Raw genomic sequence first — 72,089 nt, 5'->3', positions numbered from 1 at the left:
GATTATTAATACATTAATACAAACAATTAACACTATAAAATAAAATTGTTTAAATATTATATTATAAATATTAATAAATGTATTAAAATGAAATTACTTCCCATCCTACTCCCCTATCAACCCACAACCCGCTCCTAAAAAAATAACACAATTAACATAATTACCAATTAAACACTAATAATTAACAACCAGTTAAATAAATAAATAATAACAAGTTAAGTTCCACAGTTAACAATAAAAATATACAATAAATAAATATTAATCAAAAAATATTAATAAATTAATTATAGTTAAATTACTTCCCACCCTACTCCCCTATCAACCCACAACCCGCGCCTAAAAAAATGACACAATTAACATAATTACCAATTCAGTCATAATAATTAACTACCATTTATTAAATAATTAATAATGCATTAATTCCCACAATTAACAATATAATTTTTTTTTTTTAAATTATAATTAAATTACTTCCCACCCTACTCCCCTATCAACCCACAACCCACTCCTAAAAAAGACACAATTAACATAATTACCAATGAATTAATAATAATTAACAACCAATTAACAAATAATTAATACATTAATTCCTACAATTAACAATATAAAATAAATAAATATTAATTAATAAAAATATATTAATAAATTAATTATAAATAAATTACTTACCACACTATTCCCCTATAAACCCACAACCCGCTACGGAACTAAAATGCAAAATGTAATTAAAATAAAATGTATAACTTCTAAAAATTTAACACATATATTAAAAAACAAATGCAGTACTTAGACAAAAAAATAGAGCACATACATTTAAAATACATACTAAAATACATAACACTAACTAAAAAATAGATATTTTTTACAACTATATTTTTGCAAACAATATTAATGACTTCTATATTTTAGAAAATGATATTTCTTACCTGAAACTCGATATTCTTGACCACGATATTCTTGCAGTAGATAGTTATGTATCTCAATATTTTGCACTCAATATTTGTGCAAGTCGACATTTCCTACTCTATATTCTGACTCTTTACCTTCCCTTATTTTACTGCTATTTCTTATCGATTTATGCAGTGCGTGCTTTAATTTTGAATACGCTTTTGTCCATTTTGTATCAAACCATCCTTGCTTATTGGCTTGTGCTTTTTTAATCTCAACCCTCAAAGTGTTTTTTATTACAGATATGATTTGAGCATTAGATCTTAAAATATCATTGTGGGCGATTGTCTCATCCAGACATAGTAAAACGGATTTTTGGCACTTTACCACAATTTTCTTTGTAAATTCCGTAGGTTCTATCTGAGACCATCGTAATAAGTATCCATATATTTTATCCAACACTATGAGGTCCATTGGGATGGCGGACGGAAAAACACCCCGACCGCTGTGGAAGCGGAAAACAACCGCCCGCCGGCACCATGGGAAAACCAGCGGCCAAATTAGGATTAACCGCCAAAATAATCCGACCGCGGCGGAACAAGGCCAAAATCCACCCGCGGTGGTCGGAATCGCGGCGGAAAAACACCAACCTGCCGCAAGTATAGCGGAGACACCGCACCGTAAATTAGGATATCCCTGACGGTCCCACGGTACGTACCGCCGTCTCCGACCGCCGCGGTCGCACAATGGGATGGATGGGAGTGCCAGCAGACGAGCTGAAGCACAGCCACTGCAGCGGACGAACCATAAAAAATATGGCAGACGAAGCCAAGACCCCACAAGAAGGCCAAAAAGTGCACACAAAAAACTAGCCATGCCCCCCAAATACACAAAACACACCCCAATGACACAACCACATGGCAAAACGAAAAATACAAATGCCAGGACAACACACCTGTCCGCAACACCCCAATTGGACACACCCACATAGCTGAGTATAAAACCAGCCCCTTCCCTGACCACAATCCCTTGCAAAACTCCAGGAGAGAAGGGACACATACCACAGTTGACAGGAGAGGCAAAGGACACAAAATCACTAGCCACACCACACACAGCACCACCAACACCTCCACACCAGCACAACTAACCCCCTGCACAAAACACACCATACACAGCACAACCACAACCACCATTCACACTCCTGCATCCACAATCACTTTCCACACCACACCATGGCAACACAGAAAAGGCCCAAATTCACTGAGAGTGAGTTGAAGGTCATGGTAGATGAGATACTCAGAGTGGAACCACAGCTTTATGGTACCCTGGTCCAACAGACACCATTAGCCACAAGGACATAAATGTGGGCAAGGATAGTCCAAAGGGTCAATGCAGTAGGGACCAACCCAAGATCAAAAAAGGAAATCATGAAGCGGTGGCATGATCTGAAGAGGGTGGTCAAGGAGAGGAGGAGCAATAACCGTGAGCTGGCTCAGAGGACTGGTGGTGGCCCTCCCATTCCACAAAAACCATTCACACCATGGGAGGAGAAGATGCTTGCCATACTGCAGCCAGAGAGTCTCACAGGAGTAGCCGGGGGAGTGGAGGCTGGTAAGTACAAACAAATGACTGCCGCCACTCTGCTATGTACTGTCTTGCACAACTACAAAGCTACGCCACCTAGGACACATACCATCCATCTGCACCACACACTCACAAAAACAGGGCTCACAGATCCAACATTCACCCACTCCCATTCACCCCAAACGTAGCTACCAACATTACCATGGGGGCATGTGTACAGACAGACAGCACTACAACTCCCACCAGGCCACCTGGCACACAGGATCAGCAAGATGGATCCCTCAACCCACCCCACCCAGAAGCATGTGTCAGCCATTACACAACCCACATCAAACTCACAGGTAGGTAGCCATCTTCACAGTTAGGGTGTCTGGGGGTGGGAAGCCTGCACCACTACTCCCACAATGCCCCCTGTCCCACACCTGAGTAGGATATAGCCCTCCCCCACCCCACCCAGCAGCCATTGCAGTACACCAAGCAAACTTACAGGTAGGTAGCCATCTTCACAATGAGGCTGTTTGAGGGGGGGGGGGTCCTGCACCACTAATCCCAACATACCCCCGTCTCAAACCGACGGCGCAGCCACTGCCACAAGAGATGGGACGACATCAGCCGGCTGGCAAAGAATGTGGCGGAGATGACCTTGGGGCTGCTTCCAGGCACTCTGCGTCTGACACTACGCAGTATGACACCACTAATGTGATTTGGATGCTGTGCCTTCACATTACATTCTGAGTTGTGCTCTTCAGGTTTCTTCTGCATTGGTGTAGTCTTGGGAATCCCATGGGTGAAGTACTGGGTATTTTAAGCCCAGCGGTGCAGGGAAACACACCCTATGACTTCGGGTTCTTCCTGTTTCAGACCTACAGAAACACAGAGTCTTCTGGGTGAAGTCAAAGATCAGTTTATTGGCTGCAGACCAATTACAGGCGTCCTAGAAGTACAACAGCGTGTATGTTCTCAGGAGACTGCTGCAAATCATAGAAACGGGCTTCTTCTTAAATACAGAATTTCCTGCTTCAGGCATACATTCCTAGTTTACGATATGGCCATATAAAGGTATACATTACAAACGAAAAGGCAGAGTCATGATGACCATCCCACATTCCAGTTAAGCCAGCCCGTAATTATTTACCCAGCAAGGCTCAGATCCCACGTCAGATATCGATAGGCCCCAATAAACATGAGCATCTCCTGTTTGGGAAACAAGCCATAAAGCAGGAACAGTCAGGTGCGAAAGAGATTAGCTGGAGGCTTGTGTAGGATGAAAAGACTTTATGGTGTGTCAAGCCCTGATGCTAATCACAGGTGGCCAGAGGACGGGGAACTCGTGAGACCAGTTTGACCTGGGGCAGCGGAGCCAAGCTGCCCAGGTCACAGAAAAGTCAAAGGAAGGCACATGTGCTCTAAAAGGCCCTCCTTTTGCCCTTACATAGGCAATAACTATACTCATTTCAATCCGAGTCTAGGTCAATATTCATGAAGTCATGGAGATGTTGCTGTAGCATCATCCTATTACTTAGCTCGTCCCTCGATACAGGTTTCCTTACACATAATGTAGCACAGAGGCCACACATCGCAGGAGCACACTATATGCACAGACAGAACAGGAAAAGGATGGCTAAGATCATTCCAATGACCATCAGAACTTTCCAACCCCAGGCAGATATCAATTCCCAGAACCACCCCACCAGTGACCAATCTCATTTATCCATGTGTATGGACTCAGATATTTTATGCAGTTTGGAGATGGCTTGATAAACTGTTGGAGCGTTGTCTGGTATGAAAATGCAACAACTGGATTGGATAACCTTACATACCCCACCGCGGTCTGCAAGTATGACGTCTAGAACCATGCGGTTCTGCAAAGTCATGAGGCGATCCGCTTGGAGCTCTGCTGTCAAATTACCAAGGGGACCAGCCGTAACATTAACGGTGGATTCAACCACACGAGTCAGTTGTCTCAGGTTCCTACTATTGACCATAGGTCCCCAAAACGGCAGGAAACCCAAAAAGAAGTCTCCCGCTTCCTGACCGGCAGTATCCTCCTTACTAATCACGCCTCTTACAACTCTGGTCTTGTGATAGTCAGAGGCAGCAGTAAATGTTGGCGGTAGCAGATTTGCAATATAGCATGTGCCCGAGAAATCAGGGGGCAACCATGTATATGCTCGGTCATTGCAGATAAAATATGTACCCTTGGCAGCCAAAAACGCAGGGGAAAACTGTGACGGGAAAGTGTACGTTTCAGTACAGTCACTTCTTCCCAGTTGAGCCCTAGGATTCTGACCATTACCTTGCAAACAGAACCGACCTATGTGGGGTACGACCCAGATTGGGGATGAAATTTTCCACTGTCTTTCACCTAGACTAATACTATACCCCGTTGCGTTCCACCCTACATAAGTTCTCAATTCTTCTTTGGGAATGGATGAGTATGCATTGATATCTCTACTCATATCGGCAACTCCTTTCATTAAAGCTTTATTATTGGTGCTAGGTCTGATGGAACGCGGTTGTCGCGGGGAGTATGCATCTAGAGCAAAGAGAAACATGGTCTGGAATGCCCATGACGATCCATTGTAACTAAACGGCAGCACTAGATAAGGAATACCCTTATTAATGGTATGTGGCATTAAACCACACACCCAACAATTGGTTGTATTCATGACTAGTTGGTGCTGGTGCAGGAGCTGAATAAATGAGTTGTTTACAAACTCTGATCGTCTAGCTTGTTCGTGTTCAGGCAGAGGGTGAAAAGAGTGTGAGGAGACAGTAGAAGGAGGCATAGGCTGTACAGTGGGTTCAATGGGCTCTTGAGAGGAGAAGAATACAAATCCTACAGTAAACACTACCATACTACATAATATAAACAGGCATAAAAATACAAAATGTTTGCGCTTCATTATTTTACACATTCTTGTTTTAAAGTTCATTTCCTCAGCGGGTCTCTCCATCTTGAAAAACTCCATCCTCTAATCGTGCCGCTCGCGGCGGGTGAGTATCTTCTGCTAAGGAGTACGCCTGTCAGTCCAGGGAACGCCCTAGACCAACCAGAACCGTCGACCTAACGTCTTCGGCCTGTACCCCAAAGTCTTGGCACCGCGACCCTGCGGCTGAACCCGGATGGTGGTTCGAAAAACAAAAATCAAGAAAGTCCTTCAGATGGGAGAGCTCTGGTTATCAAAAAAAATAGAAAGGTAAAAGAAAAAGAATATTTATTTGTCCATAGGCCTTGGTCTTAGATTGTAATGGAGACGGCCAGGTACTGTTTGATCTTGGAACAAGAGTTCAGGCTCTGTAGTGTCCAATCGAATTGACGGTGGCACAGCTTCTTGCAAAATATCGTCACTTTCCTGCGCTGAAGTTGTGCCTTTTATGCGTGCATCACTGAACGGCACAAAACGAGGTACAGTGTCTGTTTCAGAGTCTGCGATACCCTCCTGGACCCACTGGTCATACGGCAAAGGCAAAGGGATCCTCTTCACGTGGGCGCCGTGGATCCAGTTCCTTTTCCCCTTTACTCGAACAGCTGATCTTGTAGACAGTAGCACGAGATGAGGGCCAATCCAGCGGGGCTCATCGTTGCTTTTCCGCTGGAAGTTTTTCACGAGGACCCACGTGCCAGGTTCGATAGGGTGTCCAGGAGCTTCAGAAGCCGGGGGGAGAGTATCATGCACCTGTTGGTGTAAAACACGCAGTTTAACCGTCAAATCATACAAATAATCAAGCAGTACTGGGTGTTCGATTTCACTGAATTTCGTCGGTCTTGGCACACCCCATACATTGGCCGGGCGGCCAAAAACGACCTCGTAGGGACTAAGTCCCACTCGTGAATGCACAGTCATTCTGGTGGACAGGAGTGCTAGAGGCAGAGCGTCAGGCCATTTAAGACCTGAGCTCGCTTGGATTTTGGCCAGTTTGAGTTTTAGAGCACCATTGTAGCGCTCTACTAATCCAGCTGATTGGGGGTGATTTGCAGCGTGAAATTTCTGCTTAATACCTAGTCCCTCACACACATTCTTCATCACCTGGCCCACAATCTCACTCCCATTATCACTCCACACCATTCTTGGCATTCCAAACCTAGGGAAGAATTCCTTCACAAGGGCTTTGGCTGTGGATAGAGCAGTGTTATCTTTTAGAGGGTAGGCCTCTATCCATTTTGAGAAAGCGCAAACAACCACCAATACATATTTCAGGTTGTTGCACCTTTCCATGTGGATAAAATCTAGCTGCAAAACTTCAAATGGATATGATGGAGGCGCAAAATGACCAGCTGGAGTTGGGGTTCCCCTACCAGGGTTGTATTTCAAGCATACCATACAATTCTTGACCACATTCTCTGCACACTTAGGAATTCCAGCATTCTGCCATACTGGAGCCAACAACTTACAAATTCCTTTCGTACTGATATGTGCCCTTCCATGTGCCATAGTAACCACTGGAAGCACATATGCATCAGGTAACAACCATCGCCTATGTTCTGACAAATCAATCCAACAACCATTCTCATCCAACTTACCCATACTTTCTCTCCACTTGCTTAATTCTTTCTCTGTGGCTTCAGCTTGAAGGGACTTTACACTCTCTATTGTGTTTTCACACATTCCAACATCACCAACCCATTTGGCAGGGCCTGCAACATACATTCGAGTCTTCACATCTCTTGCTGTTTCTTTCGCGACTTCATCAGCAAACGCATTACCACGACCAACATCATCAGTGATTTTCTTATGCGCACTGCATTTCATAATCGCAACTTGCAACGGTAGGGTCAGCGACTCAAGGAGATCATTCACCAACTTGCCATTCTGAATCTTAGCTCCATGCGAAGTCAGGAACCCACGTTCCTTCCACGATCGCCCAAAACTATGAGCCACGCCAAAGGCGTACTGGCTATCCGTATATATGTTCACTTTCATTCCTTCAGACAACACGCATGCTCTCGTAAGGGCAATCAATTCTGCTGCTTGAGCCGAATTTTGTGGCACACGCGCAGTTTCCACAATCGTGTGCAAAGTCGTGATAGCATATGCAGCAGTCGTATCACCATTTGGAAGCTTGAAACACGAACCATCCACCCATAAAGTACCATCACACTCAGTCAGGGTAGTATCTTTAAGATCCACTCTCCCTTTCGTCTCTTCTTCTGTTCTGAACAGACAATCATGTTGCTCAATCTCATCTAGGTCCGCTGGAATTGGTAATAGTGTAGCTGGATTCAACGTGTTGCATCTCTTTATGTGTATATGATTTGCTAACAGTGTCAGCTCATAACCAGATAATCGCGCACTAGTTAAGTGTTGTGTCATGGTCCTATTTAACAATGTGTCCACAGCATGTGGAACCATAACAATCAATGTATGATCCATTACTAGGCCAGCAGACTGCCGAATAGACATAGCTGCGGCAGCTGTAGCTCTCAGACAACTTGGCAATGCCCTCGCTACCGGGTCCAAGGTTGACGAAAAATATGCGCATGGACGCGGTCTGTCGCCAAAAGGCTGTGTTAACACTGATAATGTGCATCCATCTTTCTCATGAACATACAATGTAAAAGGCTTGCTGTAATCAGGGGTACCCAACACAGGAGCTGAACACAATGCATTACGCAATTCCAAAAAACTTTTCTGACACTCTTCAGACCATGGGATAGGATTCGGTGTATCTTTGCATGTTAATGCTAACAAAGGTTTTGCCAACAAGGAAAAATTAGGAATCCAATGCCTACAGTATGAAGTAATGCCCATGAAAGCACGCACTTCTCTCTGTGTTCTTGGCACACTCAACTGTGCAATGGCTTGAATTCTTTCTGGGGTCAGTTTCCTTCCCTCCTTCGATAAGAGATGACCTAAGTAGGTCACTTCTTGTCGACAATATTGCAGCTTTGAGAGTGACACTTTGTGATGGAAGGCAGACAAATGACGCAACAATGACAAGGTAGCGTTTTTGCAAATCTTTTCAGTATCCGCGGCGATTAGTAAATCGTCAACGTACTGAATAAGAATAGCGCCGCTGGGTAAAACCAGTGCATCAAGCTGCGCTTTTAAAGCCTGACTATATATTGATGGACTTTCACAGTAGCCCTGGGGAGCGCGTTTAAAGCGGAAGCTGCGACCTCCTAAACTAAAGCCAAAAATGTCTCTGCTCTCCTCTGCAATTGGGATGCTAAAGAAAGCATTCTTCAGATCGATCACTGAGAACCATGCAGCGGTGGCTGGAATCATGGTTAACAAGGCAGTTATATCAGGGACAACTGGAAACTGTGGCACAACAATCTTATTAACCTCTCTAAGATCAATCACAAATCTGTAAACAGGTGGCTGTGAAGGGTCCGTTCGTTTTAAGACAGGTAAAACAGGACTATTGCAAACGTTGCCTCTTGTCTCTTCAATTACACCCTTTTTAATCAAATCACTGACAATTGCTAACAATGCTTTCTGACCTTCATTGGAGATCTTGTACTGGGGAATACGTGGCAATCTGACATTGGCTTTTAAAGTGACCACATATGGCGGTATTTCCAAAAGACCCACATCATTGGGACCAGTAGCCCAAAGGACATCCGGAAGGGATGACAATTCAGGTGGCAGTGCATTTTTAGACAAATACATCGGGGAAATCACTTTCTTACCTAATGTAAGTTGTACTCCTGAGGGAGAACAATATAGCGTTGCATGCAATCTTTTTAGCAAATCTAAACCTAGCAAATTTTCACCACAACCTGTTGTTAGAATGAGGGGTGCTTTTAGCTCACAAGGTCCAACAGAAAGTGACATAGGACTAGAAATCGGGTTCCTAACTGGGGCGCCAGAAAAACCTACTGAGACATTTATTTCGCCAGACAAAGGCGCGCCAGGGAGTTTTGAATGCATGATTGAACTCTTTGCAGTACCAGTATCCAGCAGAAAGGGCTCCGTTACATTTGCTGTAGTTACTTTAACATAAGGTCCGCTCTGATCCACTGGCACTGAAACAACTCCCTCTCTCTGTCTACGGCGGTCCTAATAATCATCATCTTCTACATTGTCGTCTTCTGCATAATAATCATTATTGTAGTACTGAGCTGTATTGCCAGTCGCGTTGGCTTGCTGATCAAAGCTATTTATGGTATTTTGAGGCGGAAGAGGACGCGCGTTCTGGGGAATATTTCCACGCCCTCTACCCCTAGGAGCTTGCTGACCACCTCTTGCGCCATACGCATTACTGTTACGCTGCATTAATTTAGGGCAACTATATTTAAAATGACCTTCCTCTTTGCAATATGAACATTGGTTGGGACCCATGAATCATAAGGGAATGGATCACTTGTAACTGGAAATAGGGGTCTTTTGGGTCGTTATCTGAACCACTTATACCTAAATAGGTATTATGAGAACCCTCAATCACGTATTTTTGGTGGTATTGGCGGTTTATCTTGGTTCTCCGCCTTATGAATACGTGTAAGCATTATCATCGGGTCTCTTGTGTGTTATGCTTCCTCCACCTGGAGGGAACCGCTAGTTCGCAGTAGTGATCAGAGATATTGGTGCAAAAAGGTGCAAAATAACGTGAAAAGTTGACGTTAAAAATGTCTTACCAGTACTACCTTCAAAAAGCAAAATGTATTCTGTCAGGTGTAATGGTAGACTTCTAAAATAAGGTGGTGCAGTAGGTCAAATTATGTAACCCCAGCACTTTATGGTGTCCAAATCAAAAAATGGTCGACATGTTTCTGCCCCTCTAGCGCCCCTGGAGGGGGTCGTTGGGCATTCTTCAGGACCTAGTGAATGTGTGAACCGGTATTCTCCAGTTCAGAGAAGGGGGTTTATGGTAATTTCCATAAACAACGAATTTATCAGTATCTTAAGGTTATTCTTTTGCTACAGAAAGGAAGAACAAGTGAAGTAAAATAAAATAAAATATAATAAAAGAGACAGTACAATGAAATGCACACCAATCAGGGTGATTATACAGCAGATATCTTTGTAGAAAATGGCAATTCTTTAAAATACTGTACTGTAAAGCAATGTCAAAAATGGCAAATCTTCACTGTATTCAGAGAGAGCGATCTCAAAAGTTCGTATCTGTTTACTACTTGGGCACACAGAACTTGAATAGAGAGCTGGGTGTGGGGAGAGATAGAATGTAGATCTCGCTATCACAACGGGAGTTAAGGCAGTGGAGTGGTCTGTTAATGTTCAATTGAAATACTTGGAATATTTGGCATTAGAGTAACACGTCATATTGTCAAGATTGTAAATCTTATAAGCGGTATGTTTAAAAACTTCAAAGCAGAAAAGGGGAAGGAAACATCGTCAGTTACCTTTGGGCGCATCCGTGTTGCGGCTGCTGCCTTGCCACCGTAAGCGCGTAGCCTGTAATTAGAAACGGGATAGGGCTGGGATGGGTAGGGGTAGGGAGGCTTTAAATACCGTGTAGTTGTTGAAGGCTGCAGGGCAGGATTCCTCTTTCGTACCTCCTTTGTGGGCTGTGCACAACTTGTGCTGACGCTGGCTTGCAGGGCTCGTACTGAACGAGATCCCGTGTTCTTGCCGTTTTGTGCTTTCTTCATGAAGATCGAGGAAGGACTATCTCCGTCATTGTTTGTGTAGATTGAAGAAAGACTCACTTTGTGTATGACGTGTTTTGCGCTATAAAATAAGGTTATAATTGAAAAAGGAGCTGTATTTACAAAAGGCTTACTTTTAAAAGTGTGAATATTTTATATGTAATAGTGATGTGTTTATACTCTTAATTTTTTCATTTTTTCACGGCAATGCCTTACGAAGTTCTTATGAATGTAGTTATCTTTATGGCATTAAAAAGGTTGAGAGCAAGTTGGGGTCAGAATATTTTGATTATCTCGTGTGAAACAAAACAAAATATTGTCCATCGCATCATAGGTACAAAATGAGAGTACATCTGACTTAGTTCAGGAAGGACTCCTCACGTTGTAGGTGTGGAGGGTCAAGACCTTGCACGAAGTTCTTTGAAACTTAACCAGGGTATGTTATCGTTCAATCCTTTGGTATCTGTACATAGACGGTGTACCCATCTTTGTTCTCTTTCAAAAAGGATTTTTTCAGCATTGGTCTTTGATCCCAGTAGTGTTTCAATTACAATCCATTTCAAATCATCCACTGAGTGTTTTTGTTCGATGTAATGTCGGCTCATCTTTGTGGTTTCTCGTTTGCATTTTACGTTGCTCCTATGTTCGCAAATTCTTACTTTGATTTTCCTGCATGTCATGCCGATGTATCTAAGGTTACAAGGACATGTGATCATGTAGACAACGAAGGATGTATTACAGTTTGTGTGTTGTCTTATGGTCCACTTGAGGTTTGGCGTTAATTGGATAATCTTTGTTGGTGTAGTCAAGTGACAAACTGAGCACTGTCCACAAGGGTAATGTCCTGTGACTGGTTGTAGGTCCCACAGGGTGTTGATCGTTTTTGGGGAGGGAGAGGGTGGTCGTGTATGTACCAAGATATCTTTTATGTTCCTTGTTCTTCTGTTGGCAAACCTGGGTTTCTGCCATTTTAAAGTACCTGAGGTCAAGATCTGCCAATTTTTGTTGATTATTTTCTTTACAGCATTGCTCGCTGTACTGTAGGTTGTCACGCATGTAGGTGTATCATCTGTAGGATCTCTATTGTTTCCAGGAGACAATCCCTTGGCTGATTTCTCGCCCTTTTTTTGCATTTAGATATTATTCTGGTTGGATAGTCTCGTTTGAGAAGCTTTTGGCTAAGGTCATTAGCTTGCTTCTTGTATTCCGTTAAATCACTGCAGTTACGCTTCAGCCTTAGGAACTGGCTGTATGGTAGGTTTTCTTTTAACGGACGAGGGTGGAAACTGTTGAATGATAATAGGCTGTTTCTGGCAGTCGGTTTGAAGAAAGTTTGTGTCTTGATGGTGTCTTCTTCAATGTAAATCGTGAGATCTAAAAAATCCAGCTGTGTGTTATTAGCTGTATAAGTGAATCTCAGACATTCATCTTGTTCATTCATCCATTGATGGAACTTCCTCAGGCTTTCTTGATCACCTTCCCAAATCACTATGATGTCATCAATGTACCGTTTCCAAAAACGGATGTGAGTTTGATATGGATTCCTTGCATTTTGTATATAGATTTTTTCAAAGGTGCTCACGTATAGTCCCGCTACGCTCGGCGCAAATGTGCTCCCCATAGATGTTCCGTGTCGCTGATGGTATAGTTTCCCTTCGTACTCGAAGTAGTTCTCGGTAAGCGCCAGGGTGCAGCATTGTAATACGAAATGTCGTGGAGTCTGGTATGTCCAGTCTTGGTCAAAAAGTATTGTTTCGAGGGTTTCGAGAGTTTTCTGCTGAGGCAGGCTGGTGTATAAACTCTCTACATCAAAACCTGCCAGGAGCATAGTTTTTGAAGTGTAGTTTTCGTTTTTCAAAAGGTTCAATAGATCGCGTGTATCCTTCAGGTAAGTTGGTGTTTGTTGAACCAAAGGTTTTAAGAAATGGTCCGCAAATTGTGAAAGAGGCTCTAGGACAGACCCAATTCCTGACACCATTGGTTGAGACCTACAGGGATTCGTGGTTGATAATACCCGTTCATTTGCTGATTATTCTGAAATTGTTGGGGTTGCTGATAGATACCTTGTGTTTGCCTATAGTTACTCTGTCCTCCATGTGGCGGATAGGCCTGCTGCAAAAGGACCTTTGTCTTTAGTTCTTTCGTTTTCTTATCTGTTCTATCCTTCTCATCTTTGTCTCTATTCTCATAATACTGTGCAGTAGCCAGTATTTGCGCTGAAGAGGAAACAGCCGAAGAACTTTCTGAATCTTTTAATTTCTTACACAACTCGGGAAGTAGATTCTGCACAAATTTATCAACAAATAACCGTTGGCCACCTTCAGTGCTCATGTCTTGACCACTGTGGTCAATAAACGTTTCTTCAAACCTGGTAAAGAAATCAGACACTGTCTCATCTTTCTTCTGCTTACATGCGGATAGTTTATCCCAATTTACGCGCATCGCGGGCATTATAGTTTTCATGTAGGTAATAATTCTACCAGGGAGCTCTGCTACCAAAGGCTCAGGTTTCGCACCACCAACTTGTCTAGCGTCTGCAGCAACGATATTAGCCCATGTACCCCCTAGCTCTGCAGCATGATCCGTATTACGGATGGATCCCCATAAACGCTGTGGAACAACATTCCCAAACAACATATCTATATCGGCTAGATTCATGACACATGATTCTGCAGTTTGTGATAACTCCTTATAATATCCTGCAGGGTTTTTACGGGGATCAGGCAATGTCTGCTTGAGCGCTAACACCTCAGATTGCTTCCATGGGACATGCACCCAAACACGCTGAAAATGTGCTGGCATAGCAGCAATACCATGAGCGGCATCAGCCGCAACAGCTTCCTTCCATACCGGAGGGACTTCTCTCATAGGGTATTGTCGCGCTTTTCCCTTTCTCCCCACAGGGAAATCTTGTGTAAACAACGGCTGTTGACAATCATCATTCCTCAAGGATAATAAGATCGCAACTGCTCTATTGACATCGGGGCCCACAATCGTACCTTTTCCAAAATCGAATCTCACCTGACACAACTCCTGCGGGCTTGGATCTCTACCATGATCATCCAATTCCTCACAGAGAATTTCACACATTTTCTCGAACACATACCTCTGTTTCGGGGCATCCCATTGATGAAACACATCAACAACTGATTCCACATCATAGCATGAAGGGAAACCAATCCACCTACGCGCCAGATGATCTAACACCTCTTTCTCGTCACAATCAGGCAGCTGACTGCGCAATTGCTTACGCTGTAAGGCAGGAGTCGCACTAGATGACCCAAAGAGAGGCGACATTAGACTAGTAACTACATTAGCTAGTCGTTGTCGTGCTGAAGGAGAAGTTGAGGCAAAAACGGGGGGATAGACAGAGGGAAGAAAAGCAGATTCAGATACAGGTACCTGGGTAGTATAAGAAGGAGCGCCAGGGGAAGCCGCTGGCGTGTTAGACAAAGTCGCAGGAAGCGCGGGGGTAACAGGTAGCAAAACTGGCGGCCCTTGAGAGGGCTGCACTGCAGGGATAGGAGCCAGCTGAAGAGGAGCTGGCAGCTGCGGGAAGGCTTGCGGCATATTTACTGGAGGCTGCGCATTCACAAGCTGTGGAGTTGCGGTGGCATTTTGCGCATATGGGGGTGGCGAACTTAACAAATGGGACATTAGGGAATCTTTCTCATTCTCTTTTGTGTCATCTTGCACAAGGGATGACAAAACAGGGTAACATTTATCAATCCCTAGTTTGCGCTGCCTATGTAACTGTTCCTTCATTTGTTCCTCCTCATTATCTTTAAATTGCACAGCTGCTTGCATCACTGACATACCTCTCTCTCTCTTATTCCTTTTTGCTAGCTTTATTTCCTTCTGTTTGGCTTCCTTTCGCCATAGGCGGAAAGAATCAAACATCGCCGGCCGGGCTTTCTTTTTAAACAATTTAACTTCCAAATTATCTAAGATATCTGTATCGAAACTACCGTTTTGGGGCCATTTTAAAACACCGTCCTTTCTGGTGTATCGGATCCATACTTCATTATATGCAATGGGGCCCACGCCATGTTTTACATACAGCTCATAAGTTGGAGTTCCAATTGGAGGAACCGGACATGAATCCTCTAACTGGAAATCCCTTCTACAACTCAAACAAAACCAATTACCAAATACACTAGCACCAGGCATCTTCGCTCACTAGTCTAGTTCCAAACTTCAAAGGATTATCGATTACGATAGTCTCGTGAATACACGAGTCCTCTGGCTTTGGGGTTTGCAAACTCCAAATAAACCAAAATTATCCCGAAGGATACCAAACAAATTGGGAGACGCTCCACTTATACTTAACTGAATATCGATGATCAAAGGCGTCACCAGAAGACTCTCTCGATTGTTTCGCTCTACCAAAACCGTCAAGGGTCCAAAACAGGGCGATTAATCAGGGCAGCAGTCCTTCGTAGCCGTCGGGACGCGGAGAACCTCGCAGAAAAGACTTTCGGACCACGTCGACATGCAGGGGTCGATGAAGTGGCGGCCTTCCTCCAGAATTTCCACACGAAGCTCCTCACGAACCTCTGGCTTGGACCGGTACCGCTGAAATCGCGCCGAGTTGGGCGCCAACTGAAGTACTGGGAATTTTAAGCCCAGCGGTGCAGGGGAACACACCCTATGACTTCGGGTTCTTCCTGTTTCAGACCTACAGAAACACAGAGTCTTCTGGGTGAAGTCAAAGATCAGTTTATTGGCTGCAGACCAATTACAGGCGTCCTAGAAGTACAACAGTGTGTATGTTCTCAGGAGACTGCTGCAAATCATAGAAACGGGCTTCTTCTTAAATACAGAATTTCCTGCTTCAGGCATACATTCCTAGTTTACGATATGGCCATATAAAGGTATACATTACAAACGAAAAGGCAGAGTCATGATGACCATCCCACATTCCAGTTAAGCCAGCCCGTAATTATTTACCCAGCGAGGCTCAGATCCCACGTCAGATATCGATAGGCCCCAATAAACATGAGCATCTCCTGTTTGGGAAACAAGCCATAAAGCAGGAACAGTCAGGTGCGAAAGAGATTAGCTGGAGGCTTGTGTAGGATGAAAAGACTTTATGGTGTGTCAAGCCCTGATGCTAATCACAGGTGGCCAGAGGACGGGGAACTCGTGAGACCAGTTTGACCTGGGGCAGCGGAGCCAAGCTGCCCAGGTCACAGAAAAGTCAAAGGAAGGCACATGTGCTCTAAAAGGCCCGTATTCGCTTCATGCTATATAGCCTATGTGAGGGCAACCATAAGATGGCCACCGATACAAAATGGAACCCACGTAGTGATGTGAAATAGCGTATACACAGTGCATTCATAGCTAAAACGTTACACAAAGCACTTGTACATACCGCATTAACCATTCGCGGTTCACTAATACCGGGATAGACAGGGGTAGGGCCCTGCCTCCTACGCGGTCCCAAATTCTAAAGTACGACATGGGAGGGAACGGCAGTGTGGCCAATCTGACTGTGCATACATCAATGCGTCCATTGCATGCACCCATATTGGGGAGGCCTACACATCTTACAGCAATGTGCAGCATTATATTGTCCCCAAGGTACGACATGGTGAGTGGCATGGGCTAATGTCCATTGTGGACTGTCATGGGTCTGGGTCTGTGTTGTCCCCTCCTGTTCCATACAGTTCTGTCATTGGCAACAAGTAGTGTGCCCCCATCATCTCCCTAGGTGTGCTAAGAACTAGTTGTGTGTCTGTTTGAACAGAAAAGGTAGTCAGAAGGTGCACAGCTGCAGGGTTCAAGTTTTCAAAACAAAGTTCAATAGTTCGGGTGCTCCCTCAGGAGGCGTCGTCGTCCAAACACGTCATCAAATCATGAATTGGTTGTGCATACATAGAGATGATGAATACGGCTAATCGCAATTGAAGCTTTACTCAGATATGATAATAATATCAAGAGACTGTTAAAAATAAACCTAAGTAATATTCAAAGAACACTTATAAGGAGTCTTGTTTTGTTGGATGAACCAATGGTGTGCCCCATGCAGGGATGCATTCATACTCTATGTATGCACAACCAATTCATGATTTGATGACGTGTTTGGACGGACACGCCTCCTGAGGGAGCACCCGAACTATTGAACTTTGTTTTGAAAACTTGAACCCTGCAGCTGTGCACCTTCTGACTACCTTTTGTGTCAATACCGCTTCACCGCCCTCAGGGAAGGTAGCACACACATTATTCGAGAATGCAATTTGAGGAAATCACAAGATCCACTGAAGCTAGAGCTAGTACACTCGCCTTTGGCGATGAAGAAGCATCACGTATTTACGCATTAATTAATGAGTTTATAGTTCAAGACATATCAGGCCGCACAAAAGAGCAAAGCATCAGACAACTATTATATTTATCAAAGCGAGAAATAAATCAGAAGCTACACGCAAGCACGCTCATTAAATATCACAGAGCTTTACGGATTCCTCGTGGATTACGGATAGCGTTGAAGCCTTCGTTGTGTAAGAACTCTAAAGCCTTCCAGGAAAAATGGAATGCTATTCTTAACAAATGTAGTTTGGACCTAATACTACTTATTGTGGAAGAGTTGTCCCACATACTTATGGATCTCAATAAAGAAATTAAAGAAATTGAAAAAGAGCTAGCAGATACTATTACATCGGAGGAATGGTCCAAAACACTAGATGAAATCAATATACAATTAGAAAAACACACCAGAGAAATTAATGAAAGGAAAGTGAGAAAATTCAGGAGAGATACCCAGGACTATAAGCTGGGGGAAGTTTACACGTGGGCGGAGGTGTACGCCCAAAGACGAAGAAATAAACCATATAGCCAGCAAACTGACACATCTTCATCTGGCAGTGATTCTTCAACCCGTCCACCAAAGAAATTGAGTACATTCACTCCTGCTTCTGCTAGACCCAATGAACAATCAATAGTGACTGAAAAAACTACAGAACAAGACGACAGTCCATCTACTTCTGAGCCTTTTTTAGAACAAGGCCCAGACTGCAGAGGAGACCCAGGCAGGGCAAAAGGAAAAGAAAAGGAGAAAGGTCACCCGAATACACGGAGCACGATCCAAAAGAAGGACAACAAGAAAAAAAACACCTAGTGATCAACATCTCAGATACTACCTTAAAATCATATGAAATGAAACTGTTGGAAAAGGGGACATCATTTATTCCCACAACACAAACCAACTTACTAGAATTGGAAGTGAGCACCTTTAAATTCACTCGCAAATTGAGATTACGTCACATTTTTGATAATATTTTACCACCCACTGCACAAGAGAAACCTGACCAACTCATGGGTTTACGTCCACATAGCACATATCAAGCTCCTTGCAGTCATAAATGTATAGATTTATTTGAGAACCTTGTTAAACAAGATTTGACTAAAATCAACTACAAGAAGAAAATTAAAAGAAACATCACTCAAAAAGATCAAGATACCCTAAAGTATATTGCTAAAAACAAGGATATTAAATGTATCAAAGCAGACAAAGGCGGAGCCCTGGTCATTTTGAATACTGATATGTATAAGAAAAAAATAATTGAACACATCTCAGACGAGAATACTTATATGAAACTTGATGGGAATCCAACTATGCAATTTAAAGAAACACTCAATGTTTTACTAACCAGAGCTAATGAATCAGGAACCATAGATGACAGAACCAAAAAATCCTTGTTTCAAGAACATCCAAAGAGTCCGTCTATACATATGACACCAAAAATTCATAAAAGCATCGAAGATCCACCGTTTAGGCCGATAGTGTCTACGAGAGGATCCCTGCATGAACCGGTAGGGAAATTCTTAGATAGACATCTACAACCTTTGGTTAAGAAAATGAGGAGTTACGTGAAAGACACCACAGATTTTCTAGTGAAATTATCAAAGGTTACCACACATGCTGAAGAACATCTGGTCTTATGTACTGCAGACGTTAGGTCACTATATACTTCAATCCCCCATGCTGGTGGCATTGAAGCCATTGAAAAAGCCATTCTGAATAGTGACATTGACTTTCCTATGCAACAATTTCTGATGGAACTTATGGTTTTTACCTTATACCACAGTTATTTTGAGTACGACAACGCTTGGTATCTGCAACTATCCGGCACTTCCATGGGGAACTGTGCTGCACCCATGTACGCTAATATTTATATGAAGGAATTTGAAGACAAGTACATTTATGGAGATGAAAATTGGTTTAACAATACCAAACTTTTTATTAGGTACATCGATGATCTATTTATCATTTGGAAAGACACAAAAACAAACCTGCAACAAGCCCTCACCACATTGAATACCAAGGATGAGAGAATCCAATTAACATGGCAAATGAGTGATGAATCAATCACATTCCTGGACGTACAAGTCACCAGAACCCCTAGTGGCTTTGTAACTGACCTACATCGAAAACAAACTGATCGTAATAACACCCTTCATTACTCCAGTTTCCATCAGGGATCATTGAAGCGTCACTTACCATTTTCACAAATATTGCGTGCTAAACGAATTACATCTAATGAAATCATGGCGAAACAGCGCATCAAAGAGATGGGCATCAGATTTCGTGAAAGGGGTTATCCTGATGCTATCATAGAAGAAGCTGAAACCCGAGTGGCTTCGATTAGTAGAGAAGAAGCACTTAAGAAAATTACCAAACTAAAAGACACCAGGATGGTACTAGTATCTAAATTCTCTACCCTTAGTTCTACATACAAGAAAATTATACTGAAACATTGGCCGATCCTAAAATTGGAGCCTGATTTCAATGAAATATTCAAAGATCCTCCTATTTTCGCATATACCCGAAATAGCAATATTAAGGAGATACTAGCAAAAGAACCCTTTGAAACAGGTGATGCGAGAGGCACACGCCCCTGTATGAACTGCAACAATTGTAATAGCGTCATCAAAGGCAACACCATCACCCACTCTATGAAAGGGAATGACATTAAACTAAGGGTTAACGCAACTTGTGATTCGACAAATCTGATATATTTATTAAAATGCCTATGTGGAAAAATCTACATAGGGAAGACTGAAAGGAAAATAAAAGTGCGGATAAACGAACATAAGTCCAACATAAGAACCAGAAACGAGAAGTCCAACATTGCTGTGCATTTTATCGAACAAAAACATAATATTGCGCAATTAAAATACATGGTACTTGAAATTATCCAAAAACGAGAGGGAAGAGACAATAACAAGCAATTATTGCAGCGAGAAATGTCATGGATTTATCGATTACAGTCAATGAAACCCTTTGGGCTGAATGATAGAATTAAATTTAGCTGCTTTTTATAATCTATTCTAATCACGTTTCTAGTGGCTTACTGATGCTGTACCCTCTTTTTTATATGTGGCCGATGCAAGCGAACATGTTACTTACTATCGGTAGTACGTTATACACAACACCAATAACCTCACTCTTTTCCACCTTAATATGGCCGTCGTTTTAGTCTGTCATCTATGTTTATTTAGCCCACCTGATCGTCTTAACCAGTCATGATTCTTATTTAACCTCACACGTCACCTGACCCCGCACCGCGGCCATCAAAACGCAGATACCAGTGTTTGCGGACACCTGGCATTTTCTTTAAGCCTTCACTGATTTGCAGTAAGTCGGTATACCACCGCCTCGTTATTTTGTAAGGTGATTCCACGCTTGTGATCCCTAGACATTAATGATACTTTGTCTTTCGTTTACAGCAATGGAAACTTGATCAGATTAGTTACACTGACCTGTAAGTAGTCCGTTTTGTTTGTTTATCGACCGTTTCGTTTACACTGAGCACTTTAACCACCACTCACATACCGGTTCCGATCCGTTTGGCATGCAGTTTAACACCATCACGGTTCACTATGCCACGAAATCTGTGTATTTGATGACATGTCCAGTACATTATAGCAATGTTTATAGCTATATCCTTTTGTTTTTTTTAGAGCTCCTAGAGAAAGGGCTAGCAAGCCCGAAATGCATCGGAGCAGTAAGGAGATTGTATATACATATATGATGATGAATACGGCTAATCGCAATTGAAGCTTTACTCAGATATGATAATAATATCAAGAGACTGTTAAAAATAAACCTAAGTAATATTCAAGGAACACTTATAAGGAAACTTCTTTTGTTGGATGAACCAATGGTGTGCCCCATGCAGGGATGCATTCATACTCTATGTATGCACAACCAATTATGTTTGAACAGAGCCACAAGCAGTGTGCTGTTCTGTGTGGTCATCTTGTCGCTCACTCATGCCTGAGTATCCTGTTTCCAATCATTGCTTGAGTCTATGTAGTGAGTTTGCACAATGTGATTGCACAGGGTGGTGTGCAACATGTAGATTTGGTCAACTTTTGTCATGCATTGCTTGCCTATGTTTGTTCTGTTGCTGCCACTGACCTGACCCTACATCTCTCTCTCCCATGCATCATCACCTGTGGTTACGGAGGGACAAGACACGGACACCAGTGGGGGTGAAACTAGCACCAGAGATGCCCAGGAGCCCAGTGACACAGATGTCACCAGCGCCTCAGAGGGGGACAGGAGTCTGCTGGAGGAGACCCAGCCTGAGACGCAAAGCACCACATCACCCGATGCCAGCGGGGATGCATCCATGTTGGAGGGCACAGGGAGCGGGGACTCTGCATTGACTACCACCACACAGCGGCCATTGCCCACCCTCCCAGCCACTTCCTCTGGTGCTGCCCGTGTCCACCTCAGTAAGAGGGGAAGAGTGTCCTTCACCCCTGGCACCGCTGCCCCTGCCCATGTCCCCCCTGCGGCCATCAGTGCCGAGTCTGTGGACCTTTTGCACCAGCTGTGTGTAGGCCAGACAGCTCTCTTCAATGCCCTCATTGACCACAACAAGAAATTGGCCCAGGTGGTTGCTTTCATGGAGGGCATACATTCCGACGTGGGTGGGCTGCACCGAACAGTCCAGGCTTTGTCATCAACAGTGACGTCTGCCCTGAAACAGGCACATACTCACAGTCCAGCTCCAGTCCCTTTGTCCACCCCCCTGGCAGTGGCCACGTCTGACAATAGTGACCACGGTCCACATACAACAAAGTCACGATACAGCACACGGAGCACACAGCAGCAGCAACCCAAGCGGTCCCGGGCACAGACACCATCCCCACAGAAGACCAAAGGCACACCAGAGCACAGGGAGAAAAGCCCGTCAGGCGACACCGGTGGACAAATAGCAAAGCAGCAGACCTCAGGCACACATGCCTCAGTGGCATCCCCTTCCAAGGACTCTCCTGCCCCTAAAGCATCACGCAAAGATAATTGTACAGTGTCTTTGCCCACCAAGGAGGTGGTGCATGCCAAGGGTACACCTAGGAAGGGCTCCAAGAAAGTATCACCAACCACCTCGACTCCCATTCCAAGCCCAGTGAAGCAGGGGCCGGAGGGCACTGTGGGGGTAACACCTAGTAAACAGGGGAAGGGGGGGGCAGAGGCGAAGCAAGGCAAAGCGTTCTGCTGGGTCCAGCACATCACCAGAGTGGCTGCCAGCGCCTGTACCTGCTGCAGCAGTGGTGGTGAGTGTGCCTGTTGTGCCCACACCACTTCCCATTGATCCAAAGTCAGGCAAGCCATTTAGGATCCCAAAGAAGTGGAAGGGCACCCCTCCACAATCTCCCAGCCACACTGTGACTCCCGTCTGCATGACTCCACTTCCATGTGCCACTGCACCACCTGGTCCAAGCAGCCCTCCGGCTTGCCAAGCCACTGATAGCTCTACCTCAGCTGTTCCGCTCTCTCCCCCGTCAAGTGCCCCGGGAGTCCCAGAGACACAGCCAGCTCCCAGTACGCCTGACAGCCAAGTCTGAGTGTTAGTCACACTCACACACCTGTGTCTCACACAGGAGGGCCTGTACTGCACATTGGTGCCCCCTGACTGTGTTGCTGACCATGGAAAGGTACAGTCACACACATTCCCTGTGCAGCTTCTCATGGACTCAGTCTGCACTTTGTCCTGCCCACTGGCCTTGTCGTTCACTGCTGTGTGCCCCCTGCCTGTGCAGCTTCTCATGCACTCAGTCTGCACCCTGGACTGGCCACTGGCCCTGTTGCTCTTTGCTGTGTTGGACTCTTCCCTGTGCAGCTTCTCATGGAATCAGTCTGCACTTTGTCCTGGCCACTGGCCTTGTTGTTCACCGCTGTGTGCCCCCTGCCTGTGCAGCTTCTCATTGACATGCTCTGCATCTTGTGCCTTGCTGCTCTCTTCTCATGGTACCTATCTGTGCAATATGTGAATAAAGACAGTTTCTCCTGTTGTCTATTTTGTCAGTGTCCTTACTGAATAAAGTTATTTTGCTGTGTGTAAATGGTTTACTGTGCCACATGGTCTGTGTGGCACTTCAACATGGTCAATGTTTGGGCTCACTTACTCTCTTTTTTTCAGGGATGACAGGGTCTTCATTTCTTCTTGACCCAGATACTTGTAGTGGCAATGGTGTAAATTTCGAATGGTTAGCAGTAGTCATTTACTTGATTAGTTCATGTTGGCTCTATTGTACACATGTCAGGGGGGGGGGGGTCACTGCCAGCACAGAGTGGGTTTCTGCACACAGTATTGCGGGCAGGCTGTCCAGGGTCATCATGTATGTGTGTTCTTCCTTTATGTGTGCCCAGTGGTGTATGTGTGTGGTCATCTTGTGATGGCCAGTCATCCTAGTCCCATGGCTTACTTTCCATTTGTGCTCTTGGATGGCCAGGGTAGTGTGCAGTGTGAAGGGAGTGAGTTTATGGGGAGTGTTGATGTGTACATGCCTCTTCAATGTCAACTACACACATGTGTCACCCAGGAGTTGTGTGCCTGTTGTTTTGATTGTTCATCCCTGTGGATGTGGTTTTATGCCCATGTGTGAGTTGTATGTTGTGCACTGTGCAGTGCGTTGGTGTGTCCTTGCAGTTCTGTCTGACTTGTTGTTTTTGTCACTTGTGAGTATGCAGAGAGTGTTGTCATGCCATCCGCTATCTGTGCTTCAGCTGCTTACCCATTGTGGGTCTGCACTCCCTCTCTTTGTGTATGGTACACTCCTGCCATGTCCCCTACTGACATGCAGTACAGTTCACTTTGGTGTGAGCTGTCCCCTAGTTTGCATGTGTGTGTGCCTCCCCATTACTTAATTTGTGCCACTGTGCTTTGTGGTGCAGTTCTTTGTCCAGGGTCAATGTGTCACTCAGGGCATTTCCCCAATGGGTCATATGTGATGTTCTGGTGCTGTTTGTCAGTCATGGTTGCTCATATGCAGTTCAACTGTGTGTGCTGCCCAGTCCTGTGGTCAAGTTGTTTCCACCTTTGTGTCCCAGACTTGTGCATCTATTGGGTGTTGTGTTGTATGTATGTGTGTTGTTTGTGTTTTTGCTTCACTTCCTGGGTGTGCTGTTGTCTTTGTGCTGTGCTGTGTGGTGTTGTGTGGGTTGCTGTTCTGTCACTGATGTCTGTGTGTGTCTGGTATGCTTGGTGTGCACACACCACTTGTTGTGCATGCAGTGCTGTGTGTGTATGTTGCCTTGTGATTGCCTGGTGTGCATCCCCTGATGTCGTGCTGTGTTTGCTATGTGATTGTTCTGCCTGTGCATCTGTTGTTGGTTTGCTGTGGCTGTGTTGTTCTGTGATGGTGCACTTTTTGTGTGTGTTGTGGTATGTTGTCTGTGCATTGTTCCTGGGTGATGGGGTTGTGCACTCCTGTTGTGTCTGTGCTCCCATTGCCTTTCCCCAGTTTAGCTGCACAGGGCATGTCTGTTGTTGTTGTTGTGGCTCTGTGTGTGTTTCTGTTGGGCTATATGTTTGTCTGTTGGATTTGTTTCCACATTTGTGGTGGCATCCCTGTGTGTGTGTGTGCGTGTGTGTGTGTGTGTGTGTGATGTCTGTGGCTGAGCCCAGGATGTGTGGTTGTTTGTGTGTGTATTGTCTGTCAAGTATTGCCAGCCTTCAGTGTGTTTGGCACTGGTGTTGTGTGCTGCTGGTGTGAGGGGGGTATGTGTGTAGATTCTTACTGGTGTTTGTCAGTCCTGAGGTGTGTAGATGTACCCTGTGTGTAGTGCTGCTGGCGTGCTCCTGTGGGGTAGTTGTATGTATGTGTGTCTGTGCAGGCTGTGTGTCCATTTGGATGTTGCTTCCTTGTATGTGTTCATTTGTTGCTTGTCAACATTTATATTTCCCTGAGTGTGGTGTTGTTTGTGTTTCCCTGGCCCTGTGCTACTGTGCTGTGTGTTGTCTGTTCCTGTGCAGCCACTCCTGCATTGTGTGTCTCCATGATTGTTTGTTGTGTGGTGCAGGGTATGTATTGCCCTGGCTTGTTGTTGTGCATGGGGTTCACAGTAGGGGCACATGGCATGTGCCTTCATGGGGTGTGCTAGTGTGTGGTGTGAGTGGGTGTGTCCCTGTGGTCTTTGTGCCCTGCCCATGCCTGGCACTGGCCCTGCCTTCTGCATTATGTGCATGTATTTGCTTGTGTTCGCCGCTGTGGTGATGTGACCAGTACATTGCTGCATGGTGGCGGTAGCTGTGTGTCCAGGATGCAGCAGGATGACTTTGTGGCAGGTGGGTGATGTGTGGGTGCCCTTGTGGATGTGTCCCTGTCCCCCCTAGGGTGTCTGATGTGGATTTGGACCCTGTGTCAGGCCGTGTGTTGTGTGTTGTGTTGTTGCGTACCTGCGTCGGCGTCTGCGGTGGTCCATGAGTTTCTGGTGATGTAGCAGGTACAGCACCGGAAAGACGTGCAGAGCTGGGTCCATGGCGGTCGTGACCGGGACTCTGGTTTCGCGCTCCGCTGTTGAGCTTCCGCCGTGTCTGGTTGGGTGGTGTCTCCGCTGCGTCTGCTTGCTTGAGTCATCCTAATTTGTGGAGTGGGACGGACTTCATTCTGCACGGTGGTGAGTCTTCATTGGCTCCCACCGCAGCGATGGCGGGTGCACTTTGATGGCGTTGCGCGTCGCACCGCGGCGGTCGGGAATTGGCCTATGTTTGTCCATACTAATTTGGCGGGCGTGATGTCCGCTGCTGGTGGGAGGAAAAAGGCATTTTTCCAAACCGCCAGCGCCGCGGTGGTCCCACCGCCCTACATCCTAATGGACCCCTATGTTTTAGGCCGTGTAGACTGAGTTGTGCCGGGTAATTCGCACGTAATTCAGGGAGGATAAGATTACACTCTGTGGTAAATGATCGCTCACGGCATTCTCATGAGTTCTAAGCTTTATACGTTTTGCAGAATGCCTATTTGGCATAATTATGTAATCGATAGTTGAATTCATACCTCTCCCATTGAACGTCTGTGTAAAAGGGACTGGAGGGTGTAGTGATCAAGTCCACAAGTTGTGATGATTTAAGTAGGTTTATTAGAAGATGGTACAAGAGGGAGACCCCACCAGGAGCAGCCATCAAGTTGCTCAGCCCACTCAACTGTGACTTCTCTGACTGAATCATAACATTCTAAACAACATCATCAAAGTAACATTCCATTGGTGGTAAATAGCATTGCATTACTAAAGTCAGGATATAACATATCCCCCTTTCTTATACGGAAAAACAAAATGAAAAGGAAACGAAAGAGAAGAACAGGAGATTGATAGCGAATTGAAGAAACAATGAGAAGATAAGAAAAGAAAACTGATAGAAGTTCAAGAGAACAGGACAGATGGAAAAACAACTGATAGAAACAACCCATCCTCCCTCCTATAAAGTAAAAAGAAAGACACAAAGACGCCAATGACAAACTCCCAAACACACCAGCTGGGCAGACAAGTACGCAAAGAAATGGGAAAAAGAAAAGAAACAATGATAAGTCTCACCTGACAAGAAAAGAAACAATGATGAGATGAACTCAGACACGGACACGATGACACAAGCAAAGGAAAACAGGAAACAAATCGCAAAAAGTAAAAAAAAAATAAGAGGAAAACTGAATGAAAAACAGATAGAGAGCAGATGAGAAAAATACAATACAATTTAACATCTAAGACCCTTTAAAATATTAACAAAGTGAGATAATAAAGACATAACGTTGCAAAACGTAATATGGAGTTGACATTTGTAGTATAGGGGTAATGGTAATGGGACTTTGACCCATACAACACACCTGTAAGAGAACAAGTGGCTATAACTAAGAGCAAGTTAGACAATGTCAACAACATTATATGGAGATTATAGAATGTTAGTCATATAATATGGGTGTATACCCATGACTAAACCCTGGGAAAAAAGAAAATGGTTAACAAATGCAAGATTTTTTTTTTGCAATCTATGCATAAGTGCGCTAAAGGGACTAAAACCCATTGTATACGTACAATGTAGAACAACTGAACTCATCGTACAATCCTATGAAGGATAAAATGGAGAAAACAAACTGTAATGTGAATATGACAAATGAAACAATGGATTCCAAAAGTGAGAACTTCGGGTCCACGCACGCACAATGTAAAACCAAGAAAATCATTGTACAACTGAAAACCATTGCAGTCTCAGAGTAGGGAAGCAACAAGCATGCAAAAAGGACTCTTGACAGCGAACCCTTGCATAGATCCTCTGCGAGAGAGAAAACAGAATAATGTGATGGACTCTTAACGGTGTTTACCAACTTGGCGTATACCTAGGGTCCATGGACAATAGTGTTGAAGGAAGACCGGTGATCCACGCCGGTGAGCGACTACTAACCCAAGCTTTAGAAAGCTTTAGAAAGCACAAGGCACCCTAGCATAAGGGACAAGATGTAAACATGCCTAACGTGTCACCGTATCTATGTTTTGCATATAAGCATTTGCACAGAAACAGTAGAGAACATAGTTTGGTGCAAAAATATTACAAATATGCATGAGGACTTTGAGATGTCTCTGACCAGGTTCAACAAAACACCAACAAACTAGATCTGTAATAGGAAAGTTATTCAAGACCTAAACAACACAATGTATAAAACAGGCTTAACCAGGGTGCAGAGCGATCCCTCACCCGAGTAGTGTGAATGGAGCACACCCCAAATTGCGCACCCAGATGTCAAACCTGTAAAGAAAACAGTCATGAATAGTAACATGTAGACCAAAAAATGGGAATAGCACACCAGGTGGAAAAAATGACATTAGAGAAGTGTCCCAAAACCTTCAAATTTGAAAGCGGCAGTTGACACTGCAAACATCAGGTCACAAGAAACAAAAATGTCCAAAAATCATAGTTAAAACAATGATAAGTCTCACCTGACGTTGCCCGTCATAGTACTGCAGTAGTAATGCCCTTAACAAGCACTGCCACCCAACAACAGACAGCCAAACAAAATGAAGGGACACTCTTACAACAGTACCTTGTCTTGAGACTCTGTGCTAAATCCAGAACTCCCCGTCATCCACAGCAGACAAAGTGACTTTTGTGCATGACAAGTGTAGGGTCTCTATACCTGTAGCACGAAAGGACAAAATGGACCAAAAAATTGAACGTTGATAAAAGGGTATCCCCAATCCTAGTGTTGACTAGAGGCTCAGTAGACATCTATTGTATAAAAGGAACATCTGTACTATGTAGGCAGCATTGAGATAGGCTGTAGGAACAGCATGAACAAACTATTTGGGACGCTGTAGGAACAGCAATAACAATCCTTTTGACATTCTGTAAAGACTACATCACAAGAACCATAGATTAACATAAAATATCCATTAGAACGACGTAGATGGGTGACCCACCCACTACAAACGCATGGGACTTGTACCCATAAGAAAAAAAAATATAGGTGGGACTAACACTCACTACAAACACATGGGACTTGTACCCATAAAAAAAAAACATGTAATGGGACTTGCACCCACTACAACCCATGAAACTCATTTCCATTAGAACGACGTAGATGGGTGACCCACCCACTACAAACACATGGGACTTGTACCCATAAGAATGAGGTAGGTGGGACTAACACCCCCTACAAATACATGGGACGAGGTAGGTGGGACTAACACCCACTACAAACACATGGGACTTGTACCCATAAAAACCATGTAGATGGGACTTGCACCCACTACAAACCATGAAACTTATTTCCATTAGATCTAGAAAACACAAACCACTAAAATGGGACTAATACCCATTTGAGCATAAGTGAGAGCACAGCACAAAAACAATGCCATGAATGCTTGATATGAGGCAACCACAAAATAAATGTTCATGCCTCTGCATAAAATGAAATCTAGTTGTTAAAAGAAGAACAGGTAGGCAGCATTGTAGAACAGTTTAGAAACACCTTGACTGGCACATACATGAGCAAACACACTTCTACGCCAGACAGTGTATAAAAGTTGATAATGGCAGGCTTACAACACAAGACGCAGGCATTGGCAGACACAGGCGTTGGCATTTTAACATTAACCAGATTATATGGGTAAGTATCCATGACTGAAACCTAGGAATAGAAATGGTTAACACATGCAACCAGATTGATTCATACATAAATAAGCAGATGACTAAGGCCCATAACGTACACCCTGTGTGGAGTGAACTAGACTGTGACTGTATTCTAGATGTGAGTGGGAACCCACACCAATGGGTAAGAACCCAAAACATATCTCTATTGACAGTAAAGCACATAAGATGCAAAGGGACAATAAACTATGCGTAGTCCCCCTGAGTGTAACGAGATGCAAAAGGACTAAAACCTAATGCATGATAGCCTTGAGCGTAGTAACACAACTTAAGGCGTAGAACAGAAACTGTAAAACGAGCAGATGGGACTTAATCCCACTGCTAGCAAATGGGATTACCAACCTATTGCAATCCCAGTGTAGGGGAACAAGAAAAATGCAAACAGATCAGCAAACAAATGGTAAAACATTTGTAACAGAAACAGAAATGTAATGACAAAGGCCTGTGACACACACCGGTGAGCGACTACTCACCCGAGTAACACTGCTTGGAAAATCCCTTCTGGAGAAGGACATAACACAAATGTGCCAAGAAACGAAAATGCAAGAATATACTGTAAACAATAAACAACCCCCTGTCACTGAGTAATTTAAAAAAAAAACTGGCATTATCCTTGTGGGTCTCACTTCGTAACGAAAAAGCAGGCAGACTTTAAATTGAAGATCAGAGTAGAGATCCTTGAGGAAAACCAACTAGACAATGCACACTTTGTGATCAACAGACAGTAGGTGCAGGTGACGATGGTGGAAAGATAATTGAACAGCACTTTCAGAAAGAAACAATTAGTTTGAAACAAGTCATGGCATCCCAGAAGCAAGGTAAGTGAGTGATTTTTGAAGAAGTTCCAGTCGTGAACCATTTACAGGCAGGCACAAGCATGACAAGGCGAGAGTATCTGTGAGACCACAGAGCTTTCACGACGAGCGTAAACAGTGGCTGGCTGATCCATGGAGGAAACAGACGACGGGTGAAGGAAAAGCAGTGTCATGCAACACCAGGAAATCCCTCACATATAGTTAGAGCTTGACTGTGGTTTATAGGTGTTGATGCAAAAGAAACAAATCCCACAACGTGACATGTCAAAAAGAGTGCTGCAACAACGAATACCAGGATGTGCTTGTAATTTGCGGCTGGGCTCTGAAGCTAAAGACAACCACAATGAACGTAGAAAAATCAGTCACACCACATGGCGTTAAGAGAGACTAGCACTCCGGCAAACTTCACAACCATGGTTCTGTCAGACTTCAGTTGTAGATTGTAGAATCAAATGTTAACATAGAAAGAAAAATACCTTGTATATAAACGGGTGAACTGCTGGAGGCAAAGAATTCTTTCTACTCGACTCGAAATCCACACCTGAGATTGACACAAAAAAAATGAAAAACAAGAGGTGAGAAACGACGTGCACAAATGTTGCTGGTGCCGGTTCATGACAAGTGCGTAACTTCATTGCATGCACAGCCTGTGGTTGGCAAATGATTTGCATAGTAATGAGCGTGGTTGGCGAAATACAAACGCGTACAAAACAAAACAGCTTGCACAATACTTGTTGCAGCTTCCAACCAAAGATGGCGGCACGTACAGGAGACGCCGGCCGAGTGGCTCACGGCACGCTCCTGTTGCAGAGTGCCCACCGGCAGCGCCAAGACTCTGTTAGAACGAAGACGTCATGGCGATCTGTAGCTGCTTCGTGCTACTCCACGAGCTTGGTAAGATGCGCGAGCTAAATCGGTAATTTGAATCTTTGAATGACGGTTGTCCCTGCCGGCCTAAACTCAAGGAAAATGACAAACACATGAAAATGTTTTTTGTTGAGAACGATGCAATTCCTCAATCCATCCGTGTACCAATAAAACAGGCTGTATCCAAAGCGGCAAATCCACGGACCCAAGAGCAAACAAGTCAAAATACATTTCTCAGTAGACTGATTTACCTTTTAACGTAGAAGACAGATCAATTAACATTCATATTATGCCCATTTTAACTCGAGGCACACACGAAAGGTGCGAATAGTCTCCTTAGTAAGAAACGTTGAGGGCAATCACTCTTGACAAATACTCAGGCACAACACGAGTAAACCTTCATTAAGCAGTAGAGACAGGCACTGAGTCCATAAAACGCTGTAGCATCAGTGTGCAGTACCTTGATAGGAGCACACAAGAAAGAGGCACATGACTTTTCCAGTCAGACGGGGATGCGTGGCAGCCGAAGTCAAACAAGCAGGCTTACCCTCACATGAAGGCACAGCAAAAGACGCGTAGCAATGGCTCTGGAAAGTAGATGCCCAAGACTGAATGTAGACTTCCCAGACGCTTTTCCTCACAGGAACAACTGGCAGACTGCTAGTGGGCGACCGATGAGAGGTCACTGGTGGGGTCAGGATGCCAGTTGAGATAATATGAGTAGCAGGAGGAATTGTATTTTACAAGTTGCTTGAAGTTGAAGTTGCTTTAAATCCTTGTAGAGGTGACAAACATAGGTTCTTCCAGTTCAAATCGTCGCCAAAATTCTGTAGTGATCAAGTCCACAAGTTGTGATGATTTAAGTAGGTTTATTAGAAGATGGTACAAGAGGGAGACCCCACCAGGAGCAGCCATCAAGTTGCTCAGCCCACTCAACTGTGACTTCTCTGACTGAATCATAACATTCTAAACAACATCATCAAAGTAACATTCCATTGGTGGTAAATAGCATTGCATTACTAAAGTCAGGATATAACAGAGGGGAAAAAAGAATATTCGCAAATCCTAAATCAAATAAAAATAATATCTCATTTAAAATAGGGGTATGTGTTGTCATCCTCAGTTGGTAAACCACAATTTTTCCGTCCACTTAATGTGCACACACCAATATTAAAATCTCCGCCCCATACAATAAACACATCCTCCATATTAAATGAAAAGAAGTGGAGGTGGCACCAGGTATGAAGTCACAGTCACGTGAAAACGGATAGGTTCACTGTGGTACTTTATTCTCCTTCATATAACATGTAAAAACAGCCAACGCGTTTCGTTCCGTTTAGAGGAACTTCATCAGGGCAGAAAAGTAAATCCAAAAGTAAACGCTCTATTTAAGTTTTTTTCGTAAATCTCCGAAGAAAGTGAAAATCAGGAATAGCAAAGGTCAATCAGAAGTGTAATTTCGAACGCGCCCTTATATTCGAAAGCTTCTCTGTAAGTTATCCAAAAACAGTGAGCATCAAAAGTTGATGAAGTCTAATATGTTGACGGCGTTACGATTGACGCCTCACGATCACAGATTAGGCACCCACAATTCAAAGAGGAAGCCATATTATCACATTGTACCTTGTTCAGGTCACTGGTTAACCTTTTCAATACTCCCACTATTTGATCCTTAGTGGATTAGGTGTAAAAATTAACCAGTGCGAAGCAGTGATGTTTATCCATGTACATGATCAGGATTTGATAATTGCAATCATATATCAACAAGATTATTTGTCTACATTCACCTTATTAGACACAAATGTCCTTAAACCCCCTTTAGGTCTCCCATGAACAGAAGAGACTGCAGCAGTGTGAAACGTCTTATAGCCATTAATATGGATGCTGTCTACCGCCCAAGTTTCTTCTAAACAAAGAACATCAAATTTTCCAACAAAGTCAATCCATATTGGGTTTAACGATTTCATGCACCGGCCTGCAATGTTCCAAAATAATACAGATATATTTTCCATCTTATCATTATTGGTATTGATATTTGGGCCCCTAGATAATGCTGTGATGGTTGATGGCGGTTTATGTACCTTGCCCCTTTCTTTGGTCAATCTTATCCCAAGGTGAGAGGTGGAGTGGCGGGGGTTACAGATATGATATCTTAGGGATCATCTTTGCAGACAACAACTAAGCCCTTTTCCTGATTTACACCATAAACCGGAAACAACCTAGGTGCATCTGCCTGGGTGAGTGAATCATGTGTCTCTCTGGGCGGGTTATTTGTATCTCCAATGTTTAGTCAAATTGCGTCTAAAGTAGGGAGAGAGTCAAACCGGTTATTCACTGGTACATTATATGTGTAGTGGCTATTCTCGTGGATTTCTCTTCTATTATCTCTTAGACCCATATCTGGAGGAGGTTGATAAAAATAGCCCAAAGGTAGCACATTGATACCACAGGACGTTATATTCTTATTTCCTACTCTCCAGAGTATATTATCCAATAATTGTGGAGTTTTTAACGTTAAGACTATACAGTCCCCTGGCAGGTTTTTATAATCCCTGCCAAGCCAGCTCACTCTTCTGGCCATTTTGAATTCCATAAAAGTTAACCCTGCTTTTACCTCCAACCAATGCAGCGCCTTGTTTCTCAAAGAGTCCCAAGGTTCCTTTTCCTCGACCATAACATTAGCAAGTATTACTGAATATGGTGTAACCGCTGGGGGTAAATCTAGATGATTTGAATGATTAATTAACCTGTGTGGCACTACACTCTGGTATAGTTGTACCTTTCCTCTCTTTGCCCCGTTTAACATTTAATCAATTGAAGTTCTGGGGGATTTTTGGGAGGTTCATCTAGTGTCCTTGAGGCTTTCGTTACATGAGACACAGTGCCCTGTGTCCCTATGCTTACTCGATCTAGCGTTTGGAGCGTCTGTCTGTGGGTGCTGTCTGTTCTCACACCCTATTTGATTCACCCAAGCCCACTTGATTATGCAGAATTCTACCCTGATTATGAGTACTCTCCAGCCTCTACGATCTCTGTGTATAATTCAGACTCTCTTCAATCCTGGTAACCGTTTTGGTTAGGCTAGCTAATACATCTCTTAGAAATGTATCTAATTCTACCACTAATGAGGTTAGGTTGCCAAGATCATTAGCTGATCATTAACTGAGGTGGTGGGTTGAATATTTGTATGAGGCCTTCCCTTTTGCCCTTTGTCTAGGGAAGTCAGTGTTTTAGTTTTTCTAGCTTGTTTAGTCATTTCTTTTGCCATTTTCCAAAGGTAAAGACTTGGGGGTTGTCTGCTTTTGTGCCTCCTTTATCATTATCTCTTTTGTTGCCTCTGGATCTCTTGGGCGTTTTAACGGAGGCTGGGAGTCTGACTCCTGATCACCGACCAGTATTTCATCAGGGACAATTTGGATGCAACCGTTTTGGGGTTGAATACTCTTTGTTACCTCTGTGCTATCAGCCAGCTTGTCTTTTGGCTCATTTTTGTTTACTGAGACCCCCATTTCTTCCAAGTTCAGAGTCTCTTCCACTCTGGTAATCTGTCTTTCAATAGCCCCCATTGCCCCGGTGAGATAGTTCAGTAGTCTTGAACGAGATGACCCCCTGGCGATATCTGGTTGGTCATGGTCATGGTCTTTCTTTTTCCCATCTTTTGAAATACAGTTCTCAGGATCAGTGTGGAGGGCCTTGTATCTATTCTACGGGCCTCACAACAATGTGGTGTCTTTACTTGTACTCTCCTATGTCTCCACAGATCTCAGCAGTAACATAAACAGATGTAAAATAAATAAAATATTTAAAATACTTTCGTATAAAACTTGCAGTTCCAGCCCACGGACAATGTCTTTAAAAGCGCAGTTCAGCATGTGTCTGGATCACAGGAATCTCTATTAGGCAACCAAACCATTATTCTCAAAAGGTTCCAATTTTGCCGGACCGAGAGGCCAAGAGGGAGGGCCCTGCCCAGCCTCCTCCGGGCTCTGGAGGGTGCAGACGGGCCCTCCCTTGGCCTGGGCTTTGTCCGTGCGCGGCCCGAGCATGCCCGGCTGCGGGGCCCGTGCATGGTCTATAAGCGCCTCCTGGTGTGGACTGGTGATGGCGGCAATGGCCGCAAGGCTTCTGGGGCTTGAAGTTTGGCTGCCCCCTCCTTTCCGCTGCTCAAAACAGGCTCATGCGCTGCGGGGCCCGTGCATGCACTATAAGCGTCTCCTTGTGTGGACTGGTGACGGCGGCAACAGCCACAGGGCTCCTGGGGCTTGAAGTTTAGCTGCCCCCTCCTTTCCGCTGCTTAAAACAGGCTCCCGCGCTGCGGGGCCCGTGTGTGCACTATAAGCGCCTTATCACTCGGATTGGTGACGACGGCAACAGCCGTATTGCTCCTGGGCTTGAAGCTCGGCTGCCCCCTTCATTCTGCTTATCAAAACAGGCTCCCGCGCTCCGGGGCCCGTGCGTGCACTATAAGCGCCTCCTGACGCGGACTGGTGATGGTGGCAACGGGTGCAAGGCTCCTGGGGCTTGCAGTTTGGCTGCCTCCTCCTTTCCGCTGTTCAAAACGGGCTCCGGCGCTGCGGGGCCCTTGCATTCACCATAAGCGCATCCTCACGCAGACTGGTGACGGCGGCAATGGCAGCAAAGCTCCTGGGGCTTGAAGTTCGGTTGTCCCCTCCTTTCTGCTGCTCAAAACGGGCTCCTGTGCTGCGTTGCCCGTGCATGCACTATGAGCGCCTCCTGGCACTGACTAGTGAAGGTGGAACAGCCGAAAGTCTCCTGGGGTTTGAAGTTCGGCTCCCCCTCCTTTCCGCTGCTCAAAATAGTCTCCCCTAAACTTCAAAACTGTGAGAGACTGAGTCCACGCACACTCTCAAGATATTTTGGCTGTAGTCCTGGCTAGCTCACAGTATACCATCCCTAACCTAGCAAGGTAATAGGTGGTATGTACATCCTCAGAACTTGAGAACCCTGACTGCCCAAGGAAATTGTGGAAACAGATCTGAAGCTCTTTCGTTTGGTAACTCATGCATGCCCAAAGGGAAACACAAGAAATCCTTGAATTGTCATTTCAAATATTTATTGTTGCAATAATATTCGTGTGTAAAATACATGCACTGCAATTACTAATAGTAGGAAACAAAATAGAGGAATCAGCATCACAAGAATGGTAAAGAAAATGAACAGTTCAAACATTGTGCTGTTACACAGAATTTGTTTGTAAATAGTTATGCTTCTACCTAGCACTCTCTATCCTAGTGTGCCTAGGGTCAGTGAATCTGCCAGAATCCCTGAGGGTCATCTAACTCCTCAGTCTACTCTGGGTATGTTTAATCTGGGAGCCCATATTGGTGTAGAGCTGGGCTTCATCCTTTTCAGGAGGTAGATAGGATTCAGCTGGGCTGAAATTCCGTCATGGAGCGACCTCGACAGTGTCAGCGAAATGCTCCTCTCACTAGAATAAGAAGTGATGTCATTTATATAACAATCTTCATACATGTTGCCATGCAGAAGTCCCAGTCTGGCCACCATAATTGATTCTATCCTGACAGAGCTGTTGCTGAGCGGAAAATTACATTTTTGCCCAGAGAACTTAGCTCTCGTACAGGAAGTTCAAGGCTCTGGTAATGTGCCTTTGAAGAAGTGTAAATGTATGCAAAATCATTTCGGAGAACATTATCCTGTACAGGCACGCAAGCAAATGTGTGTCATATGTCAACGTTCAAGAAAGATGTCAACTTTACACGTGAGCACGTAAATTAGTGATGTCCGTGCCTGGGTCTAATGTGACCACATAACAAGGGTAGCTAGATGCCACACATTTCAAGAAATCGACATCAGGCAGGAAGGGACCTAGTAGTCCATTGGCTAGTAACTGTCACATTCCTCCAAGCTCACTTATTGGTCATAATTATGGCTGAACAGAAAATATGGCAGAAAGGTAAAACTTTTCCCGCAATGATTACTGTTCATTATTTGGTATAAATCCGTTCAGCTGTTGAGAAATTTGCATTTAAAGAGGTGTCTAGGGTGGTCATGAAAGGTTTAAAAGAATCAATATACCTGGACGCTTGGTCCTGCAGGGGTCCCTTGGACTCCTGCGGTACCACAAATAAAAAATATACAGCGCTCTAATTGGCCAACTGAGTTTTTTCCCATTAGCCATTTGGCCGTCCACAAAATGAAGAAAACTGTTGCAGCCACCATTACAGGATTCGCCGTGTCTTGTAGTTGAACAATAACTTATAAGGCAGCAGGGTAGGGCTATATCATAACGCTTTTAGTTTAATTACAGTGTTCCGTATTCTTGTATTGTACAGTCTCCTTTAAATAAGTGTTTGATATTATAGTGCAGTACTCTAAACCTCAATGTAGTGCTCAGTATGCATATATTGCATTCACACTCTTACACATTAGTGTTCTAGAGTCTCATGTTTCACGGCAGTGTCCTACAGTCTAGTGTTGTGTTATATATTCAGCTTTCCTCTAAACTCCTAATTTTCTTCTGTGACAGCATCCCTTTCAGTCCCACGAGAGTTTAGCTACACACTTTGCTCTACTATTTGCTTGTGCATATTGATTTAGTCTATATTTTTCCTTTTCCACAGGATCTGATCTATTGCCACCAGCCCCTCCTCAGCCAGGTAGGATTTCTGATGTTGAAGGAAAGAGTGCATTTTTCACTGTTGAATATATGTATATATGTATGTTTTCCTTTTTTTAGGTCTAGCTATAGACACACTTAATTTCTTCAAGAGCTTATGTAGTCACCAAAAAGAACTTTAAGAATCGGTATTAAGAAAGGGGTTTTGGCTCTGCTTTTATGGGTTTTTTTTGGTAAGGACATTTGATTTGACAGCAGTAGTTATACCTCCTCCATGAAGCTGTTCTGTTGCTCAAACCTGACAAATATATTATCTGATAAAGACATCTAGCCACAGATTCCTTACATTTGATTTTCCCAGGCGTCAGACTGGATCCAATAGATTTTTCTTCGAGCAATACCACTGAGCCCCAGTACGTGGCACCAGTCAGCTCCGTGTGACATCGTCGGCGTCATCTGTATTATTGTGACGTCCCCGTCACCTATAGAGGCACCACCATTGCGCACTTATGTCAGTTCTTTTCTATCCACACCAGCCAGCGCAGACCTGTAAAGAGAGCTACGCTCTGTCATTTTTTAACAGGATTTTTTTGATGTTTTGTCGACCCCTTTTTTGGTGGGGCGGTTTTCCCTCATGTCCAAGAACCCTTCTCGTTTCAAGCCGTGTGGCGCCTGTCAATGCGCCATGTCGATGAAGGACCTATACCTAGTTTGTCTCTGATGCCTGGAGTGTGACCACGACTCAAAGTCGTGCTCCGACTGCCGGTCCATGCCTCCGAAAGCTTTGAGGCAGGGTCCCTAAAGCTGCTTGTGATCACGTGCTCAGCACTGCGTCGTTCTCCCAGGGGGTCTCGTTCACGGTCCTGGTTGAGAAAAAGATATAGGCACCGCTCTGGGAGTCCCAAGTCTTCGTCCTCCCAGTCGAAGTTGTTGAGTCTGTCAGGTGAAAAGCACGAGAAACATAAGAAGTCGAAAAGTGCTTCGACTTCTCCCCGTCCATTGGCCGATGCAACAGAGGAGTCTGAGCACTTTAGGACGTGTTCTTTGGAGCCTGCGCCTGGGTCAGCTCCACTCCTCTCATCCTTCCCAGGAGCTGGAGCGTCGCCCGTCCAGCTGAAGGAATTTTATGATGCCATGTGCCTAATATTTGGGCAGCCTGACCCTACTGGTGCACATTCAGGCCCCGGAGGCTATATGGGGGCTCCATCGAGTTCCACGCTGGCAGCTCCAGCTTGGCGCTGATGACCCCCCCATGGATCTGGACTCACACTGGTCGTACCACTGTGTCCTTCCCCAGCGCCGGTCCTGATGCTGAGACTCCAGATGCTGCCGGTATCCACTGGCGGTGCCAGCCCCATTCTTATCACTGATGACTCAAAGCCGATCGGCACCTACCAATGTGACTGGGCCCATAGGTTCTATGTAGGCCTGGGCTAAATTTCCGTTCCGCTCGCGGAAATTGCGATAATTTGACATTTTCGCGTTCCGCGGAGAGCGCGAAAATGTCAAAATTTCCGTATTCCGCAGCTTAGAGATAATTTGGTTCTTGCTCGCGCTGTAGAATAATACATTCTCGCGCGCGCGCGATCGCCTTACCTGAATCCCCGCGTTCGCCGACAAGTTTTCCCGATCCGGTCGCGTTCTCCACAAGATGTTGGATTGTTGGTAGCCATTTGCGCTGTCTCGCGACAGTTCGCGCCCGCAGTAATGTCATTGGTCGCGCGATCACGTCTTTCTTCTCGCGATCATGCACCGCGAGAAGAGTGAAAACAAGATGGCCGCGCCCGCAAGCAACCGCATGGATAAGTTGTCGAGCCGCGACCATGCAGAAAATACCGCGAACGGGCGGGAAAAAAACTTCCGCATATTCACGATATTTCCGCGTGTTTGCGGAGATTTGTAACATTTTCGCGATAATTTGCGAAAGTCACTTTCGCAAATTCTGCCCACCCCTAGTTCTATGCCACTTCATCAGCCCTATACTGAAGGGCTAGGAATGGAGGAAGATTGGGCGGGTTCGCTGGACCCTTTACAAGACCAGCCTCATCAAGAAATGGACTGGTATGAGGAATTGGGTGAGCCAGCAGACTGGATATATCATACACTATGGCGGTGCAAAGGGCAGCTTCAATGCTGGGCATTCAGCTCCCTTCCATGGCAGTCAAGACGAATATCTTGACAGAGGTCCTACAGGCTAGTGTCTCCCCTCTGAATCCCTGCTGCCTTTCAATGAGGCCTTTACTGATGTCCCACTGGGATCCTGGTCAAAGCCCAGCATAGGGGCTCCTATGAATTGGGCAATTGTCCACCGCCATCGCCCTGCAACATTCCCCCCAAATTTCCTCACTAACCACCCTACCCCTGAGAGCTTGGTGGTCCAAGCCTCTACCTCTCAAGGCGCATTCCCTTCTGCACCCCTGGATAGGGAATCAAAGAGACTGGATAGCTGGGGGTATTTCTTCCATCAGCCTTGCATTGCGGTCAGTAAACACCACATGCTTATTGGGCTGTTATTCCCACACTTTGTGGGAAACAGTTACACAAGTGCTGCCATAGGTTCCGGAGGAGGCCTGGGCCATCCTCTCCCAAGCAGTATTAGAAGTGAGATATGCGGCAAAGTTCCCATTCGCTGTGATCTTGACACACCTGTACTTGCTGTGTAGAGCAGTTTCATCAACAGTGGCTGTTGGTTGAGGACTTCTGGTTTTTCAGGGGATGTCCTGGCATCTATAATGGACATGCCCTTTGATGGCAATTGTCTCTTTGGAGATAAGGCAGACATGGCTCAGGAGAGCTTTAAAGACTCACGAGCTACCACCAAGTCATTGGGCCTCTTAGTGGTCACACATCCCATCTGCTTTTTGCCCCTTTCAAGGCAACAGAGGGGGCTTTCAGCCACACCAGCCAAACCCCAAGCCACAAGACCGTGCAAGTTCAACAACCTCTGCACGGCCCTGGGCATGGCTCATTCTGACCCTTGTGGGTCGGGCGGCCAGAAAGTCAACCATCCTCCCTGCAACTTCAACTTCCAAACTTTCCTAGTCTTGCCTTTCAAGATCATGAGCGGCCAGTTGGTGGCAGGGGCAGCCATCACCTCCACTGCTGTCACAACATCACCTCTGACAAGTGGGTCCTCCAGATAGTCTGAAGGGGCTACTCCTTCCACTTTGAGACTACCCCTCCCTCTATGCCTCCAACTTATGACGGGCTGTTGGAGGATCACCTGACTTTGCTTCAGGAGGAAGTCATTAAATAATAATTAAGGACAATGGTTCAGGTATGGCCTAAAAGGTCCTAAAGAAAGGTGACCCAAGAAGGGGCACTTGTTTTTTAAGAAGTGAAGTCAATTCCGTAGGGAGCAAAAAACAAAGTACGTAAAGGGTCATGTAGGTCAAAAAGATGACAGGTATTTATTTAAACAAATTACATTTTTTGAGTGCTCACATAAAAAAGCGTGGAGTGAAATAGTGATAGTGGCTAAAAAGACATCGCATTGACAACAATATAGTTGAGTTCCATAATTGATTTTTTTTTTTTTTTTTTTTTTTACAAGTTATAAGGAATTCATGTTGTGGGGTGGTCGACGGCGTTTCGAACCCAATTATTGGGGTTCATCTTCAGGACAATGGTGAGCAAGTTGGTTTGAAAGTTTAAACTACTTGTAGAGTATTGGTGTAATTCCTAGATGCTCCAAAACTGGGAGGCAGGGGCTTCAGAAGGCTATATCAATTAAAAGCCAAATGAAAGAGTTTGAACCAAGTGGTAGTTGGTTAGAGCAGCTGGTCAGTACTTAAATTTGCCTGGAAAGTATAATTTTCCTACGAGGGGCTGCAGGGCAGTGAATGGGAGCCTGAAGCTGAACAGACAGAGACGTCTTGCTGCTGCTGCTAAATTGAATTTGTTTAAATAAATACCTGTCATCTTTTTGACCTACATGACCCTTTACGTACTTTGTTTTTTGCTCCCTACGGAATTGACTTCACTTCTTAAAAAACAAGTGCCCCTTCTTGGGTCACCTTTCTTTAGGACCTTTTAGGCCATACCTGAACCATTGTCCTTAATTATTTACTATCACCCCAGGTTCGCATATTGGGGTACCCTTGTCTCCTAAAACCTCAGGAGGAAGTCATGGCACTCTTGGGTAAGTGAGCCATAGAGAGGATTCCGGCGCCATAAGTAGACTTTGGTTGTCATTCCGCACTACTTTATGGTACCCAAAAAAGGAAAAGGGTCTGCGCCCTATCCTAGACCTGCAAGCCCTCAACTACTTGCTCAAAAAGTAAAAGTTCAAGATGCTTACTCTAGCTCAGGTCTTGTCTGCCCTGGACCCAGGAGACTGGATGGTATAGTTGGACTTGTAGGATGCCTATTTTCACATTTCCTTCCTGCTAGATCATCGGTGCCACCTCCTGTTTACTGTAGGCCACAAGCCCTTTCAGTTCACTGTGCCCCCCCCCCCCTTTGCCTTACCAGCCCCCTTTGGGTGTTCACCAAGGTGATGCTGTGGTCGCAGCATGTCTGTGCAGATAAAGGGTGCCATTCTGCCCCTATCTTGATGAAAGTTACAAAGTCACACCTGCCTCCCTCTCAGACACTCCCTATCACCGGAGCTGCTCTAGAGTGCAGTTTTGGGCCTAGTCTCACGAATAACAATTCCAGGATATTTAGGCTATGATACCAATGTTTCACCCTCTGTCTTGGATTTCGGTGAGAATGACTCTGAGGCTGCTGGGCCTCATGGCCTCCTGCATCCTGCTAGTGACACATGCCAGATGACATATGCAGGCTCTGCAGTGGAATTTGAAGTTCCAGTGGGCGCAGCATCAGGAGATTCTCCCAGACATGGTTCAGATCTCATAGAGAACTGCACTGCAATTGGGTCAGAGGCAGACCCCTTTCCCTTCCCCAGCCAGACCACACAGTAGTGACTGATGCGTCACTCCTGAGCTGAGGCGGCCATCTGGAAGAGGTGGAGACCAAGCACTTTGGTTTCTGGCAGAATACAGACTCCACCTCAACTTCCTGGAGCTCCGAGCAATTCGCTTGACATTGAAAGACTTTCTTCCTTCAATCAAGGGAAAGCTGGTTCAAGTGTTCACAGACAACACCACCGCCATGTGGTACTGCAACAAACAGGGCGAGATGGGGTTATGGACCCTTTGTCAAGAGGCCCTGCATCTCTAAACTTGGTTGGAACAGAAGGGTATATCCCTGTTGGTTTAATACCTAGCAGGTTCCGTGAACGCCAGGGCGAATTAACTCAGGCATCAATGCCTAGTGTGTCACGAATTGCGTCTCCATCCGGAGGTGGTGCAAGGTCTTTTTCAACAGTGAGGAAATCCTTCGTTAGATGTGTTCATCCCCGCGGAGAATGCACAATATCAGTAATTTGGCACGCTGGAGTTTCCAAGTGGCTCTCGCTCGGAGATGCTTTTCATCTTGAGGAAAGCTCAATCCTCCTATATGACTTTCCGCCAATACAACTCCTGTCCAGAGTGTTCAAGAAGATCAGGAGTGACCGGGCCCAAGTCATTCTTGTGGCTCTGGACTGGGCACGGAGACTCTAGTATCCAAGCTTCTCCAGATCAACATCGATCCTCCGCTCAGGCTGCCTCTGTGGGAGGATCTTCTGTCACAGCATCAGTGGAGAGTCCTCCACCCGAACATGTAAACTCTACCCCTTCTTGCGTGGAGATTTAGTGGCGGCAGCTTATAGCAGTCAACCTTGCTGCTGAAGTCTGAAATGGTAATTTGGCAGGCAGGCATCCCTCTGCCAAATCCATGTACTCCTCGAGGTGGAACAGATTTGTAAAATATTATACCGAAAAGTCTATTGATCCTCTTTCTGCTTTCCTTTCTCAGGTTTTGCTTTTTATTTTGATCCATGGGCAGCAGGGCTCTGCACTGGGCACTGTCAGAGGGTACCTTTCGGCACTGTCTGCCTTCCTAAGCCTGCCAGACCAAACCTCTTCATTTAACTCTCCCATTGTTGATAGATTCCTTAAAGGACTTGTATATATGTTTCAACCTTCCCTTTTCATTATGCTTCAGTGAGACCTTAATGTATCTTTCTCATGTGTGCTCCATTTGAACCTCTGCACAATTGCCCACTCCGGCTGCTTACTATCAAAACAGTCTTTTCAATGGCAATCACATCTAACACGAGGGTGAGCAAATTGCAGGCTTCATCATCTAAGCCTATTTACCTGACCATCTCCCCTGAAAGTTGGTGCTTCCCACTAGGGCCTCATTCTCACCAAAAGTGTTAGCAACATTCCATTTCATCTGTCATGCTACCCACTTTCTACAATACACCCCACCCCTCTAAAGAAGAGGAGCAACACCACCGTGTGGACCTAAAAAGAGCATTGACATTCTACCTTGACTGCACTAAAGAGTTCTGGGTGGACAACCAAATCTTTGTGGGGTATTTGGGAATAAAGAAAGGTTGTGGGGTGCAGAAGAAGACTATCTTGTGATGGGTCATCCTCTGAATCACAATTTGCTGCGCTCTGGCCAAAGGCAGCCTCCTGAAGGTTTAAGGGCTCACTCCACCAGAGCTAAGGCTGCTACTATGGCATTGCATCTTGGAGTTATAGTCCTTGACATTTGTCAGGCAGCAATCAGAGCATCCCTGGACACGTTTACCAAGCACTACTGCCTCAACAGTCAAGTCCGCAGGGACGGCTATTTTGGCCACTCTGTCCTGCAGGACTTCCTGGTTTAAACTTGTCCGCAATCACTCCGCCGGTGATGGTGTTGCTTGGGTATCTAGTCAAAGGTAAGGAATCTGTGGCTAGATGTCTCCACCAGATGGACAATTTACTTACCTTTGGTAATGCCTTATCAGGTAGAGACATGGTCTAGCCGCAAATTCCTTACCGACCAGCCATTCTCCCCGCACTGTGGACAGTTTTCTAGGGTATAGGCTAATCCCTTTCAGGGCCCTAGTTTTTCAGAAACACACCAATGTCAGTGCACTTCATAGGTATGTGCTTCTGGCATGGAAAGTCGTGAAAAGTAACTGACGTCAGCTCCCCAAGGTGGTGCCTTTATAGATGATGCGGACGTCACAACGGTACAGATGATGCCAACAACGTCGAGCAAAGCCGACCCCCTCCACCTACGGGCGTGCAGGGGTATTGCTCGAAAAAATATCTTCCAGATCCAGGCTAACTCCTGGGAAATTCAAAGGTAAAGAATCTGCAGCTATATTATGTCTTCATAAGATAGGGCGTTACCGAAGGTAAGTAACTTGTCTGTTTATGCAGACCTTGTGTCAAATACAGCATAAAGGTAGTTTGCCTGGTGTAATAGCATATTAGAAGGCAGCAGGTTGTTATCTTTCACTAACCTGAGATTACATTACTACATTAACATAAACCAAAGATTACAATTTTTACAATATTTATAAAACATACTCTTCTCAGAATTCCATATGAAAGTCAACCTTACCTTGGGCTTCGCACGTTTACAAGGCACACCCAAAGGCAGTACCATTCAACGGGCCACATTATCCATACCATTATGGATATTGGAATAAGTCCCATTAGACAAAAAGAAAAACCCTGGGTGGGCATTAATTGGCCTATCATAATCCACTGCATGGTACCGGGAATTCATACCAAAGGTACTTGGATCTTCTGAATACACCAGAGGGAACGTCTCCTTATACAATACTATCCCTGAACAATTTATATATAATGAATTGTCAGTACTGTTGATAATAGGGCAACAAGCAGGGTAATAACCTGCTTCTCAGGGAACTGTCAATTCATTGTAATGCCAACCCATCAGGGAACTGTCAATTCATTGTAATGCGAACCCACCAATGTTGTGTTCTGTTCATCCATGTAGAAATGATCACTGTATGTATTGTTATCGCAACGATGTAACCCTCCCCCAATGGTTTTCGATGGTACAGACATGGCCCGAGTAACCAAAACCAAACACTCCTTTTACTTCTAGAAAATCAGGTGGTTGAGTGTACTTATAATTCATAAATAATAATGGGTGTACAGTCCACAGACTAGTGACAGATTGAGTGGGGTAACAGGCTGTCCCTTCTCCGAAGAATCTCTTATGTGTCTCCAAAAATACGTTACTGGGGGAGGCTCTTTTGTTTCTTGTCGAGGAGATAACCTTACCCTTACTACATAAAGGTACACTTTGATCATTTTCCAGAACCCATAATACCCCACACAATATTTTTAGGAACAAAACCACAAGAGCAACACAGATCATTTTGTTTTTCCGGGTCCTCAATATATTATGTTGTGCAACAAGAACCATTGGATGCTCCTCCTCAGCAACCTTTCCACCAAAGGGATGCATAATGAATTGCAAAAGGGGCAAAGATGCTAAGAACATATACAAGTCCCCAGTGTCCGTCAGAGCCTCACTGGTACAGGCTCCTATTGTCCATTAAAAGTTGGCACTCTTGAGCACCGGCGGTGGAGCTTGCTCTGTCCTCAGCTCTTTTAATCTATCCCACGTCGCTAAAGATGGTATACCTGAAGGGTATACTTCTTGTCTCCCTAACTAATGTTCTAACAATAAGGGCAAGGTAAATACAAAATTCTCCACTAATCTTCACTAATGCCATTGGTACTGAGCGCAGTACAACCTATCTTGTACAGTCCATCCCTAATCTTTCTTTTCCTTGTACTCCGTATCCCTCAGCCGAGGGAACAAATTGTACCTGGTAGCCCGAGACACCGTATAATCAATAAACAAAGGCTTCTGAATCGCTCAAATCTCTGGGGGAATGGCCTCATTCAAAACGTATTAATTCTCCTTATCGGTCTGTGTCCAGGTCAGCTGAGCGTCGCTGAGACAAACATGGGCACCTGCTCACACTTTTAATCGCCCACGCCGTCTTTGACCCACTGATCATATGGTAGTGGTAGAGGAATCCTCCTGTAGTGGGTGGCATGCACCCAGTTCTTTCGACCAGCAACCTTTACAGCCATCCGTGTCACCAACAGAACCTGCTCAGGATCCTTCCAGCGCAGCTCCAAACGTTTCTTGCGCTGGAAGTTCCGTATAATGACATAATCGCCAGGTTGAATATTGTCGCCGGGTTCCTCTGGTATAGAAGGTAGGGACTGCCGCACCTGTTGGTGAATAGAACATAAACTCTCAGTGAACTTTGCGAGAGGAGCCTGTACTCACCTGCGGTCCCGCTGACTTCCCGCTGACTTCTCTGTTGGTGCTCTTGCCGCTCCTGGGTCCCTGACGCTGCGGGTCTCCCCCGACGCCGCTTCCTGGCATCGCGGTTGAGACGGGGGGAGACTACAGCTCCCAGGCTGCATAGCGGCCAACTTCCTGCCGCATTCGCGCCCGGAGGCGCTTAAAACGCTGAAGCTCCCTCCGCGTCGCGGGACGCGCGCGGGCGGCGCCGGGCTAAGCCCGGGCAAAGGGCGGGCCCTCTGTGGCCCTCAGTGACCGAGGTAGGCCGGGCCGGCCCCGGTCCCTTACTTCTTATATTTACTGTACTTTGTTACTCTGTGAGTGTTTGTTTGCAATCGTGCCCAATAGAGTAGTAGGGTTATGTGATGCAAACACTGTGATAGTTATACTGCACCCTTCCTGCTGCGCCAGTGACTGAATCAACTCCAGATTTTATTTATTTTACATTGTTACATATCTTACCAATTACTGTGGAAAATGTCTAAAACTTTACGCTCAGGAAGAGTAGTGGGAGAAAATCCTGCCCAGACTCCAACTACCTTCCATATAAAAAACAAGGATGCAACCATCCCACCTTTAAAAAGACAATGTTTGTTATCTGAACTTTGGATGCCTTCTGGTATAAAAAAGCCAAAATGCGCAACTCCACGCAATCTTGATACTAAAGCCTTGGAAGCCTATGCTCCAACTACCTCTGTGCCTCGATTTTTCCAGGTCCAGCAGGGGGCCCCCCAAATTATGGCAGAAGGGTCTCCCGTGCGGGACCTTACAGATGGGAAGTTGATAAAGATAAGTGACCCAGTGCACATACCATCGACCCCTCAGTTCTCAATGAATGACAGGCAGGGGGATGACCTGTCTGCACTATCCATTGATCTGGAACTTTGGGGACGTTACGTAAGCCCTGCCAAAGTGAAATCCCTGGAGCAATTTAAAGGTCAGGGGGGAGCCACCCCATCAGGGTTAATGCTGTATAGTAGCACCCCGTTGCTAAATAGCCATGAGATTTCTGACTTGTTAAACTCTTCCAAGAGCCCTGACCTCAACCTCCTGGATAACATCCGTACTGCAGAAGCACGAGAAAAGCCGATCTCCGAGTCTATGATCGCGCTGGAACAACTCCTTGCCTCAATCTTGCTGCTTCTAGGGAAGTTTGTTGGCAGCTCGGACTGCATCCTTGATTCAGTTACCCAGATTTTAAAGGTATTGCTGCAGAAAGTGCCGGATGCGAGTAAGGTCGTTCCCCTTAAGTCTGAACAAGCTGCATCTGAGAGGAAACTTAAAGACATTAGAAGCGAACCAAATAAGAAAAATGAAGAGTTTTCTATGGTCCCTCATAAGGAGTTGACCTATACTGCAGCCTCTAACTGTATCAAGAATTTAGTCCTGGAGATAGAGGAGGAGGATGAAGTTTTGCCAGGATCCAAACCGGTTCAGGAACTATTCCCAATCTTTGTCTCGGATGGTGGAAAAGACCTCCTGGTCGATAAGTTGGAGGTCAACAAAGAAAAGAGAACATATGGTAAACAAAAAAGTATCAAAGCTAGCAAGAGGAAACCCACACGAAAGTATAGAAAGAAGAAGCAACGGAGGATCATTTTCCAAAAAAGCCCAGAGACAAGGGAGATTGAAATAAGGAAGGGGGAATCCTTCTCTACTGCTTTAAAAATGGACATTGGTGTGAATTTAACCTCTTCAGCTTTGGTGGAGGAGGAATTTGAACAAAGCAGCCTGCCTCCCCTGGAGGATTTACCACTTATTGGGGGCTCTCTCCCTGGCTCTCCTTCTCGGAGTGCTTGTGAAGGTCCAACTTCTAACTTATCTGGGTTTTTAAACCCTTTGGCCCCCCCCTTTGTGGTAACTATTGACTCTGTAATGACTTGCCCTCCGGCCCGGCCTGCAAGTATGGCTAAGGCTCCTGTGGATGTGCGTGTATTAGATTTCGTCCTATTATTTGATACTGACCTCTTATTGAATAGAGCCTGGCTCCTTAAATGTTTTAGTGAAATTGAATGTCTCCACCACATCCAGTCTAGAGACATTGAATTGGTAACCTTGTTGGGTAGTAGTCGGGTTCTGAGTACTCGGGTGAAATTTTACTCTCCCATTATAACAAATCTGATACTAGAACAGGCCGAAAACTTTCAACGCTTAGGTATTGATATACTACCTATATCTACCCCAGGCAAGCCAAATCTTTTCGATAAGCAGGGGTTGAGGGGTGGTGAACAAAACGGGGTAACCTCTCCTCCTCTGAGAGACCTGAAAATTTGGGTATCCAGGGGAAAACGTATAGTATCGCACGTGAAGCCTCTTCCACTAATTGAGAATTCTATACACAATGATGATAATAATCGGTGGAATTGGCTACATAGTGCACTCTCAACAAAAAATAAGGATAACCCCAAATTGTTCCACCATCTTTAACCCAGCCTTAAATATAATTTCCTGGAATGCGGCCGGATTCCATAGCAGCCCGGAGAAAATGACTTTTTTATCTACTCTGGAGGCGGATATACTATGCATTCAGGAAACATGGTGCACAGATAGGTTAACGCCTTTAAAAGATTTTTACGTTCTGGAAGTTCCGGCTGCGTCCTCAAAGAAAGGGCATGCTAGGGGGGGGCTTGCCTGTTTATTATCAAATAAGTTTCAATGGAGATTTTCACATTATATTGATCCCAGTGGACTCTTCCACACAATAACTTTAGAAAATTTGTTCTATGACAATATAAAATATTCCATGGTAATTTTTAACGTGTATATTCCGCCTGAGGAATGTTTTAATGAGAATTTGCAGCGGGTTCTCCTGTACATGGATAAGATAAAAAATTCGCCTCCTTTCCCTGTAACTTTGCTTATCGGTGACTTGAATTGTAAAGTTTCAAACGCAAGTCTAAACCTTTTCAGGGATAAAGCTAAGGAGGAAGCATATGGCATCCCCCAGACGCTCTTCCCTGAAAATTTAAAGACAAATAAAAGGGGGAAGATTTTGTTAAAAGAATTAGTGATCGGGGATGGCATTATCTTAAATGGTAGATTTCCATCCGACGCCCCCGCAAGCCATACCCATAAATCCCCCTTTGGGGCATCAATTTTGGACTATGCTATCGCCAGCTATAGTCTTTTCCCCCAGATTCTTGACTTAGAGATTATACCCACGACCCTGAGCGACCATAGTATACTGTCATTATTAATTGCATTAAACTCTATGAATACGGCGTCCTGGTCGCTAAAGGGCAGGGAGGCTACCTTCCAATCGTCATCTGGAAGATGCTTCTGGAATAACGCTGCCATTAATGGGGTCCAGGAGTTACTGACCGATACCCTTAGGGAATTAGAAGAGTGGAACGGAAATGAAATAATTTGTTTTGAGGAACTCATGGCAAAAATTTTATTGAATGCTAATAAAACTGTTCCCCCTAAGAAAAAAGGAGAGGTAGTTCCTCTAACTCTCCATAAGCTGAATAGGGAATTAAACAAACTTATCCGGGCACAGTACCTTGAAAGGATATTGGAACGTGGGAAAGATATTGCTAGGTTAAAAAGAAAGAGAAGCAGACTTAAGCGAAAAATTAAAAGGGACAGGGAGGATGAAGTATGGATCAAATTAAGGGAATCTGCTGCTCAAGGCAACAGTAAAGATTTTTGGGCAATAATCGGGAAAGGATGTGGTACGCGTCACTCTCCTACTCCCGTAGCTATATCCGAAGATCTATGGTCCTCTCACATCCGAGAATTGTATGCAGGAATTGGGACCATGGGTGTGGATAATTTCATGCATGTCGCACCTGAGGCCTCAGTCTTCTCTCCCTCTGAGAAGGACATCGAGTTGGCTATAAAAAACATGAGATCCTCTGGGGCTATGGGACCGGATGAGCTCCCGATGACGGTCCTAAAACAAGACCCTTCAACCTGGAGTAAAATCTTGTATCCCCTGTTTAGGGCATGCCATTTTTCTAAATGTGTCCCTGCATCGTGGAGGGGAAGCATTCTGGTCCCTATCTTCAAAAAGGGAGCAAGGGACAACCCCAGTAACTATCGCATGATTGCGCTCCTCGACTCCATCGGAAAGGTCTTTGCGAAATGTCTCCTGAGATCTCTCTCCGATTGGGTTGAGGAGCGCAACATTTTGCCGCTGGAACAGACTGGCTTCCGTAGGGAACATGGCACTCTGGATAACCTTACAGCCCTTCAGGTTATTACTGATAAATATGTCCAGGTCAGAGGGGGTGTTGTATATGCCGCTTTCATAGACTTCTCCACAGCGTTCGATAAAGTGGATCGGGGTACGCTGTGGAGAAAATTGATGGGGATGGGTGTCCCTCCTCCCCTACTGGACTTGGTACGGGCTCTACACACTGAGACCTGGTGTAGGGTCTTAATGGGGGGTGAAAGGGGGTTGTCGGCTAAAATACCATCTCAGAATGGCCTTAAACAGGGCTGCTTATTGGCGCCCCTGTTGTTCTCCCTATATACAACTGACCTCCCTGCAGCTGTGTCCCGTAGTGAGGGGATCGCACCGTTGATAGGAGGGGTGCCAATAGCCTGTCTGATGTATGCCGATGATGTTTTATTGCTCGATTTAACTCCTGCGGGTCTGGCCAACAGGCTTCAGGCTCTTCAGGACTTTGCTGGCGAGCATTATATGAAGATCAATATTAATAAAAGTAAAGTGATGTGTATTGCGGGTAGGAAGAAATGTCGCTCTACAAATTTCGGTTGGGCCATCGGAGGGCTTAGATTGGAGGTCGTAACTTGTTATACGTTTTTAGGGAAAATATTCTCATCCAACATGAGCGAGAATTCTCATATAGAGCATTGCTCCTGCAAAGCTCTTGCCCAAGGTAATGGGTTAAAGTCCCTATACCTGGCAACGGGGAAAAGACATTTCTCTAGTCTTCTAGAAGTATTTAGAGCTAAAATCCCCGCAACCATCTTGTACGGTATAGAAATAATTGAGATAAAATATTGGGACTTTTGCAATAAGACCGAGGGAAAACTCCTAAGATCCCTCTCGAATTTTAATAATGCTTGTTCACTGGCTGCGTGTAGGCTGGATTTCGGACTCAGAAGTGCCTGGGTTCAGGGGCTGTGCGCCTTAATAAGGTGGGTCGCCAACTTAGCCAGAGCGAGAGAAGGAACCCTGCGAGTCCTACTCAAAAATGAACTTTTGGGCAATTTTAAGGAGTTCTCTAAACTTGTTAACAATTTTAGAAGGGCTGTGAATATCCTTAGATTGGATGAAAGCGCTCTTTTCTCCTACTCTCCCACGCAGTTAAAGCAGGTCCTTAGGGAGGCCTCGTGGGAGTATTGTTTTCAATCCGACATAAAAACAGTTGGAGATAAAAGGAATGTGGAGCTGCTGGTCTCCTCCTATAGGTTGAAACAGCCCCAACCGTATGCCCAGTGGAATCTCCCACATGGGATTCGTAGGTTTTGGTTTTTATTACGTTATGACTTAATCCCTCTTAATGTGTTGTTGTCTAAATGGTACGGCACTTCACCGTTGTGCAACCTATGTAAATTAAATAATCAGGACTGTATACATGTACTTTTGATTTGTCCTATGTTACGAAGCTTGCGCAAGAGATGGCTTAAAGTAATTTGTCTTCGCCTTAGCATTGTCACTTTACAAGATTTTCTTCATGCACTTTATTGCCCACCAAATGAAATGTTTTGTGCCTATGTTTTTAACTTTTTTAAAGGATTTTTAGATATTTATTAAATTCTCTGGAAGATTGTGCCGGCCTGGCCATGTGGGATTGCTGGTTTGCAGTGTACCTATTACGATTTGAATACTATGTTTTATGATTTTTGTATTGTTGATGACTGTGTTGTTTTGTTTGTACATGCTTATGTGGCCCTCTTTGAGAGCCAAAACATAATAAATAAATTTGAAATTTGGCCAAGATAATCTAGCAACACAAGGTATTCAATATCTGCGAACCTACGAGGGTGCGGGACGCCCTTGACATTTTCTGGGCATTCAAACACGACCTCGTAAGGTGACAATCTTGTTTAAGAGTGGGCGGTTGTTCTTGTTGAAGAGCTAATGGTAAAGCATCTGGCAACTTTAACTCTGACGTCTCCTGAATTTTTGCCAGTTTCAGTTTGAGAGTAGCATTGTACTTCTCAATCAACCCGCTGACTGTGGATGATTTGCAGCATGAAATTTCTGTTTTACATGAATATCTTCACTAATCAATTTGTTCACTTTTCCATTAAAATGATTTCCGTTGTCACTCCAGATAATTCGAGACAAACCGAAACGAGGAAAGAACTCCTTAACGAGTACCTTCGCAGTTGTAATGGCCGTATTATCTTTAGTGGGGTAGGCCTCAACCGATTTACTGAACGCACATACAACCAAACATACTTAAGATTATTGCATCTCTCTATCTCAGTATAGTCCATTTGGAGGACTTCAAAGGGAAAAGTTGGTGGTGCAAAATTACCAGGTGGTGTCGGGGTACCCTTCCCAGGATTATGCATCATGCAGACCATGCAATACTTTATTAAATGCGCAGCCGTCCTGGAAATATTGTCATTCTGCCATACTGGGGATAACAATTTACATATGCCTTTTGCACTAATATGAGCTGGACCATGTGCCATAATAATCTAATAATAATCTGGCATTTGTAAAGCGCGCAGCTACCTACCAACAGAGGTGTCCCGGCGCTGTACTTATACCGCAGAGGAACCCATCCTGGCTTTCCCTGTGAAGTCTCCACTCCTGGGCACCCCCAAGGTGCAGCCAGGCATCCCCTGCACTTTTGGGGCCAGTGTGGAGATTAAGCAAGCTATTGCCCAGAGTTGCAGAGTGGGACCCATGATTAGAATAGGCACCGAGGCGAGAAATATCAGGTCCGAGGAAATTAAGCCCAAGACCTGCCGAAGCGGGAATTGAACCCTGGTCCCAGGCCGGACCTCTGCATCAGGGTCTGCCGCTCTAACCATTGAGCCACACTTCTCCACAGTAACCACAGGAAGAACATATGCATCTGGCAACATCCATCTTTGTTTCCCTGATTTATCAATCCAACGTCCTTCCTCATTTAACTGTGCTGTACTCTCCTGCCATTGCCCCAGCTCCTCTATCATGGCTTCAATCTGTACCTCCTTTACACTCTCAAGAGTGTTTTCAAAGATGACAACCTCGAGAACCCACCTTGCTGGACCTGCTACAAACATGTGTTTTATCTTTGTTCGGGTCGTTTCCCTAGCTGTCTGATCTGCAAAAGCATTTCCTCTACCCACGTCATCAGTAACATTCCCGTGGGCACTACATTTAATTATGGCCATTTCTTTGGGAGCATTAAAGCAGACAAAGCCTCCATTTGAGGTGCCCATGCTGAATCTTGGTGCCATGAGAAGTAAGTAACCCTCTCTCTGCCCAAAGCCGGCCAAAATTATAGGCAACCCCAAATGCGTACTGGCTGTCAGTATAAATATTGACAGCCAGTCCTTCACTCAATTCACAAGTTTGAATAAGGGCAACAAGCTCAGCAGCTTGAGCTGACTGATAGGGAACCCTTAATGTTTCGACCACTGTCTGCAATGTGGGGATAGCATAAGCTGCAGTGGTGGTGCCATCCGGTAATTTAAAACAAGAGCCATCGACATATGGTTCTCCTTGAGGGTCAGATAAGGGAACATCAGTCAGGTCTACCCATCCCTTTGTCTCTTTGTCCTTCCGGAAGATACAATCATGTTTATCGACTACATCATTTCAGAAGGGAGGGGTAGAAACGTGGTTGGGTTCAGAGTGGCACATCTTTTAATCGTAATGTGTTTAGCAAACAATGTCAATTCATAGCCAGTAAGACGTGCACTGGTGAGGTGCTTTGTCTTTGCTTTATTCAATAGTGTATCCACAGCATGGGGTACCATAACTGTGAGGTCAGTATAAAGTACGTGTCCAGTCGATTAATTGAAGTGGCCATGGTCGCGACTGCTCTCAGACAACTTGGGAGGGCTCTAGCAACAGGGTCAAAAACAGCAGAAAAATAAGCACAAGGCCTCTGCTTATCTTCAAATTTTTGTGTTAGGACAGAAAGCACGCAATCAGCTATCTCATGGACATAGAGCACAAATTCTTTATTATAATTGGGTGTGCCAAGTACCGGAGCCGAACAAAGCACAGTTTTTAATTGCTCAAAAGACTGCTGACATTCTGGCCTCCAAGGCAAAGGCTCATGCACTGCTTTCATTGTTAATGCAAACACAAAGAGATGATGGACGGAGTGCTGAAACTTTTCAGGCACTGCCCCCCCCAGTCACAGATTTGGGTTGAATCCATCATCGTTCTTTTGCTTTCTACGCTACCCCAGTTCAGACACAGCTCTATGCAAATCAGTCTTCACCCTGTGCCTCATGGGAACAGTCCAGCCTGAACTACCTAGCCATGTCTTCCCTGGACCGGAAGCAAGCATCCTGGGACCAGTTTCGGGCTAACAGCCCTCATCAGCCAGGCTAGCTTGAATCCAGTGGCAAAGTGAGCAAGGGACCCACGTCTGGGCATACCCTGCCAAATTGGGGTGAACAAAGTAAACACAAGGAGATGAGGGATGAAGCGCTGAAACTTTTCAGACACTCACCCCGTCACAGATCTGGGTTGAATCTATCATCGTTCTTTAGCTCACTTCGTCACCCCAGTTCAGACACAGCTATATGCAAATCAGTCCTGATCCTGTGCCTCATGGGAACAGTCCAGCCCGAACTACCAAGCCATGTCTTCCCTGGACAGGAAACAAGCATCGTGGGGCCGGTTTCGGGCTAACAGCCCTCGTCAGCCAGGCCAGCTTGAATCCAGTGGCAAAGTGAACACGGGACCCACGTCTGGGCAAACCCTGCCAACTTAGGGCAAACAAAGCAAACACAAGGAGATGATGGATGGAGTGCTGAAACTTTTCAGACACTCACCCCCAGTCACAGATCTGGTTTGAATCCATCATCGTTCTTTAGCTCACTTCACCACCCCAGTTCAGACACAGCTATATGCAAATCAGTCTTGACCTCGTGTCTCATGGGAACAGTCCAGCCGGAACTACCAAAGCATGTCTTCCCTGGACCGGAAACAAGCATCCTGGGACCGGTTTCGGGCTAAGAGCCCTCATAGTTGTTAATGCAAGCAAAGGTTTGATTAGTAAAAAGTAGTTTGGGATCCACTGGCAGCAGTAAGAAGTAATACCTATAACAGCACATACATCTTTCTGAGTCTGCAGAATGGGCCTTTTAAGAATGGTACTAATATGCTCAGGGGTCAATCTTCTACCCTCCTTCGACAGCCGGTGAGCTAAGTCAGTGACCTCCTATCGACAATACTGAGATTTGGAAAGAGAAACATTATGACCATGATGTGCCAAATGTAAAAGCAATTTCACCGTACTGTCTTTGCAACCCTGATCCGTATCAGAAGCGACCAAGATGTTGTCAAAAATACTGCACCAATACATTACCTGGAGGAAGTGACAATGAATCCAATTGAATCTTTAATGCCTGACTATAGATACTACGACTTTCCATATTGCCTTGAGGAGCCCGACAGAATCCAGCCATTGTAATTCCAAACAAGTATCTACTATCTGGCTGAATGGGAATACTAGAAAATGCATTTTTTTGATCAATAACAGAAAACAACATAGCAGTAGATGGAATCATTGTTAAGAAGGTAGTGATGTCAGGAACCACTGGAAACTGTGGAACCACAATTTTATTAACCTCTCGCAAATCAATCACAAAACGATAAACATCATCAATAACATCAGCGGAACCCAAAGGTGTCAGTTTAAGGAACGGAAGAATAGGACTAAAGCAAATATTGGCAGACGTCTCCTCAACAACTCCCTTTCGTATCAATTCCTGAATAATCTGAAGAAGAGCCCGTTCTCCTGCCTGTGGTATTTTATACTGAGGAATACGGGGTAAAGTAGCATTTTTTTTTACTTGTATAGAAACTGGTGATATATGCATCTGAAAGAAACACGTAAGTTATAGATTCCTTACCTTATAGATTCCTTACCTTAGTTTTTTCATCAGCAGTACATCTGCGTGTCTGAAGATGGCGTCGTGGTTGCCAGTATGATGTTGCGGTAGCTACTTAGACGCCGCCCTTGCGCGCTGACGTCAGTTCTTTCTTTTTCCGCGCCAGCCAGCACAGATATGGAGAGAGTGGTACCTCCAGTCACTTTTTGACTGACTTTTTTGAGCGACTTTTGTCGACGTCTTTTTGAGTCTACGACTCTTGGTGCACGAGGGATGCCCGGTTTATAGGCATGCGGTTCCTGTCCCCGACTGTTGTCGGTTACAGACACCGCATGTGCCTCTTTTGCCTAGAGTGCGACCACGACCCTAAGTCGTGCTCTGACTGCAGGTTGATGGCACCGAAGGCTTTGCGGGAGCGGTCCCGAAAGCTGCTTGAGCGCCAGCGGACGGCTCCATGCCGTTCAAGGTCCTGGTCGAAAGGGACCGGTCGCGGAGCCATCACTACTTCACACTCGGGGTCGGGTAAGTCGAAGCACAAAAAAAAGTCGAAGAAGCATCGTCGCTCTTCGACTTTCCCCGTCAGTTGGCTGACGCGATGAGGGATGCGGGCGGTGCCCCTCCCACGGCTCCGCCTGTGGAGCCTGAAGAGTTGACTCCGGGCTTCCCTCCCTTCCCTGGACCTGGAGCATCTCCCGGCCAACTTTGTAAGTTTTACGAGGCGATGCATGTCATCTTTGGGTGGCCCGAACCCGCCGGCGTGCATTTGGGCCCGCGGATTCAGTTCGGGGGCCTTGGCCTTCTCCAATGTCGGCTCTGGCCATGGCCCTGCAAGCCCCCTTTGGATCCAAGCCTGGATCCGGAAAGGCACCGGTTGACCTTATTACACCTCCACTGACGCAGCTTCCTCCGGCACCACAACTGCAGTCGATGCCGGTTGTGTCCCCCGCCGGCTTCCATCCCAAGGTGGACCCTGACCCGGACCGGCTTCGCCCGACGCCGGATCCGGTGCCAGTGGGGTTTTTGGGCCCCTGTTCACTCCTGGGGTCCCTTTTTGGCCAGATTGGCAACCTGAGGAGGAGGAGGAAGACTGGGAGGGTCAGGTGACCCTTTAACTGATCAGATGGAATCTGAGCAGGACTGGAGAGAGTAACTGGGGGATGCCAGTGGTCTGGACACATCCCCTGACCTTGGCATGTTGTCTCCTCCTACTGTGGCTATTGAGTAGGGAGCGTCAGATGCAGTGGTATTGCTTAGGGTGGCCAAGGCCCTCAACCTCGAGCTTCCTAAGGTGGCGGTCAACTAACCTCCTGACAGAGGTGCTTCAGCCGGCAGCGAGCTCTTCGGAGCCCCTGCTGCCATTTAATGAGGCCCTTACTGACGTCCTTACTGACGTCCTTTTGGGCACGTGGTCCCGGCCCAACACGGGGGCGCCTATAGATAGGATGATTGCCCGACGCCATGGCTCCGGGCGACTCCACGTTCCTCTCCCAACACCCCATCCCGGAGAGCTTGGTGGTCCAAGCCTCCACTTCCAAGAGCGCATTCCCTACCACTCCACCGGAAAGGGAATCCAGGAAGCTGGACAATCTTGGGAAGAAATTATTCTCTTCTGCCAGCTTGGGACTGCGGTTGGTAAACACCAAGAGCCTTATTTATGAGGCCTTGTGTCACTTTTACGCCACCGGTGCATCACTTTTTGTGACGCACAGGCGGCGTAAAAAATGTGCCTTGTTGCACCATATTTACAAAGTGACGCATCTATGTAGATGCGTCACTTTGTAAACCCCTGCGCCACATAATTACTGCGTCAGGTATAATGTATGCAGGGGGGGCGTTCTGACGCAAGAAAGGGTCATAGAAGTGACGCAGTGAAATCTATAAGATTTCACTGCGCCACTTCTAGGACGCAAATGCGTCAATATCTTACGCCTGCCTCATGGCAGACGTAAGACTAACGCAGGCACATTTCACATGGGACTTTCCCATGTGTAATGGCCCATGTAGGAGAGTAGGGTCTGCTTTCTATGTTCACCCCCACTTTTTGCTTTTGCTTTACTGGTTTTCGACTTAGATGTGGCTGTGGGCCTGCTAATCAGACCCACAGCCCTGCTGTTCTCTTTCTAAATTAATACTATGTACTTTAGGTGCATAACCCATTTGGATAGGATCACCTTATTGGCCCCTGTACAGTGTACCTTAGGTACCCAGGGCATAGGTGTATCCTAGGCCTACCAGGGGCTGCAGCATGTATTATGCCACCCCTGGCCTGGCCTTCCATTATGACACAACTGGCTGATCGCTCAGCTGGGGCAAGGTCGTTTAATCACCCCTTGCTTAGGTGTAGTATTCCTATACCTATCTTACATATAGACACATGTGTACCTATCAGCCACTCCTATGGCAGGCCTTAACAATCCTGGAGGCAGAGTGCTTGGTAACATGTGAGATGGTGCTCTAGCATGAGCTGAGCCTGTCTGCAGCTTTCGGAACCATGTCCTTATAGCTGTTCTATGATATAGTCTACCGTATACTCTTAAAGTGCCTTATAATCTTAAACGGTTATGGTAACTATGGTTTGGCTTTATCAAAACATGTCGTGTAAGGTGTCTAACACTTTGGAATAATACCCCCATCCCATTTCTGGGGATGAGGATATTATCCCTCCCTTCTAGAGGGAGAAGACATGTTGAAACCTACTTACCCGGTTAAAGTTAACCAGAGCCCCAGCATCACAAAATGGATGCTGCTGCCACGACACAAGTCTGACCTCCTGCTGCTGGGAGTGATCCCGGCACGGGAGGCTTGGACAATAGGTTTCCTGCCTTGGGAGGTGCGAGCACCACCCCAGACAGGCCTTAGTGTATTGGGGCAGGGAGGGATAAATGAAACGAGACACTGCCTGGGGCACACAAGGTGTCCCATGCATAGTCCAGTTCAAACCGGTACTGGGGCACACCAGCCCCAGTCCTGGCGCGAAACTGGACAAAGGGAAGGGGGTGTAACCACCCCCCTCCCAGGTCCCACCCATAAGGCGTGACCTAGCAGGCAACCCAGCCCCCCAGATTAGTATAAGAGTGGAAGCTGGGCCTCAGGAGATTAGATTATCCTGAACCTGCAACTTGAACAGAAACTCTGGACCTTCGACATTCGACGAAAGAAGAAGAATGAAGAATCTCCCTTGTGGCCAAGGAGTGGCTACCCTGTGCAAACAGGCACCATCAAGAGACTACCCTTTGCTTTGCTGAAGTTCTACGAGGGACCGACTGCAGAGCCTTGACTTCCAGACTTCTCCGACCCTGATCCACATCCACAGCCGAGCTGAGATCCGTGGAGGCGACGAGAGACGTGGGACCGGCTACCTGGGAAAAGTGGCGAGTATCTTCCAGCGCAGCTTCTGAGGTACCCTCGAAGTTGTGCACCGGGGATTGAGAAGCCCCAACCCCAAGCACCATCTGCACCGAAGATCAGCCCCCCACACTCCACGAGTCCTGCGTGGGGTCCTTCTGCATTTTCCTGCTTGCCGCGTCTGTCCGGATGCTTGCCCGTTGGCTAGCGGCCTTTGTGACGACACACCTTGAAATCTTCACTGCTGGTTTGGCTCCTCCAGACTGGCTCCCGCTTCTTTGCAAAAGAGAAGCCCCCCAGACCTTCCTGGTCTGCACCAGAAGCAAGTCCTCCGTTCTTCGTGGGTTCCGCTTGCCAAGGCTTGGTGAGTCCTAGTTCGACTTCGACGCCGCCGACAGCAAGAGCCTTCGTGGGACAGCTCGCCTCCTGGTCCTGGTCGTCCTCGACGTCTCCTGGTACCCGTGGCTGCTGCGACAAGCTTCACCCTTCACCTGCAATCTTCACAACATTGCCTGGTTCCTTCCTGGTTCCACGTGGTCACTGGCTAGTGACCTTGACTCTGTCCCTTCTGCTTGCAGGTACCCTTCCTTCTTGATCCCGGCCATGGGATCCACCGGACACTCTGCACTGACTGCCTGTCAACAACTTTCCTTCAGGCATCCATAGAAGTCCACGACGAAACCCGACGCAAGTTCACACCTATGCACCCGCAGCCTGTGGGCTAGGTAACTTGGGTACTTCGGTGCTCACAAGGGTAGTGACTATCCTAGGGTCTAGTTTCCGAGTCTCGACTTCCTAGTTGCTTCAGAAGTGTCCTAAAATAGCTTTTTTCAGAACTGTACTATTTCTATCGACTATATGCATTACGCGTGAGTGTTTCCACTCTGCACCTGAATCCCGTGGGCCTCCCACTTCCTAACTGTTGGTAGTGTAGTGTAGCCCCAGCGATTCCCTAGGCCTAGGCCTATTCTATTTCCGTGACAGTGGTCCTTATACCACTTCTTTAGTATATGGTTTGCCTGGCCCCTAGGTCCTAACTGTATTACTTACCTGTGTGACTTAATGTATGCTTGAATAAGACTGTGTTGTACTTACCTCGAATCTCATAAAGAGTGCTGAGGGTTTGACTAGAATAAATACACTTTATTTTATATATATATCTGTTGTGGTGTCCTTTCATTTGGTATTCAAGGGATTATATATGGTATCACAGCTGGCTTCACATGCCATTCAGAGTTTAGCCTAAGACTGCTCTTGTCCATGCTACCACTAGGATAGCTAGTCTATAAGGTTGAATTTACAACCAATCACCATAAGGGTTGTTTGGACTGATATAAGGTATACACTAGAACTAGTGACATCATACATCAGGCCAACTTCTCACAGGCCATTGCTAGAGTTGCGTCACTTTTGTGACACACTCCAGCAATGCGTCATTTTTGCGCCTACAGATACGTCAGAAATACTGACGTATCTGTAACTCCTTGCAACATGATGCGTCATACTGTAAATATGACGCATCATTGGTGTTGCAAGGAGGGCGCAATGAAAAGTGATGCATCACTGTTTTCTCGCAGCGATGCATCACTTTTCATAAATGAGGCCCCGCATGTCTATTGTGCCGTTATTCCCACTCTGTGTGGGATACGGTTGCGCAGGTGCTGCCTCAGTGTCTGGAGGGGGCCGGGACAGAGCTCTCTCAGGCTGTCACCGCCGGAAGGGATGCGGCTAAGTTTACCATCCGTTGTGGGCTGGATACCGCCGACTCTCTAGGGAGGACGATTTCCACGTCTGTAGCCCTACATCGCTATGCTTAGATGAGATCGACTGGATTTTCGGGGGACGTCCAGAACACCCGGATAAGACATGCCCTTTAATGACCGACGCCTTATCGGCGACAAAGAGGACAACGCTCTAGAGCGTTTCAAGGACTCACGGTCTACGGCCAACTCCTTGTGCCTCTCCAGCCGCCCATTACAGTCTGCTTTTCGCTTCTTTCGTGGCTATGGAAGGGGTGCCCCACTACGTCCCGTTCAAAGCCACAGGCTGCAGCAAGTTTCTCAACCTTCGGGCGGCCGGGGTCATGGGAACCAACACCGTGGTTCAGGGGGCCAGCGGGCGGGCCAGTCCACCAACCCCCCCTCTGCAGCAGCTTCCAAACCCTCCTAGTCCGACCTTCCAGGTCCATCAAATGCCAGTGGGCATCGGGATTCGTCATCACCTCCCCCACTGGCGCACCATCACGTCAGACAGGTGGATTTTGCAAATAGTCCAAAGGGGCTACTCCCTACCCTTCGAGGCTACCCCTCTAGCCATGCCACCTCAATACCACTGCATGTCGGAGGATCACCTGCCACTTCTCCAAGAGGAAGTTTTGGCTTTCTTGGCCAAGGGAGCCATCGAGCGTGTTCCTGCCACAGAAGTAGGTTGTAGTTGCTACTCCCGCTACTTTCTGGTACCCAAGAAGGGCAAGGGCCTGCGTCCTATCTTGGATCTCAGGAACGTCAGCCGCTTCCTCTGGAGGGAGAAGTTCAAGATGTTGACGCTCGCTCAGGTCTTGTCTGCCCTCGACCCTGGAGACTGGATGGTAGCGTTGGACTTGCAGGATGCTTATTTAAACATTCCCCTTCCTGCCGGCCCACCGGCGTTACCTGCGGTTCACTGTTGGCCACAAGCATTTTCAGTTTACTGTTCTCCCCTTTGGCCTTACCAGCGCCCCTCGGGTGTTCACAAAAGTGATGGCGGTGGTCTCAGCTCATCTGTGCAGACCAGGGGTTCCAGTCTGCCCTTATCTCGATGACTGGCTGTTGAAGGCGGACTTGCCCCAGGCTGCCGTCTTCCACCTCCTCCCTACGGCGGACCTCCTGCCTTCACTGGGGTTTACTATCAATGTGCTAAAGTCACTCCTGATTCCCTCTCAGAAGCTCCTCTTCATCGGAGTGGTTCTGGATAGAGAACAGTTTCGGGCTTATCCTCCAGAGCAGCGAGTCTGGAATATTCAGGCTATGATACTGATGTTTCAGCCTCTATCCCGGAATTCAGTGAGAATCACCCTGAGGCTGCTGGGCCTCATGGACTCCTGCATCCTGCTGGAGGATTATGCCAGATGACACATGTGGGCTCTGCAGTGGGACCTGAAGTTCCAGTGGGTCCAGCATCAGGGGATTCTTTCCGATGTCATCCAGATATCGGAGAGGACTGCACGTCAGTTGCAGTGGTGGCTCACGAACCAGGATTGGGTCAACGGCATATCCCTCTCCCCTCCCCAACGAGAGTGCACAGTGGTGACAGACGCGTCGCTCTAGGGATAGGGCGACCACATGGGAGAGGCAGAGATCAGGGGTCTGTGGTCTACGGCGGAGTCCAGGTTCCACATCAACCTTCTGGAGCTTCAGACGATCCGGCTTGCACTAAAGGTATTCCCTCCTTCTGTCAAAGGGAGAGTAGTGCTAGTGTTCACGTACAACACCACTGCCATGTAGTACTGCAACAAACAGGGCAGGGTGGGGTTTTGGACCCTATGCCAAGAGGCTCTTCACCTTTGGACATGGCTGGAACATCAGATCAAATCCCTGGTTGTTCAACTCCTGGCAGGTTCCCTGAATGCCAGGGCGGACGAACTCAGCCGCCGGTGCATGATGGATCACGAATGGCGTCTTCACTCGGAGGTGGTGCAAGGTCTCTTTCAGCAGTGGGGAGAGATTGGTTAGATCTGTTCGCCACTGAAGAGAACGCGCAATGTCAACAGTTCTGCGTGTTGGAGTTTCCGAGGCGGCGCTTGATCGGCAACGCTTTTCGTCTCGAGAGGACTTTCAGCCTCCTGTACGTCTTTCCGCCTGCACTACTTCTGCTCCAAGTGCTGAAGAAGACAAGCGCTACCGGGACCAAAGTCATTCTTGTGGCACTGGACTGGCATGAAGAGTCTGGTACCCCTTGCTCCTGTTCATGGCTATTGATCCTCCGATCAGACTGCCCCTTTGGGAGGATCTTCTGTTGCAGCAGCAGGGTACGGTCCTCAACCCCAACCTATCGAGCCTCCACCTACTTGTGTGGAGATTTAACGGCAACAGTTGAGAGTGTTTGACCTTCCTCCCGAAGTCTATAATGTCATCTTGGCAGCCATACGTCCCTCCACGAAAAACTTATACACCTGTTGATGGAACACGTTTGTGGCAAGGTGCACAGCAAAGGCTGTGGGTCCCCTTTCTGCCTCTCTTTCAGAGGTCTTGTTGTCTGTACTTTTTTTGGCCCAGCAGGGCTCTGCCCTGGGCACTCATAAGGGCTATCTTTTGGCCAGCTCTGCTTTCCTTTGGCTTCCAGATCAGCAATCTTTGTTTAAGTCCCCTATTGTACAGAGATTCTTCAAGGACATTACTCATCTCTTTCCTCCTTCTCCCTTCGTAATGCCTCAGTGGGACTTGAACCAGGTCTTAATCTTCCATTGAGCCTCTTCATAACTGTCCTCTTAGGCTCCTCACTCTGAAAACAGCTTTCCTTGTTGCCATCACCTCTCCTCGCAGAGTGAGTGAGTTCCAAGCTCTTTCTTCTAAGCCCCCTTTCTTCTCTGTGCATCCGGACAAAGCGATGCTTAGGACAGGATCTTCGTTCCTTCCCAAAGTAGTAACGCCATTTCAAATTGGACAAACCATTACTTTGCCAACCTTTTTCCCACCTTCGCACCCTTCCAAGGTGGAGGAGGAGAGACTCCACCGTTTGGACCGCAAGCGTGCGCTGTCTTTCTACCTTGACTGCACAAAAGATTTCTGGGTGGATGATCAACTCGTCGTTGGCTATGTAGGTGCCAAGAAAGGTCGGACTGTTCAAAAGCATTCCATTTCTAGACGGGTGCCCTTTGTATCAAAATCTGTTACGCTTTGGCTAAAAACAAACCTCCAGTGGGGCTCTTTGCTCATTCTACTAGAGCTACAGCGGCCACCACTGCTCTTGCTCGCGGAGCTCCCCCCCTTGACATCTGTCATGCAGCCACGTGGGCATCCTTGCACACGTTCACCAGACATTACTGCCTGGGCAGCCAAGTCTGGAGGGACAGCTTTTTTGCCCGTTCTGTCCTCCAGGACTTTCTGGTGTGAACTTAGTTCGAAGACCCTCCGCCCGTGTTGGTATTTTTTGAATATCTATTCTAAGGTAAGGAATCGCTAACCAACAGTCCGTTTCAGATGAACAAGTTACTTACCTTCAGTAACGATGTATCTGTAAGATACATATATTAGTTGTAGACTCCTTAACACCCCACCCATCCTCCCCGTTCTGCGAACTGACTTCTAGGGACATGGACTCCCTCGCAGGGCCCTAGCTTAGTGCACCAGTGGTAAGTGTCTTGCGTGGCTCTGCGCTTCTGGCGTGGAAAGCCATGTCAGAACTTACGCCAGCATGCAGGGGCAGTATCTATGTACCTCACTGTCATCCCGGGTATACGAAGCCGACGATGGACGTGGAGTCAACCAACACCACCTACCGATGGGCAGGGATACTGCTGAGAAAAAATTCTGCGGATCCAGTCTGGTGCCTGGGGTCATTCTAAGGTAAGGAATCTATAACTAACTGTTAGATTTGGGGGTCTCTAGTTGGCAGAGGTAGGTACCTTTGTCCAAGTAGGGGCCCTTGCGTCTAGTCAGGGTAAGGGGGTACACTCCTAAAAGAACCCCTGCTCACCCCCTTGGTAGCTTGGCATGAGCAGACAGGCTTATCTCCGAGGCAGTGTGTAAAGCATTTGTGAACACATACAGTAACTCAGTGACAGCACTACAGATGGACACCACACAAGTTTTATATAAAAAAGAAGTATTCTTTATATAGACTTATCACAGGACCACAAATGACAAATATCCACAATACTGTACTTAAAATGGTAGAATTAGCTTAGTTCTCTTCAGATGTTAAATTGCGACACTTTGAGTTCAATGTACCTTAAGATGCGTAACAAAATACAACGAAAGTGTTTCAGGGAAGGTGATGCGTCGGTTCCTTACACGCAAGAATGGTGATGTGTCGGGTCTCTACTGCTGCGTAGGGGATGCGTCGGTTCTTCTCTGCGAGGGGAGGTGATGCGTCGGTTTCTTACTGCGCTTCCGTGGCGATGCGGCACACAACGCCGTGATGCGATGCAGATCCAGTGCAAAGAAAAAAAGATGGCATCTGTTCTTGATGCAACATGATGCGGACTTCAACAGGCCTTTCGACACGCTTCTCGGTGATGCGGCGGCATCTGCTGCGACGTCGATCCTCTTCTCCGATGGTGCGGGATGCTCCGGCAACGATGCGAGCCGCGACAGGCCCTGTGACACGCTTCCCAGTGATGCGGCGACATCTGATGCGACATCGATCCTTTTCTCCGACGCTGCGAGTTGCTTCGACAACAATGCGAGCCGCAACAGGCCCTGCGACACGCTTCCCGGTGATGTGGTGGCATCTGATGCGACGTCGATCCTCTTCTCCGGCGATGTGAGGTGCTTTCTCGTTGTGAAGTGACAGCGGCAGTGCAGCGACACGCTTCTTGCTCGTGAGTTGCGCTTCCAGCTCCTTGCGATACGCAGTCCCTTGGTAAGCCTTGCAAAACAGCAGGCACTTTCAAAGAACTCTTGGGGAGCTGGTGGGTAAAGTCTGTTGTCCCTGAGACTTCAGCAGGAGGCAGGCTCTTTTCTCAAGCCCTTGGAGATCCTTCACAAGTTGAATAAAGTACACAAAGTTCCTTTTCTCCTCTCTTTGGCAGTCAGGCAACCACTGCAGGCCAATCTCTAAAGCTTAGGGATAGTCTCGCCTCAGTCTCTCTGGTTCCTCAGTCTCTCCTCAGCAAAGGTTTCTTTTTGTTTTCCAAAGTGATCTAAAGTTCTTGGGTTTGGGTCCCAATATTTATACCCAGTTTCTCTTTGTTCTCTGAAGGCAGAGAGGCCTTTGCCTAGTCCAAACCAGTTCTGGTCAGTCCTGGAGCACTTTGTTGACAAGACTCCTTCCTTCCTTTCAGAGTGCAAGGCAGAGACATCAGACGCACCACAGGAGGTGGAGCCAGCATTGTGGAGAGAAGGCACAGCCCTATTCAGGTCCCAGGTGCAACTCTTCCCACCCATCTAGATGCCGATCTCTCTATTCAGCCCTGGGCTGACTCACCCTGTCTCCAGGAATTCCCCAGCCCCTGTCACTCAAACTCCAGACAAGGAATACACAACCTAGCAGAGGCAGGTTTGGATGGTTAGACAAGAAAATACCTACTTTCTAAAAGTGGTATTTTCAAACACAGAATGTTAAAACCAACTTCACTAAAAAATGTATTTTATCATTCTGAGTTCAGGCATACTAAACTCGAATTTCTACCAGGTTCCCTGAGTCAGTTAGGATTATAAGATGTAATAATCAAACTGCCCATTCTGGCCTATGGGGAACAGGTAGCCTTACAATAGTGAAAAACAAAAATGGCTGTAATTTACTATTAGGACATGCCACACACACCAGGGCATGTCCTACATTATACTTACAATGCACCCTGCCCTTGGGCCAACCATAGGGGTGTCTGACATGAAGAAAAGGGAAGGTTTAGGGACTGGCAATTGGGTGCACTTGCCCAGTCAGCATGGCAGTACCAGACTGCACACAGGCTCTGCAATGGCAAACCTTAGACACACTTTAACAGGCTGCTTCTGTGGGTGACACAACCAGTGCTGCAAGACCACTAGCACCATTTGGATTACCAGCCCTGGGCACTCCTGGTGCACTGTACTAGGGTCTGACAGGTAAACCAAACCAGCCAATCATGAAATCACTAATCCATGCATCTATTTACCATAGGGAGCACTTGCACTGTGGCACTGGATAGCAGTGGCACAGCGCCCAAAGCATCTAACACCAGCAAAAACACATGAGGCAACAGCAAAAAATGGAAGGGAGACGGACAAATGCAGTTTGTTTTATTCTAAAGCTCCGAGCTGTGAAAAGCAGGCTCACCCCAGACTGTAATCTCCCGCCTCCAGACTACAGCGAACCTGTCAGACTAGTCAGAAACAGCATAGCATCTGGCAAAAAATAGGGGCAACCATAAAAACAGATCATACTTTCCTACAGTGTCCCTATTGTAGATATCTGCAACGCTGCAACTTGGGCCTCCTTCCACACTTTTGCGAAGCCTTACTGCTTAGACTCGGAGGTGAGGAGGAAAGGCCACTTTGCACGTTCTGTGATTCATGAATTTTTGGTATAGGTAGGGGGGCACCCTCCTCCGTGAACGGGACTGCTTGGAGATTCAATTCAAAAGGTGAGGAATCCACAGGCAGATGTATCCATCAGAAGAAGAAGTTACTTACCTTCAGTAACGCTATTTCTGGTGGATACAGTATCTGCTTTGGAGTCCTCACTGACCCACCGCCTCCCCGTTGCCTGTCTGTTTATACCCAGAAAATGCATTGACATGATATTCATGTAATTTGTTATTCAAAATAATATGATGCATATCACTAGGAAATGTCTATTCTTTCGAATTTCCAGTTTCTTTTCTTCTTTAAATCGTATACTGTGTATACTTGTGGAAATGTTGTATACTGTTTATACTTGTGAAATTTTTTCGGTTCACCTGTTCGCCTCAAAGGCACTGAAAACAAGCATTGGCATAGCCAATAGGTCTCGCATTTGGGACCTTATAAGTGTTTAGCCATGCAACAGTTGCATAACTAAACACTTATAAGGTCCCAAAAGCGAGAGCTATTGGCTATGCCAATGCTTGTTTTAACTGCTGCAATCTATTGAAGCCTCACGGAGAACATCAAAGCGACCCTGCGGACGCGAAAGTGATCGCGAAAGTGAAAGTAATCGCGGTAAGGCGCACCGCGCGCGCCCGCGCACATGCACTGTAGCTCTAGGCTGGCCTGGTAGCACTTTTTGGAGCCCTTACAAAATGTCTCGCCAGACCAGCGCATGCGCTGGGTCAGGCGAGACCTAAAAATGGGTGGAACTGACGTCAGCATGCCGATGAGGTCTTCTTATGGCTCCGATGATGTCGCATGGGATCCCTAGCGGAGCCGTTCCATTGTGACGTCCTCGTCGATGTGTGAGAGCTATGGAGAAACGTTTCCATGAAATGCTGCGCAAGGGGTAATGTAAAAGGTGAGGAATCCACAGGCAGATAATGTATCCACCAGAAAAAATGTTACCGAAGGTAAGTTGTTCTTCATACTCACCTAATTGGTCTGGATTCTGTCTCTGAGTGTGTGCCATCAGTCTTGATTAAGTGAATACAATAAATGCTTAACACACCCTCCTGAATTTTTTTGTTTAAATTTGTTTTTATTATAGTTTGTAAGCTTTTCACGACATCTGGTACATCTGCAATTCAATATAATTTGCACATTAAAACCATATAAACAGTGTAATTGTGGCCATAGACATCTCAGCCGTTATCAGAAATTTCAAGTCTGATAGCGTAATGTCTTGGCATTCAAATCTTTACTATAACCAACTTAACATGAATATAACAAAACATTTTTACCCTTCCCCTTGAATCATTTACATTATACTTGTGCTTCGCCACGTGCATCATGCCTGGTGTTACTTCATATCATTATTCCCAGCCACCCATCTAGCGCCTGCATAATGTAAACTTAATTGCATGTGCCTGCCAGTATCCATAGTTCTTAATTCACATGTTTTTTTTTTTTTTTCGGAACCTGAATGTATGTCGGAGGTGGGGGGAGGGGAGGAGTGTGGAGAAATGGGGGAGTGGGGGGGGGGGAAGGATGAAAGGAAAGGGGTCACACCCGCAAGTTTGTTTAGGCGTCTGCGGCTGAGTGTTGGTTACCACTCCCCTTTTCGTGTGTCTTATAATTCCTTCTGTTGTCTACCCCTCATCACTCTCGGGTGCGCCAGCTGCTGCCTCCATGCGTCCCTGCCAACTCGTGCGGAAGTCTGATAATATTGCATCCCACGCTGCCACCAATGGCTGCTTTCGCAGCCCCATCATGTCTTCGCGGCAGAGCGCTATACTTTATGCCTGCACCCAGCACCATAGAGATTGAAACCAGGCCTTTGCTGCTGCGAGGGGGTGGGTGACTTTCAGAGGCGCGTGAGTAATCACTTGCCCACTATAAGGCTTAAATCTACCTATCGAGAAGTCACTTTGTATTTTTGGTTCTTTGATACAGTCCCAATATGCATGATTCCGATGACCAATCTAAGGTTCATTCCATGCACTGGGTTAAGCATCTGGTGACTGTTCCCTAGTATGTTTGAATAGCTGCGCATGACCACAGCAAATGATATAGGTCTGAGACTGCCTCGTCACAGCTCGTGCATTTGGCATCTGTGCGGTCAAAATATTTGTTTATTCGTTCCGGTGTCAGATAGGCTCTCTATGTGTTATATAATATTGGATGAGTCGAAATCTGGCATTGCGGGGGATTCATGTGGGGCTCTCAATTATATATTCCCATTCCCGTTCCCTGCAGGGCCTCTGTAAATCTGCATCCCAATGGGCACGGAGGGAGAGTTATTGCGGTGCTGTGTGGGTTCTGAGGGATTCTGCAAACCATCTGGTGAGATGAGGCCTGAGCCCAATTCATGCAAATATTGTATAGTTAAATGAGTGGCAGGTTCCTGTGCCACATTCCCCCACGATACGCTTAGCGTGAGTGGCACTGCGGCGTGAAGTAGGAACTGGCCTTGTGGCAGGCCCGAGCTTTCAGCTAGTTCCGCAAATGTGATGAGCTGCCCATCATTGTATAGATCACCTAATGTTTGTATGCCCGCTTCCTCCCAGTGGATAAGTTCTGCGCTAGATACTGTTTGATGCCTCCTGGGTGTGCCCAGTATGGGAAGAGACGGTGCATATGGTGTTACCTGCCGTGTGATGCGAAGACTGCGGTGGTAACATTGATACGCCACTCGCACCAGTAGCTGTGTAGGTGTGGTACCCTTCCTGCTGGGATGGAACAGCGTCACTATCTGGGATTGAGTGAGTCAAGGCGTCTGTGTTGCTGTGTCCTCAAGTTGGCGTGCACTTAGCCATTGTGCTACCCACTGAAGCTGCGCCGCCAAATAAAATAGTTCAATGTTAGGCAGTGAGAGGCCTCCCTGGGCGGTTGGTGGGTACATTTTGACCAGTGATACTCTACTTCGTGATGCATGCCAGATGAACTGCCGCATATCTGATTCCAAACCTTTAAACAGCGGCGGCCTAAGGTGCAGTGGTAAGTTTGTGAAGTAATAAAGCAGGCGTGTTAGGACCACCATTTTTAGCAGTGCAATTCTGCCCATAACTGCGAGTGGCAGGGTACTCCAGAAGGTCATATGTGGCTGCACTGCTGTGATGGCGCGGTCCAGGTTGCCTTCAAGGAGATCTTGTGGGTCCCTATATATAAGAATCCCAAGATAACGGAATGCTGCTAGCTGTCAAAGTACAGGCCTAATGTTGATGACTAATTGCGGGTCTGGGATAGACTCTGCAAAGGGGTACAGACACAACTTTTCCCAATTTACCTTCAGTCCTGACACTGAGGCAAATTCAAGCATCGTGTCCTCAATCGCCTTACATGACTGCCCCACATCCCTGAGGTATATCAGCAGGTCATCTGCATATAATGAGACTGCATGTGTGCTCTCCCCAAAGGGATTCCCCATTCATCTTGAGTACTGTGCAGTGCCTCAGCCAATGGCTCAATGGCCAGCGCAAATAGTACTGGGGAGAGCGGCCAGCCCTGCCTCGTGCCACGCTCAATGGGGAGTTGTTCCGATACATATGGACCTGTCTTGATTCTGGCTATTGGGCTTATGTATATTAGCTTAATGAGGGCCAAAAACACCTCTCCCAATCCATATTTACGCAA

The sequence above is a fragment of the Triturus cristatus genome, chromosome 7 (genome assembly GCF_964204655.1).
Source record: "Triturus cristatus chromosome 7, aTriCri1.1, whole genome shotgun sequence".
NCBI lineage: Eukaryota > Metazoa > Chordata > Amphibia > Caudata > Salamandridae > Triturus > Triturus cristatus.
Note: the sequence above shows the minus strand (reverse complement) of the source record.